Here is a 72089-nt window from a genome sequence, read left to right as displayed (position 1 = left end):
GTTGGATATAGTTGGCATGCCATAGGATTGTGAGTACTCACCTATATGTACAATAATTTTTGGCATTGAGGCCTTGGGACATGTTGGAAGGATAAGGGAATGTGAACTACGCTCCATTCAACGGGATATGTGAGAGGAAATAAGGAGAGTGTTAGCTTTATGCTTCACTTTTGGGACATGTTTGACTCTATGAGTCTATGTTTGGTGTGTTGGAGATTCGTGTATCTAATGAGTGATGATAGAGCTCACTTTTATGTTTCATAACTCAAGTGCCAAATTATCTTAAAATGTATCTATGATATATGCCTAAATGAGTATGTAGTTGCTATGCAAATTATCTTAAATGATCAATATGTGTGTGTTGTGATATGTGTTTATGTGACATGTGACCTTTACACAATTTATCTATAAACCTATTTTTAAGTACTGCAATAAATGCTTGAATGTTATCCGATTATATAGGTACTGCGATATGTGTTTGAACATTATGTAATTATATGCGTAATGTGATATATGCTTAAAAGTGAATATGTTTCCCATGTAAAAGAACTAGTAATAATGCACGAGTAAGTATAATATGACACTAGAAATGAAACTGTTGAGGTTATGTTATATAGTTGTTTCATTGATGCTTGATGAATTGTTTGCACTGTGGTTATTTGGAGCATTCATTGAGCTTGTTAAGCTCACCTACTCTCTTCTTAAACTTTGCAAATTAGTTGTGTGCTGGTGTGAGCGGTGTGGCTTCTCCAGGGGTGATCCAAGCAAGTCCACTTTCGTTATTTGTAGGTGTTTATTATTTGGTTATGTTTTGGGAATAAGGAAATGTGGTAGTCCTTCCGCTAATATTGGACATGATATTTTAAGTTGTCTCCATGATTTAATTGCTCTTAGGATTTTGGGATTTGTTTCATAATATGTTAAGTATTGCTTGGATTTTCTTTTGATGTTATTATTATGACTTTTTCGATGTATATTTGATGATGATATGATAGAATGTTGAATTGGTACGAATTGGAATGGCTTATATGCTTAAAAATGTTGTATTTTTTAGGTCTGGAGTAGATGTATTGATAATTGGGTTTTAAAATCGATACCTCTGTGTTTTGAAACATATAAGAAGTCGGGATAGAGATTTGGTATCAATACCTTTTCTCGAGTGTCGATACTCGAGGTAAATTTATCAATACTTCATGAAAGGTATCGATATTTTTCAAGACTTTGGACTTTTAATAGAGAAACATAATGCAATTTTGGTACCAATTTTTCAAGTGGTATTGATACCTCTTAAGCAAAATATCGATACCATGTCTTTAGTATTGATACCTACGTTGATGTTTTGAGATTTTGCTAAAACGGACCATATGAAAGCTTAATTATTATTTTAAGGCTATGTGATGTATGTTAGCATAACGATGATAACTAAAGCTTAAGATAAACTCTAAAGCTGCACGAATGTTAAAATGGAAGACATTTTGTTATGAATGAACTTTTACTTGTAGTATTTGACATGAGACAGTGGTGTGGCACCTTCATATTCGGGCTTGGCGACCAGGCCATGTATGGAGTGTTACGTGCCCTTTCATCACAACAAGGGAACCCTTGCTAATCTTTAGAACCCCACTTTCAGTTGTGTAGTTGTACCCTTTTGAATTAAGATTACTCAACGAAATCAAATTTCTCTTCAATTCTGGTATATGTTGTACGTTACTAAGTGTTCTGATGACTCTATCGAACATCTTAATTTTGATTTTGCCAGTGCCTACGATTCTACATGAAGCATTATTTCCCATCAAAATAACACCTTTAGACACTGTTTCATATGTTGTAAAACCAATCCCGATTGGGACTCATATAGAAGGTGCAACTAGAATCGAGCATAAACTCCTCACTTACTTTAGAGTTGTTAACAAAAGCAACTAAGAGTTCACCATTGTTGTAGTCTTCTACTACATCAACTTCACCGGATTGTTCTGATTTGTTTTCCTTTTTGATTCATAACCTCCCTTTTGATTTTATTTTGTAATTTATAGCAATCAGACTTAATGTGCCCTTTCTTCTTGCAGAAATTACAGGTTTTACCTTTATTTGAAGATCTTGATCTACCTTGAGATTTACTATGAGGATTTTCCTATGTCCACCCACGATTATCATCAGTATTTCATTCTTATCTCCCATGAACAATAAGACCCTATCCCTGAGAGTTAGATCGAGCCACAGATACTTCATCTTATCATACGAGGCTAAAAAAGCATAGACTTCATCAATTGTGAGAGGTTCGCGACTATACAAAATCGTATCTCTAAAAGTTAAATAAGACAGGGGCAATGAGCAAATTAGAATTAACCCTAAATCTTCTTTATCATACTAAACCTCATTGGCCTCTAAGTTCGAGACAATTTCTTTAAACACAATTAAGTGTTTGAGCACATGCACACCTTTTTCCAAACAATGAGAATAAATATGCTGCTTCAGATGCAACTTGTTAGTTAGGGTTTTTAACATGCATAACTACTTCAGCTTTGCCCATAATGCAGCAGCGGTCTTTTCCTTCAACACGCCCTGTAGAATTTCATTCGATAGATGCAAATATAATTGCGTTAAAGCCTTTTGATCTTTACGCTTATTCTTTTCAGGCGTCAATATTGAAGGCATCTTATTTAACCTAGCAGGATATCTTCCAAACCCATCTGCGTAAGAACTGCCTGCATCTTTACCTACCATAACACAAACTTGGTGTTGCGATCCAACAGCAAAATATCATACTTCATTGTCGCCATTACCGTGATCGAAACAAGCAATCTGAAAGTTTTGATACTAGTTTATTATAATAGACATAGATAATGGAAATAAAATGATCGCAAAATAAGAAAAATAAGAACACACAAATTTAGCATGGAAATCCTTTAGGGAAAAAATCACAGGCAAATGAGAACAAATTCACTAATGTTGAAAAAAGAATGATACAAGAGGAGTTTTGACTACATCTATTTAAGGGTTGAAAAGCCCTGTTCTAATCAATGTCAAATAGAAGAAGTGTAGTTCTATATGGACTCTCGACCTCTTGCCCCCATAGATCCCCTTATTTTACGACTGTATTTATTTCTTCAACAAGTGACGGGATTCGGGTCACACAAATTCTAACAATTCTAAAAATGAAAAATTCAAATAAATTTTTAGAATCGTAAATTCATATAAAGTGTTTGGCCTTATTGGGAATATAATGGGCTTAGAGGTAGATAAGGTGAATTAAGGAAGGTCGAGGCTTTCAAACACAAGAAGAACTATCGGAGAGTCAGAGTTTGTATTCTAAGAGGCTATCCAACAATTTTTCTTTAATTTCATTAGCTTATTGGTGACTTTTCGCTTTGTATAAGAGCATATGGTCCTTTTCAGGTTGGCTGATGTGTCCTTAACTAAATATGATCGTGTTTAAGGTCACTATATAAGTTACCATTCTTTTAATTTCGTTGCTTGTCGAGTTATGATGTTTACTTGTAGCACTATGATAAGTGTTGCTTAAGAGTATTGGAGTATGGGTTTTTTGAGTTGCTAATTCCTCGAGCTTTAGATTTATTATGTTAGGTTAGTATAACAAAAATCTCAAAAACAAAATTCAAAATATTATTTTAAAGATTAAAAAAATTAAAAATCAATAAATTTTTCCCAAGTTTAAAAGTATCACAAAAAAAAATCTTCAAAAATTTAAAAAAATTAAATAAAAATTTTCCAAAATTTATATAATATTTTCTAAAAAATTTCTAAAGCATTTTTATTAATATTTTGCTTTGAAAGAAACTTTCAAATGTAATGCTCTCAAATTTAGAGGCCCTAACTTGAAAGTTAGTCAGATTATTAACAACGTTTTACTTGATTTTTTAAATTATTTTAATTTAACTTTAAAAAAATTTATCGAATATCTTTTCCTTCAACTTGATTCAAAAAATTTTAAATTGAGTTTGGTTGATAAAATAAGAATCCTCAACTTGATTAACTTGAATTTTTTTACTCGATTCAATCGAGCATTATCCTAGTTCAGTTTATAAAAAAAATTAATATATATACAAAAGGAGGAAATTTTGAGCCAAATAAAACTCATAATGCACAATTGTTATTTGTTTTTAAATAAATTAAATCAATTAAGAGATAAATCAAAAATTAAATCATTTTACTACTTTTTAATATGGATATCATATTCTTTAAGAATTATTTTATCTTTAACCATAAGATAAATAACAAATAAAAGATATAATCCTTATCGGTCAGTCATCTGAAGAAACCATAATCTAGAAGAAATTTGTTATTGGTACTATAACAAGGGATCACCTCAAAATCATTCAGCACAAGTTCATAAAGTTCAAAAGGGCATAATTACGAAACTCTTCAATAGTTTTGAAGGAATTTAGAATCCTAGGATAGTTCTCAAGGAATTCTCAAAAGCTACCACCTAATCCTAATTCTTAAAAGAAATGAGGTCAAATGTCGTTCTTGAAAATCAAGTCTAGAAGGGCCTTGAAGCGGAATCATCCAAGATCAAGTTTCGAAGATCCTTGAATCAAAGCTCTTTTAAATTTAATCATGTCAACACAAAGGAGATCAAACTTGTTTTCAAGATTAAGTCTCGACAATCCTTTAAGTAGATTGTATCAATACAAGGTCAACTCTAAACAACCCCTTGGATTGAAGCTCCACTGAAAAGAAGACTCAAAGGGTTTATCCAAAAAATTTAACCTTTAAATTTTAATAATAAAATTCTTTCTTTTGTCTCCAATTTATGTGCAAATTTGTAACATGCTTGGTGAGACAATATTTGACTTTCATCTATTTTATTTAAGGATCAAGTTCATTAGAGTTACAATGGATCCCAAGGTTTCGAAGTGAATCTTGGGTCTTTATTAGAGATGATAAAGATAGGCACACCATGAAGTCACACTATCTCATTGATATATAACTCTACATACTTGTCTAACGTATAGTTGGCTTTGATAGGTAGAAAATGGGTAAATTTCATCAATTGATTAATTGTTATCCAAATTGCATCCTTTTTTGGTGAGTGGTAAAAACAACCATGAAATCCATGGTTACATGATCTCATTTCCATTTAGGTATCAAGATTGGTTTCAATAATCATGATGAAACTTGATGTTTGACCTTTACTTGTTGGAAAGTTAAGCATTTGTCGCAAATTCAACTATGCCACATTTCATATCGGGCCACCATTAGTAAGCCTTTATGTTCTGATGCATTTTAGTACTACCAAAGTGCATAGTGTAAGAACTACAATAAGCTTTTCTAAGGATATCTAGCTTCAACTCATCGACATTAGGGGTACATAACCTCCCTTTAAAGTACAAGTTGCCCTCTTCATTTAGTTCAAACTCAATCAAATTCCCTACCTTAATATGTTCACATTTAGTCACTAATTTCTTGTCTTTACCTAAGAATCCATTACTTGTTGAAGCAAGGGCGGCTTAACCTTCAATTGGGTAAGAATTACCCTGTTTTCTACCATTTTCAAATGCGTACTCATAGCCTCAAATGCTACACATAACAAAGATCATTTAATTATGACCACATTTCACTAATTCACATAATATATTTAATATCTTAACTTCAAATTTATTACCTCATAAGGGTTTCCTATTTAGTGCATAAACTACTGGGTATGGTTTATTGGGATGGTGATTAGTGATGCAATCGTAATTTTAGCAATTCAATTCACCTTTTTTGCCTCATATTGAGTTTTTCTGAGTGATAAATATTTCAACCTCTTTTGATTGGTGTAAATGTAACACTTTTCACCATACAAATAATGCCTTTAAATCTTCAACAAAAAACAATTCTAAATCTTGAGTTGGATAGTTCTTTTCATATGGTTGTAGTTACCTTGAAGCATAAACAATCACCTTACCTTCATGCATTATTACGCATCTTAGTTCATTATGTAGCGCATCACTGAAAACCACAACCTTTTTTGGATTGTCAAAAATAATGCCTCGTTGAGAATTATCTTCAATTTTTTAAAGCTTTCCTGACTCTTGTCACTTATTTAAATTGAATGTTCTTATGGAGTTACAAGGTTAAAAAGGAAGTAACCATTGAAAATCCCTTCACAAATTGTCAATAATAATCGACCAATCCTAAGAAGTTGCTAATTTTAGTTAGGTAATTTTCATTCTAAAATGGCTTGGATTTTTTTTGGATCAACTTTGATTCCATCAACTAGTATCACATGTGTTAGAAATGCTACTTCATTCAACCAGAATTCATACTTGTTAAGCTTTGCATATAACTGTTCTCCCTCATAGTTTGCAACACAACTCTCAGATGTTTATCGTGATCCTATTTGGTTTTGGAATACAGAAGGATGTCTTCAATAAACACCACCACAAATTGGTCTAGGTACGGTTCAAATATTCAATCCATCAAGTCCATGAATGTTGTAGGGGCATTTGTAAGTCCAAATGACATCAATAAGAATTCATAATGTCCATATTGGGTCCCAAAAGCAATTTTGAATTTTTTATGTAAAATAAACAAATTGGATGGGCTATCTATATGTTTTAGGTTTAAGGTTTTGTTAGGGTTTTTAATACGATCTCGATACCCATGGGTTTACATTTTTAAAATTTTACTATGAAATGAGCTATCTATAGGTTTTAGGGTTAGATTATTTACAAGCATTAAAAAAATATATAAATTGTTACAATTTATGGTTTTCAAAAATTTACAATTTCGTGTCAAGTTACTTTAATCATTCCATAATCATTAATTTTGATTCCAATAGGTTCTAAAAACTTGGGGACACAAGGCATTGCTTTGATCTTAACAACTATAAATATCAAGATACACGTAAAAAACTTATTCTTGGAATTAACTTCCTTATAAACCCTTTTTTGGTATATATATATATTTTATTTTTTACATTATTGAAATAAAAAAAACCTAAACTAACATGTATCCTTAAAAATATATTAAAAAATATATAATTAACTAAGACAAAAGTCATTGTAAATGAGCTTTTACTTTGCACAAGAATACCTCACAACATTACTCATATTATATATATAACTTTGGATAATTGTTTGGCTCATTGGGGTAGAAAACTTTAACTCTATAAGAGTAGTGGATAATAAGAGAGTTGAGATTTTACGATATGTCTTGTTTATTTTTTAGTTTTTTTAAAAAAAAACTTATATATACATGGTAACATCTGAACCCTATTTGTGGAATTATAAATTTCAACTGTTAATATACTAAATAATTATCCATAAGCTTTTTCCAATATAATTTATACATTTAGATATATTTGAAATTATACATTTACACATTTATTTGTATTTTTCTATTATAATATATCCTAATTATTTTTTAGATTATACTAATTATTTTACTAATTCATTTCCCCAAATCTTTCACCGAACGGGTAGGTTCAGACTAGATCGAGCTATTTTTGGATTTAAATTATTTGGGTATGGAATTTTTTGGGCTCAAGTTGTAACGCCCCCAACCTGTCTCGTTCGTTGGTACAAACTAGAGACGCTATTGGAACATTTTTAGTACAAAAATCAATACTTATTTAAGAAAATAAATAATAATTTTTCTAAAATTTATAGAAAATACATAAAATCAATTTTAGAGTGCCTGGAATTTTTTTGAATCATTTTAATTGATTTGTGGGTGTTCAAAGGTATCCAGGACTAATTTTAGGCATTGGATGGCCCTTTTTGCACAAAATAGTATAGTGGCCCAAAATAGTATATGGGGGTGTGGTACTTAGGGGCAAAGGTATCAATACCTAGCCCTTGTACTATTCATAGGATGATTTTGTTGGAAAAAATATCATTTGAAAACGATTTTCTTGCATAGTTAAAAATAAAAATTTTGAAAATCGACTTGGTTTGTGATATTTATAGTAATAAACCCTAAATTGAAATCATACCTATGTTTCAGATAGATGGATCATTGTTGTTCCCGACTTTCAACCAAACGATATTCTCTGCTATTTTCATACAACGAATTGCCTCGAGTGTGGGCTCGATCAAATCGAATTAAACACATAAACTAGAAATAGTTTTTTCTTTTGGGGTGAAATAAAAAATTCTCTTCTTAAATAGAAACCAACATAATCGTTATTCTGGAAAATATATTTAATTCTTAGAGAATAAAAGTCTCTATTTTCGGGCAAAATAACTATATCTGAAAGTTGTGTGTAAATAACCCTACTAGTGCCATCCATTTAAAGAGAGAGAAGGTAGAACCCTTGTTGAATTAGAGAAGATTATTTTAAATAGAAAAACACTTCCTACTTAGAGTAGGATTAGGGTGGGCAACACACCCCTATTATTCCTACTAGGGTTGCCGCCCCTTCATACTCTATGAAGGGATTTTGAGTCTCTCACATCGAGTCCAATTATGAGTACTTCCCGGACTTTTTGACCCAATTCTTTGTAATTTGATCCAACTTGATTTTGTTTTCCTATTTCCAAAAATAAACTTCAATATTTGTATTAAATAATTTTCTCATCCCAATTTTACCCCTAGTGAAATTATGATGGCTTTACCACTGATAAAATTTTTGAGAAAATATATTTAATATTTCACCATTCAACTTTTTCACTATGATCACATGATTTATTTTCATTTTCGGGTTTTAAAATAACTTAAAAGCATAAACTCAATGTTGTGATCATTTTTTAGAAATCCTTGTTCATTTTTAAATGAATTAATTTATCATTTTCATTTCTATTTTGAGAAAACACATTCATTTCTAAATGATTCCGTTTTATCTATTTTCATTAACCAAATTTGTTTCTAAATGATTCTGTTTTCTCCATTTTCATTTTCATTTAGGAGAAAACCATAATTATTTCTTGAATATAACAGCCTGTTTTTAGAGAAATCAGAACAGTAGTTTCGAGATCACAAATATACTGAGTAACTATTTATTTTATTATTATTTTAGTGTCTATGAAATATTATTAAGGTCGTATAAAATTTTTGTTAAGAAATTTTGTCGTTTGCATGCTTGAAAAGGACTAATCGTAAAATGTGCAAAAGTATAGTTCTAGCAGCTAAATGTATCAATTGGATATAGAATCTTAATGTAAGAGTACTTAGATGGTAATTAGACCATTAATGAAGTTTTTGGATATATATGGCTATTTATTAATGAAATTTTGGTGTTTAATAAAGTTTAAATTAGTAATTCAATTAATAAGTTAAAGTTAAAATAATAAAAATAAAAGTGTCATCTTCCTAAATTCTGTCTTCCATCGAAATTAAAAAGAAAGAAACACCATGGGAGCATGTTCGGCCATGGCATTTTTGCTTGCATGGTATGTGTTTTAATCCCCTTTTTAATGATTTTTATGTTTTTAAAGCCGTTGTAGCTTAATCTAGCTAGCCTAGAGACAAATTTGCAAAACTATTAAGGATTCAGGGTTTGTCCATGAATGTCATTGCATGATTTTTGAAGTTTAATGAAAGATTATGAGTCCTTGTTGTTAAATAACAAGTATTGTAAAGTGATTTTTGATGAAATAATCAGTTAGGGACTTAGTTGTAAAAATAGTAAAATATCATGATAAATTTATGAAAGGTTGAGTTGTATGAGGTTGTATAAGTCTTTAGGTATTTCGACTAGCATGAAGTGTGGATGAAATTGCATAAATTTCCATTTTACAAGCTTAAGGACTAAATTATAAATTAGTTAAAATCTTAGGGGCAAAGGTATAAATTTGAAAAGTATGAATTTCAGACTAAATTGAATATTATGAGTATTAAGTGAATTGAATTTACTTATCTAGATCAAGATAAACCTCGTACGGATCTAGATCGAGGAAAAGCTAAAGCCTCAGATTAGTGATCTCGTTTTTGCGTCTTTGCAATCGAGGTAAGTTGGTAATTAATGTTGAAATGTTATTTTGATATATATGAATTGTTCTATATATCATGCATCGAAATGATGAGAATACAATGATGTGTCGATGATTATTGAGTCCCGTTTGAACCTTAGGAATATATAGGATACAAATGACATGTTATTAGGGTTACCATGTTTCGGGTGTTGGTCCTGAATGTCCTACCGATGGTTAAGTTCCGACATTCGTTGCAGATACTCGTTAGCTTGTATAAGCGGCATCATGTAGCTACATTTCGACTTTTAGCTTATGTGAACAGACCCGTTTGTGGTTCGAGTGAGCAATGATGTAAAGGAAAAGGAATGGAATGGTTTCGACCATATGTTTTTCTGTGTGAGCTTCCCACGTATCCTATATTATTCTAAGTGGGTCAACGGGTATGAAAAAAAGAAGGAACGACAAGTGTTCCGATCGACTATATTATGAACATATAGAAAGATATGAAATGTCAATGATCAATGTATGTATATTCATGATTATGGAAAGTATGAATCCAATGGTGATATGTTTATATGAATTTACCTTACCATGTGAGAATTCAAGTGAATTATGTGTTAATGTAACGCCTCAAAAAATTTATGTTCTTGTTTTTGTGAATTTATGACACAACTGTGTATCTGCTTCAGTGGTTAAGTGTTCTGGGTATGTGTGAGAGGTCCCAAGTTCAAACATTTCATTTGGTAAATTTTGGGATTTTTCTGAATAAAACCTTAACCTTGTTCAATAGCCTTATATTTAAGTATTTGTAAAACCATTTCAGAATGGGCCTACTGGTTTGGTGGTTAAGTGGAGTGTTAATATGCTAGAGGTCTTGAGTTCGAATCCCTACGCGAGCAAGGGAGTTTATACTTTTGCTCTGTTATCAGATAGAATTTTGGTTGGTCTTAAACTCTGGGTAGTGGGTTAGTGGATGAGTAAAGTAAGGGATTCCCTGAATACCTATCACAATATTATTTTTCAATTAAATTTTTTCCCCAAACTGACGTTAGTTTTGCTTCTCTGTCGTTTCATTATTTTCTTTCCCTTCCCCAGCCGAAATTCTCCTTCCTCTTCACTCTTCTTTTGCTACTTTGTTTTGGGACAACAATCATACTCTCTTCCTCATCGGTGACGCTTCTTTGTGTAACTTCGGTAAGTTGTCTTTTATGGGTTGTGAATTATGATGCTAAGTTTTGATTGGGATTATTTATTCTAATGATTTGGCAGCATCATACCTCTGAGATTAAGGCTTTTCTCGTACTGCTTAGTAGGAAACCAAATTTGAAGCGTTGGGGTAAGTTTCAATCGCTCATTGATTGGGTAATTTGTTTGGATTGGCTTTAATTCGATGATTAAGTGTTTAACTGGGTGAAATGTTGATCAAATATAGGTTCTAGAGTGTTCGGGATTGTTTAGGCAGCAAAAATGATACAGGTGTGTACCCAAAAACACAGAAAATGAGAATCGGTAAAAGTCAAAAAATGATTCTGTCGATGCCACACGGGCATGTGGTCGCTTGTGTGGTAGGCCGTATGGCAGTACACGGGCATGTGATCGACAAGCCAGGCCGTGCGTGTAAAACACGAGTGCATGACACGGCTGTGTGATGATCGGTGAGGCCGTGTACGAAACACGAGCTCGACTAATTGGTTGTGTGGGCCTACACGGGTGAATCACATGAGTATGTGGAATTTTTGGGCCAGGCCACGTGATCCACACGGGCAGACCAAATGGGCGTGGGAGCCCATTTTTCTGGAAAACTCTGTAAGGTTGCATGGGTCGCCCAAGTCGACTGTGACCTGTCATAGGGTCGGTAAGCATTACTTAGAACCCTAATTTCGTGATCTGACTATGTGATGTATGATTTAAGCATGTGATACTTAGATGTAAATCTGAACTGTTTGAGTAATCTGATAGACTGCATCATAGTATGCCATTTATGCATGTTGCATTGCATCGAGGTTGGTTGATGTTATATTAGAGGAAGTATTCTGAAAGGCTTTCAAGCCTAATATCTGGCAGCTCATCTGCAATTATCTGATTATGTGCCGCATTTCAATAAAGCCTGGTGTGTAGGGATGGGTGGGTTGATTTTATCCCCACATGTTGTGTAGGGTTGGACGGAGATGGTGTGTAGAGGCTGGTGGGTAGGACTTTGATGATTTGTTTTACATCTGTATCTGAGCGAGCTAAGGCCCAGACTAGTTCTGTAATGAGCTCTGGCCCCAGACTGTATTCTGATGTATGTTTGAATGCATGTTTTATCTGTGGGGATCACACATTGAGTTTGTGAAAACTCACCCTTTTTTGTTTTATTTGTTTAGGTAATCCCTAGTAATAGGCGGATCAGAGCAGTGGAGGACTCAGCAGTGGCCACACGGTTTTCCACTTGGACTATTTTCTGTTTCCTTATGATTTAATTTATATTTGGGGAAATTTTGATGTAATTAAGGCCTTTACGGATTTTTGCTTAATTTGGGATTTTGTAATGTTTTACGGCTTTACTACTAGTAGTAAGAAAACTCAGGTTTTCAAAAGAATCAAATGTTTGACGAAACTACCACGCATACGAAATGGTTTTAAAAGCTTCCGCAAAGTTTAACATTTTGAAAATGGTTAATGATTGAAAACAAATGGCACGTTTTAGAAGATAGCATAAGATAATGAAAAGAGGTACCTACGAAGAAATGGTCTTACAGTCATTACGATTTCTAAAGTGCTATCTTGTGACATCGCTAGATTCGGCCATAACGTCTAGGCCGGGTTTGGGGTGTTACAGTTAATGTACTAACAATTGTTGTTGATGATGCTTAGGCTTGTGCCAAGCTATTTGTTGGATTGTATCATGTTTAAATTTAAGGTTACACATTTGAAATGGTAAGTTATGTACATGTTATACGAACTTACTAAGCAATATAGATTATCGGAAGCTTGATCGGTTTGGAAGCTCGTCGGAGATCTATCACACTATCCAACTATTATATCGGTAGGTTTTGATGTTTTGGTCAAGGTTATAATGGCTTGTATAGGTGGACTTGTGTATAATGTCTAGTTGATGTTTATGGCATGTAAATGTTGCTTTGAATTTGTGTTACTTATGGTACTTTGAAGCCTTGATAGTTGGTGTTGATATGACTAAGTTGATGTATGTTTTGGATGACCAATTTGGTATATGATGATGTAGTTTGGAATGTGGTCAATTGTGGTATGCTTTGGTATAGAAATAAGTAAATATATATGGTTGACATATAGTCAAATAGGCATGTGTTTAGATATGTTTGGTAGATTGTGATTGAGGTGCCTATATGGCATATTGGTTGTATGGTTTAATGATATTGTGAATTGGTCATTTTTATGCATGTTTTGTGTAGGTTTTGATGCTTTGGTCTTATGTGTAAATGTTTTTAACTTCATGCTTTGAATGGGTTAAAGAAATGACTTGATTTTGGCCAATTTCTTGTCCACACGGCCTAAAACAGAAAGGTACATCTTAGCTGTGTGTGACACACGAGCCCTATAGGTTTTAAAGGTTGCAAGTCAGACAGTTACACAGCCTAGCACACGGCTTGGCACACGGGTGTGTGAGGCCATTTCGAAAGTTACACGGCTTGGCACACGGTCGTGTGGCTTGGCCATGTGACTCAAGTTAGAGAGTTATATAGGCACGGACACGGGTTGGGATACTACCGTGTGCCCTTATTTCGAATGTTACACAACCTAAGACATAGGTGTGTGTCTCAGTCGTGTGAGTCACATGGCCTGGCCACACGGCCGTGTGACCCCTGTAGTTTGAATTTTTCAACTTTTTCCTCAATGTTTGAAATGTTCCCGACTTAGTCCCGAATCATTTCTAAAGTGATTGTAAGGCCTCGAGGGCATAAATAAGGGATGATATGCAATTATATTAATGGATTATGCTATGTGTATTGCAATGTTTGAAAATTAATGATTTTAGTTTACGTTTATTTGGTAATACTTCGTAACCCTATTTCAACGACGAATACGTGTTAGGGATGTTATATTTTATGGTATTAGAGCTACGATTTAGTCGGTTCTCAGACTGAACGTAGCGTGTGCGAGTCTAGAAATACATGCCATTATGCTTTCATTAAACCGAGCCAATTCCAACGAGTTTGAAAGTAACGTGCAAGCCTCCGTTCACAGAGTAGCGTTGAGTGGTAGTAGGCCTGAATCTGAGGGCCGGAGAAGAGAGGCTAATGAAGCCTTTTTCTAGATGACGAATGAGTGGTTTATCGAGTTCGTACGAATGAACCTAATGGCTCAACGACCTCTACCCCCATCTATTCCCTAACTGGTCCCTGTAGTTCCTCAGGGTTTGGAACTAGAACCATTAAGCAAGTTTCTAGTTGATAAAATATGTAAATATGGGGCTGAAAAGTTTAGAGCTACATCTGAAGATGACCCAGAGAGAGCTGAGTTCTGGGTAGAAAATACGATTAGGGTTTTCGATGAGTTATCTTGGACATTGGCAAAGTGTGTGAAATGTGTCATTTCTTTATTGAAAGACTCAGCCTATCAGTGGTGGAACACCTTGATTTCAGTTGTGCCGAGAGAGCGATTAAATTGGGAATTCTTTCAAACTGAATTTCGAAAGAAGTATGTGAGTCAGAGGTTCCTTGACAAGAAACGCAAATAGTTTTTCGAGCTTAAATAGGGTCGAATGATAGTAACTGAGTACGAGAGGGAATTTTTTCGATTGAGCAAGTATGCCCGAGAATGTGTATCAACCTAGATTGCCATGTGTAAACTGTTTGCAGATGGGGTGAATGAAGACATAAAGTTGTTAGTTGGAATTCTAGAATTAAAATAATTTGTTGTTCTAGTTGACCAAGTGCACAAAGTTGAAGAATTTATTGAAGCTAAAAGAAAAGTTGATTATGAGGCTCGTGATTCGGGTAAGAGATCAGCAGGAAAATCATATCAACTGCCGTAAAAAAAGTCAAGAGAATATCATAACCGTTCATCAGCTTTAGTGGGTTACTCTAGTAGAGATCGAGGAAAACAACACGCAACTTCAAAACCTCAGGCTACGTTTGTAGCTAGCATGAGTGGTGTGAAGAGTAACAAACCTGAATGCCAACAATATGGACGTCGACACTTTGGTGAGTGCAAGATGAAAGACGGCGCATGTTTTAAATGTGGTTCGTATGAGTATTTTATCAGAGATTGCCTAGAGAGGTCTGAAAAAGAAAAGGCTTAGATTGTTCAACCAAGCAATACAACTACGAGAGGTAGACCGCTGCAAAGTACTAGAAATGCAGGAAATAGCCGTAGTGGGACAAAAGACTGCTGTGAGATCTAAGGCACGAGCGCCAGCTAGAGTTTATGCGATCCGTGCTAGAGAGGAAGCGTTAGCTGCAGATGTTATCACTGGTACATTTTTTATCTTTGATACTGATGTTACTGCATTGATTGACCACAAATCTGAGGTCGAAATAATTATTTTATTATTATTTTAATGTCTACAACATGATAGTATGATTGTGTAAAAATTTTGTTAAGAAATTCTATCGTTTGAATGATCAATTTGATAAAAAGGACTAAATCGTAGTGCAAAAGTGGAGTTCTATTAGTTAAAGGTGTCTAATACTATGGAATCTTAAATTAGAGGTCCTTATATTGTAATTAAACCATGATTAATATGAGTGGACCAAGATGGACTTTTTTAAGTGTTTTTAATGGTTTATAATTAATGTTAATTTGGTAAAAAAATAAAACAATATGAATTAAAGAAAACAAAAGAAATACATCATTTTTCTTCTCCATTTTTACAACAAAAAATTAGGGTGAAAAAGACATTGAAATAGCTTGAAGGTTTGGCAACTATCCTAGGTGTATGGAAGTGACTTTTGACTCAGTTTTTAATGATTTCTATGTTTTTGAGATCGTTGCATCTTAATCTAGATAGCCCAGGGACAAATTTACAAAATTGTTAAAGTTTTAGGGTTTTTCAATTTACAAAATGTATGGTTGTTGTTAGATAAACAACATTTGTAAAGTGATTTTTGGTAAAATTGTCAATTAGGGATTAAATTGAGAAATGTATAAATTTTGTGGTTAAATTATGAAATAAATGAAAATATGGGCTGCTATGGGTCTATATAAAATTCGGCTAGCATGGGTAGGGACCTAATTGCATGAATTTGTGTTTTTATGAGATAGGGACTAAATTGTAAAAATGTTAAAATATTAGGGGCAAAAGTGTAAAGTTTCCATAATATGCATTTTGGGCTAAATTGAATAGAATGATAATTAAATAAGCTAAATTTGATTACATATAGATCAAGAAAAACGAAGTTTGATTTTAGATCGGAAGAGAAATAAAGTTTTAGATTAATTAACTCGTTTCGTCGTTTTTGCATTCGAGGTAAGTTCGTATGTTAATAAGAATTAATATAATTTGTTTTAAAATGCATTATTATTGAATTAATTGTGAATATGACCTTGTAGATATGTTTGGCGACGATTCGGCAAATTGGAAATCCCAGTTGAACATTAGGAATAGATTAGGATACGATGACATGTCATTAGGGGTTATGTGATTTTGGTGCTGGTCCGTACGTCCTACCGGTGGCTGAGTTATCCGACATGTGTTGTGGATTCTCGTCAACTTGTGTGAGCAGCACTGTGTAGCTACGTTATGACTGTCAGCTTGTGTGAGCAGGCCCATTGATAGCTCGAGAGTGAGCATTATATGTGATATGAGATTGAGATAGCTTCGGCTATGTATTGGCACTTAGGGTGAGAGATTCTTGAGTATCCGATAGTATTCCAAATGGCTCAACGGGCATACCAAAGATATGAAATGGTGAGAAATAGATACACATCAGTACAAGTATGTACGGAAACTGTACGAGCATTGAAACTATGAAAGTTATGAGATATTGATTAATTATATGATTGAATATATGTTAACCTTATAATTACATGATTTTGAAGTATACTATGTTATATAACTTGAATGGTGATTAAATGGTGAATTTTACTTTTTATCTATATGAACTTACTAAGCTTTATAGCTTATTTTGTTTACTTTTTCATGTTTTATAGTGAATTTCGAAGCTCACTCGGATTGAGAGTTTTCGGAGATTGAATCACACTATCGATCTATCACTTTGGTACTTTTGAATCTATGTATTTTGGTTATATGGCATGTATAGTAGCTTTGGTCATTTTGGTATATGTTAGTAATGGATTTAGCCATGAGAGTTGGCTTATTATGGCATATTGGATGATGCTTATATATGTGTATACAACTTTTGTTATGTGTTTGTTGATGGATATGTGATGCTTGTTGATAATTGGAAATTAGGGATACTAAATGGTTGAGATTTGAATTGGGTATGTTTGTGAATTTTAGGTAAAATAATGCATGTTTGAAAGTGACCATATTGATGATTTAAGAATGTGAATTTTTTATATGAGATTGAATGGTATATTGTGGTATTTGTGTGCCTTGTAATTGTTGGTATTGAAATGGTATGAATTATGCTTGGTTGAGGTTGGTTGAATGCTTATTTATGCCATATTATGTGCCAATTGGTTTGGTGTATGTGTGTGCTATTTGGGTGAGCAAAATGGCTTGGTAAATAGCCTATTTTTTGTCTACACGGGCAGAGACACGAACGTGTGTCTCAGCCGTGTGTCACACACGGTCGTGTGTCTCATGGTGTTTAATTTGAAATCAAGTCAGTATGCTCCACACGGCCTAGCACACAGGCGTGTGACTTAGCCGTGTGGCATAAGTCAGTATACCCTATAGTTTTGGCATGGCCTAGCACACATCTGGCACACGGGCGATAGTGTTCGCATTGAAAATTTGGCGTCATTACTTATTAGGTGAGAAATGTCATATCTATACCGATCATAAAAGTTTGAAATATCTGATGACTCAGAAAGACTTGAATTTACTGCAGCGGAGATGGTTAGACTTGTTAAAAGACTATGAATTAGTAATTGAATATTATCTGGGGAAAGCGAACGTAGTTGCTGATGCTTTGAGCCAAAAGTGCTTGTTTGCTTTACGTGCTTTGAACACATATTTGGCTTTGTCTGATGATGGTTGTTAGTAGTCGAGTTGAAAGTGAGACCGTTGTTTATACAATAGATTAGTGAAGCTCAAAAACTTGATAATGAATTGCAAACAAAACGAACTCAGTGTGAATCGACTTCTGATTTAGAGTTTCGAATAGGGCCTGATGATTGTTTGATGTTTCGTAATAGAATATGTGTACCAAGAGATTCTAAACTCATTCAGAATATTCTAAATGAAGCACACAGTAGTTGTTTATCAGTACATCCGGGAAGTACAAAAATATATAATGATTTGAAATAATTTTATTGGTGGCATGGCATGAAACGAGATATCTCAAATTTTGTTTCAAAATGTTTGATTTGTCAGCAAGTCAAAGCTGAGCATCAAGTACCATTAGGTTTATTACAGCCTATCATGATTCTTGAGTGGAAATGGGATAGAGTAACTATGGATTTTGTTTCGGGTTTGCCCCTATCTCATAGAAATAAATATTCAATTTGGGTTGTGGTTGACAGATTAACGAAATCCGCTCATTTCATTCCTGTACGTACAGATTTTTCACTTGATAAATTGGCTGAGTTGTATATTTTAGAATTGTTTGATTACATGGAGTGCCACTATCTATTGTTTCGGATAGTGATCCGAGGTTTACATCGTGATTTTGGAAGAAGCTGCAAGAGGCATTGGGCACAAAATTACATTTCAGTACCACATTTCACCCGTAGACAGATGGTCAATCTGAGTAAGTTATTCAGATACTTGAGGATATGTTGCATTATTGTATTCTCAAATTTGGGGGTAGCTGGGAGAAATATTTACCGCTAATTGAATTTACTTACAATAATAGCTTTTAATCAAGTATAAAGGTGGCACCATACGAAGCTTTATACGGTCTTAAATGTCGAATGCCGTTGTACTGGAGTGAGCTCAGCGAAAGTAAGATTCACGGGGTTGATCTGATCAGAGAAATTGAAGAAAAAGTGAAGGTAATTCACGATAGTCTGAAAGCAGCTTCGGATCGATAGAAATCATATGTAGACTTGAAACGAAAAGATATTAAGTTTCAGATCGAGGATAAAGTATTCTTGAAAGTGTCACCGTGGAAAAAGATATTACGGTTTTGTTGAAAAGGGAAATTGAGTCCACAATTCATTGGGCCGTATGAGATTATTAAGCGAATCAGGCCAGTTGCTTATCGATTTTCTTTACTGTCTAAGTTAGAGAAATTACATAAAATATTTCATGTGTCGATGCTTAGACGATATCGATCCGACCCTTCACATGTTATTTCCCCAACCAAAGTTGAAATTCAGCCAGATTTTATCGTACAGTGAAGAACCGATTTGAATTTTAGCTCGTGAGATCAAAGAGCTAGGAAATAAGAAAATTGCATTAGTCAAAGTATTAAGGCATCGACATGGGGTTGAAGAAGCTATGTGGGAACCTATGGATGCTATGAGAAATCAATACCTGAACCTATTCACTGGTAAGATTTTCGGGGATGAAAATCCTTAAGGGGGGAGAGTTGTAACAGCCTAGTTTTAGCTAAATCGGAATAGTGGTTTTGAAACCACAAATATGAGGTTTTAAAATTATTTTAAAATTATTTTTGGTGTTTACAGCATGATAGTATGAATGTGTAAAAATTTCGTGACCTAATTTTATCGTTTAATAGCTCAATTAGAGAAAAATGACTTAATCGTGTAAAATGCAAAAGTTGCATTCTACTTGTTAAAGATGCCAATTGGCCTTGGCTTTTAATTATGATGGCCTTAAATGGTAATTAAACCATTTTATTTATGAATGGACAAAGATGGACATTAATATGATGATTTTAATGTTTTAATACTAAGGTTAATATGGTAATTTGGTTATTCAACTAAAATAAATAAAAAAATTATAGTTATCTTTATTTCTTCATCTATAGCCAAATGTTAAGAGAAAAAAAAAGCTTCCATGTCCATCTAGGGTTCGGCATATTCTTGGTTTAATTAAGGTATGGTTTTAGCTCGGTTGTTGATGATTTTTACGTTTTTTAAGATCATTGCTTTGTATTCTAGCTAGCCCATGCCTTAATTTGGAATTTTTTAATGATTTTGTGAAGTGTCATTGATGAATGCTTGAGATTTTGAATGTTTTATGATGAAAAATGAATATTTGTTGATAGTTATACAAGTTTTGTTAAGTGATTTTGAGTAAAAATGCCTATTAGGGGTTTAATTGTGAAAAGTGTAAATTGAGGGGTTGAAATATGAAATAAATGAAAGTATTGGGCTACTAGGGACCTATATAAAATTCGGCTAGGCTTAGGTTTAATGAAATTTCATGAATTTTGTGTATTTGTGAAATAAGGACTAAATTGTAAAAAGGTGGAACTTTAGGGGCTAAAGTGTAAAAATGCCCAAATATGTGTTTTGGACTGAATTGAATGATTTGATGAATAAATGATTTAATTTTGAATGTATATAGATCAAGAACGAAAGATATCAGATTTAGATCGGGGAAAATCAAAGGTTATCGAATAGTCGATCCAGCCCGTTTATCCCGAATACAAGGTAAGTTCATATGCAAATAAATGTCTTTAAATTGAATTATATATGTTTAATTCTCATTGAAATGCTATGAATGTTGAATGATCGAATACAAGTAAGAGTCGACAGGGTTACAATATCTGAAAATATCGTACGAACCTTAGGAATAGTATAGGATACGAATGTCATGACATTAGGATTAACGGGATGTGATTATGTGTAAGACCATGTCTGGGACATTGGCATCATTATGTGATTACATGTAAGACCATGTCTGGGACATTGGCATCGTTATTTGATTTCGTGTAAGACCATAGCTGGGCTATCGGTATCGATATGTGATAACATGTACGACCATATTTGGGATATGGCATTGTACAAGCTATATGTGATTTCCGAGTATCCTTAACAATTCCAAAAAGGTTTTACGGCCAAAGTCAAGTCGAGGAAAAATGTGTGAATGAGTTAAGTGACTCAGATACGTATGAGATTCATACAAGTATTGAAAAGGGAAATATTTGATGAATTCACTTATGATATTGAATATGTATACATTGAGAAAGGTTTATGAGCTTATATGTGCTTACTCATAGTTTGCCTATGGATGGAAATGATGTTGATTCATGTGGTAATTTTACTTTTATATGACTTACTAAGCTTTTAAAGCTTACTTTGTGTGTTCGTTCCCTGTTTTATAGATAATCAAAGCTAGCTCAGACTCGGGGATCATCAGGAACACTGTCACACTATCGATCAACTTGTTGGTATTTTTGGTGCTTTGTAAATATGGTATATGGCATGTATAGGCTAGTAATATGATGATGTGTTTTGATATATGATATTAGCCATGAGATTTGGCTCATAAATGATGTAAATGCTGGTGTGTATTTGGCCATTTGGGTTGGCTTATTTTATGAGTTTGGTAAATGAAATATGATGTATATAAATGGCCTTGTGTTTTGGCATGTTTGTCATGGATGTTGTAACGATTAATTAGTATGATTTGAGTAGTTAAATGGATGGATTTTAAATAGCAAGAATTGTATATGAAATAGCATGTTTTGGTTGCCTATAAATGTATTGAAATGATGTGGTTTTGGTTTGCTTGAGGAGGGTAAGAAATGTGGCTTAAACCAAGCCTATTTGCTCCCCACATAGTTGAATACACGGGCGTGTGACTCGACTGTGTATCTACTGAAACTTAATTAAACAAGTCAGTGAGTTACACGGCTTAGACACAAGGGCGTGTCTATTGGCCGTGTGTGACACACGGGCTAGCACATGGGCGTGTAGCTGGCCGTGTGACCCAAGTTAGTATACCCTTCAAATTTCACACGGCCAAGGCACACGGGCGTGTCTCTGGTCGTGTGATGCAAGTCAGTATGTATGTCCTGCTTCCACACGGCTTGTAACACGGGCGTATCTGGTGGCCTATCTTAAACATTCATGGTCATTATCTCATCATAAAATAGGTTCTGTTCGAAGGGCAAACTTAAATAATCTAGGAAGCCTATCTTCATTTTATTCCCATAAAAAATAAATATACAATAACATCTAATCGAAAGGATATATACCTCTCTTGTGAAACATTATGAAAAATCCAACAAGTAGCCATCAAGAAAGGCCTGTCAGCTATCCCGGTGGTACGATGAAGTCATACAATACGTCTTAAATGCAACCTACAAGAGGAAGCATAAAACTCGTTTCTAGAAGAAACAACAGAAGGTAAATCTTGGCCTCCTACTAATAGCGTCTGGTCCAAACACTTTGTGTAACACCCTTTACCCGTGCCTGACACCGGAATAGGATACGAGGCATTACTGGACTTAAACGTGAGCAAGCATACAAAATTGGGCCATAAAATTTTACCTAAATTAAAACCATTTATTAACAAGCATTTCATTCCTTATATGGGCCCACGAGGCCCAAAACGTACGTTGGTGGTGGTTTGGAACTAAACCGAGGACTTTCGGAGCTTTTACAACACTTAAAAAATTTTTCACATTATAAAGGGCCACACACCCGTGTGGTTAGGCTGTGTGGATTTCACACGCCCGTGTGGCTTGGGACACGCCCGTGTCTTTAGCCCGTGTAACTCTCCGATTATGACGTCATGCACAAAATGTGGTCACACAGCCAAGGCACACCCCCGTGTCCTTAGACTATGTGGCGAATTAAATTCCAAAATCAAGTGCAGACTTTACACGGCTTGGGCACACGCCCATTTTCTGAAGCCATGTCTCTCATACGGCCAAGACACACAGTCGTGTCTCTGCCCGTGTGTTTACTACTGAGCATTATGTTTTGTATTAATAGGGATGCAAGGGACACACGGTCGGATCATACGCCCATGGGGCACACACGGTTTAGACACACGCCCGTGTGTCTACCTGTATAGGCCACTTTAAGGCTATTTTCCAAGCCAAATGCCACCCTTATTTGTTCAAACACACATATACAAATAAGCAATATTTTTTTTTAGACTTGCATGCATGCATTTTCACACCATCTTATACACACACATGACATTCATCAACATTCAATCATCAATAACCATAGGTCATATCATAATGGAATTGACACATACATAGATGAATAGGTTTACAACCCAATAATCATTATGAGCCATATCTCATGGCCATACACAAAATGAATCAACTATCATTATAAGCCAACACATTTGGCTAGACCAATATGACGTATAATAAAAAGACTAGGTCCCTATACATGTCATACTCAAAATGTTGAGTTAATTATACCCAAATAATCCAATCGATAGTGTGAACGAGCCCCTGACTTACTTTGATCCCTGAGCTAGCTTGGCGATACTATAAGACAATGGAAAAGAGAGGGGGTAAGCATAAAGCTTAGTAAACTTGCATGTAATTAATAAGGAATAAGAATATGCATTTCCATACACATACATAACATAACTTGACTCATCTCATTCTCAACAATCATTATAGTCATACCCTACCTCATTCAATTTACATAATATTCAATAGAACTCAATATCATAATTTCTTTATTCTTCTCTTACCGAATTTTTATCATTTCATATTCCCAATACTACGAGCTTGGCGTACATACCTGTACCCTTTCAACATGATCATACATCGTCATTTCTCTGGCACATCATCGGACTGCCCATTGAACCATTTGGAATACTAACGAATACTCAGGAAACCCCGTTCACATAATAAGATGCCAACGCTATATCTCAGATATGGTCTTACATGGGATCACCACTTGATGCCAATGCCATGTCCCAGACATGGTCTTACATGAGATCTCATATGTTGATGCCAATGCCATGTCTCAGACATAGTCTTACATGGGATCCCATATCAACGCCATAACCTAGATATGGTCTTACATGATAACACATACCGATGCCGATGGCATATCCCATATATGGCCTTATACGAGATCTCATCAACCCAAATGTCGTGATATTTGTACCTTAAGTATTCCTAAGGTTCAACAGGCTTTATCACCTTAATTCTTTATCAGACGATATCAATAATACTCACAAAGATAAATATACAATTCATGCAACATTAAATGTTAAATACATAATAGGATGCTATACCAATTACACATAAACTTACCTCGGTACAAAATATGGACAACTAATTCGATTTAGTCCAAGATCTTACTCTTTCCCCGGTCTAGACCTGGGCTCCGTTTTTCTTGAACTATAATAGAAAATTTCACTTGCTTAATTACCACATTATTCAAAACAGCCCATAAATCATTTTTTGGCAAAATTATAGTTTTACCCTTAAACTTTCACATAATTACAAGTTAGCCCCTAGACTCATAAAATGAAATACGGCCAATTTCTTTGTTACCCAAGCATAGCCGATTCATATTCCCTCTTATAAAATCCCACATTTTTCATCAAATCACATTTTAACACCTATTTTTACATGTTTTACAAACAAGTCCTTTTAGGTGTTTTCACGAAAATTGCTTAGAAAAAGATGTTCATATACCACCAAACTTCCATATTCCTCCATTAATGATTGAAATACATGCATGATACACATGGGTAAATTTTTGAACATAAACCCTATCTCAAAATAATGGTAGAAATAGCTATATTATGCTTCAAGGATCTCAAAAAAATCAAAAACATAAAAAACTATCACCAAAATGACTTACATGTAGAGGGTTTATTGTGCTGAAAATTTCAAGCTTCCATGGGGTTTTTCTCCTTAAAATTTTGGTGGAAAAAGATGGAGAAGAAGATGACCATTTGATTTTTTTATTAGTTTTTACTTTTGTCATCAAATACCAACCCATACCCAACTTTTGACTTTTCATTTATTACACTTCATGTACAGCCATACACATATATAATGGCCTAATTACTCATTAAGGACCTCAAATTTTCAGTTCTATAGCTATGTAACACCTTTAGCTAATGGAACAGAACTTTCGCATTTTACGCGATTTGGTCCTTTTTCACAAATTAAGCATTCAAACGGTAAAATTTCTTAACAAAACTTTTACACAATCATATTATCATACCGTAGAACTCAAAAGGATATTAAAATAATTTTTTATGACCTCAGATTTGTGGTCCTGAAACTACTATTCCGACTAGGCCTAAAATCAGGATGTTACATTTTGCTAATGTGATGCGACCCCTTCGGGATACTAAATTCGTACTTATGGTGATTCTCGAGTGAACCGCAACATAATTTTAAGTTCTTCATCTCCTGATGAGTCATAGAACATGGATAACTAAGGCTGACAGTAGGTTCGTCACTTCCTCTCTCGAACCTCCTAGCAGTAGATCAGTCAAACTTTGTAAACATCATATTCTGACTCTCTACTACCTCTCTTAGAGGAGCATGACCAATATGACCACCACCTCTTCCCTAAGTTTTGCTAGATTTTTTTCTTCCCTAGCTATTTTGTAGCAATTATTTTGACAAAATGGTGAAAATAACTCTGATAACAACAAAAATAAGAATTGCCAAGTGAATCAAAATGAAAGAACTCCAAAAATGCATAAATCATTCAAAAAAAGACTAGTGAAATAACAATTACAGAAATTTCAAAAAGAAAATGAGGCAAAGTAATATCAGAGAAGAAAACCCAAAGAATATATATAGTTATCTCTTAAAATGTATCGTTTCGAAAACAAAATGACATCCAATAGCAATTTACCACCTGCCAAAAGATTGTTGTTCATCATTATCACGACTCCCCAAAAACATAATCCTCAAAATAAATTTATGGTAGAATCTCAAATGTTTTGATATAATGTTTCATCATAGAATAAAGTCACTATCTGGAACAACCTGGAAAAGAGGAATTTACTAGATCAAAGTGTCTCGAGGAAGGCCACTTTATAACCCTCCTCTTGATTTTGAGTGGGGATATTGTTATACCCCTATCCACATTAAGATATGGCAAGCGAATAAGATATCTAAATAGTAAGTCTACCACTAGTGGCAAGTTGGAAGATCACTTACAAGCTCACCCTTTCGGAATAACTATTTGAGCAATGGATGTCCTAATTGTCATTAGGAACATGAAGCCATTGGTCACCTAACATCACATGGGCCCAACTGCTTTATCCTAGCAAAATCAGAATGAACGATAAAATTTTTTCTGTTACAGACATCCTCATCCCATCAAAGATATCCCTCCCACGCATTTCGTAATGAAGGTTAGATGAAAGTCCAACACGTTAGCACCATCTTATACGAGACCCCTACCTTTAAATTGCTAGAGTATGCCCAAAGAGCAATCATAAGATGATTGTAATCATATACTTGTTTTACCTTATTTGTTAATATAAGGCATTGTCATTGTTATTTCAGTTTCTTTTTCTATGTGTATAGATAAACTGATTAATAATAAAGTCTTGAGAATAATATGATTATTCTTAAAAGGTTCTTAGTCAAGTATTATTGTAGGCTTGGACAATGATAATGCATTGAGGCTAATGTGTAGTTGATTGATGACAAAGTATTGTCATTGACAAAGGGATGTCAAAATTGATACATGAGTATGTGTTAGAGAACAACATACTGGAATGACCCGCTATGATTATGTTTCTTGGATTATTATTTAATAGTCACAACATTACTCATAGTGATAACTATATATATAATCCTCAGACTTGAGATTATCATTGTCTCATCATCTTGAGTCGTATATTTTGACACACTCAAATGTCTACCATAACAGGTTATACTATAAAAACTGATGTTGGGTATACCACAATCTATGTAGTGGGATATGCTTGATCAAGATAGGATTTGTTCCTCCTACATAATGGAAGCAATATCTTAAGCCTCTTGATGGAGTGAGATTAGAAATGCATGGTCAGGCTCAAATAAGTTGATATGAGATATCACACTTATTTGTTTATTGTAGCCTACTCAGAATATCAAGAAATATGATTTTGGACTATACAAGTATAACTATTCCATGACTTGTGTCCAATCTAGATATTAAGGATAAAAGGATATAATACATGAAAAATTATCACAGAGAGGTTATGTCGAATTTCGACTTCTTATACTTTGGGTAGCAATAATGCATTGCTAGTGCCACTCATTGTTTGTAATATTAGAAACGTTCTAGTATTACTACTAGCGTTACAAGAGCCTCAATGTCACACCCTATAGTAGAAACGAACAGAATCTAAATACATTTGATATTGTATTTAGTTGTCACATGAATTGAATTAATTATTGAATTAAATTAATTTGATAGTTAAATATTGAACATGTTATATGTACAAACTTATTGTACACAAATAGAGAATATAGATAAAATTAATATATGAATTTGATTCATATAAAATATTAATTGTATATAGTTTACTAAAATTATTAATATAAAAATTATAATAATTAATTTCTGTCAAAATATAAAAAAGACATGAAAATGGATATTCTTTAGGAAAGAATATATATATTTTTCTGAATTTCCATTTATTTCTCTAATAATAAGGGAATAATCTTTTTTTTTCCTGATTTATGATATCAAAGAAAATAAAAGGAATTTAATCCCTTAGTATGTTAGGGTTAAAAAAAAAAACAAATCAAAAGGTCTAGCAGCCATTATTAAAAATTCTCTTTGAAAAGTTAAGAGAGTTTTTGTTGTTCGTTCTTTGACTGGATGGATTACATAGAGGCCGAGACGTTATTATTACTAGTAGTTGCTTTTTTTAGTTTCAAAAGGTATAATTTCGATCATTATTTCAACCCAATTCATTCCTTGTACATTGATCCATGGCTGATGATCGTCGGAATTTTTTTCCATTGCGCCATACCGACAATCCAACATAAATACCTTAAAGTACAACGAAGAATTGATTGACTCTTCAAGAATACTAAGTCTACACCCTTTCAAGACTCTTTTAACCATAAAGCTTTATGCTATTTTTATTATCACTCTTCATAACCTTTGTCTCTCCGCTCCGATTGAGTGAAACAACCTCCTCAAGAGTCACTCACTCCTTTAAACTCCTCCCTTGTTGTACACAATATCAACGATCATTTATTAATGTATATTTAATTATAAATTTAAACTTTTTGAATTTTGGATAAAATTTATCTTGGGCTCATACTTGAATTGTTATAAAGCTTGCATTATTAAGAGTTCGTGCTAAGATTGGCCTTGAGATGGAATAATTTTGAGCTCGAGTTTAGATTTTTTTTTCTTTTTTATTTATATTCTAGAATTCAAACATCGGGCTCCAATCGTTGAGCACGGAATAAACGTGCTTTCTAGGTCTGATTTGTCCTGCTCTGTTTTGGCAGCGATAATAGTGGGTCATGGGAGCGCCATATTGTCATCCGGAATATGGCTTTTCTATCTCATAAAATAGTACCTATCTTTCCCCTTCCGATCAAAAGATAAAACGACCAGGGCCACAGAATTCCTTTCTTGGTAGCCTATCCATCGGTGGCAGTCAGCTGCTCATGGCCGCAAATCAAGAAGCAGAACCGTCATGGCAGGAACTGCTTGGTAGCAAAAACTGGGACTCGCTGCTGGATCCTCTTCACTTCTCACTTCGCAAACTCATCCTCCGCTGCGGTGACTTCTGCCAGGCCACATATGACGCCTTCAACAACGACCAAAATTCCAAGTTCTGCGGTTCAAGCCGCTATGGCAAGTCCTCTTTCTTCGACAAAGTAATGCTGGAATCTGCCTCCGATTACAAAGTAGAATCGTTTCTCTATGCCACTGCTCACGTCACTCTCCCTCAAGCCTTTTTGCTCCACTCCAGGTCAAGGGAGTCCTGGGACCGCGAAACAAACTGGATTGGCTACATCGCCACGACGTCCGATGAAACATCGAAAGCTCTGGGTCGCCGCGATATCTACGTAGTGTGGCGAGGAACTACCAGAGACTACGAGTGGGTTAATGTTCTTGACGCAAAGCTTGAGCCCATAGAGCCCCTTTTGCGAGTCGACGGAAGTAGCAACAAGGAAATGGGTGATAGTAGCAGTGACAGTGACAGTGACAGTGATAATGAAAATGAGAAGCCGAAAGTGATGCTTGGTTGGCTGACGATTTACATTTCTGATGATCCCAAATCGCCTTTTACAAAATTAAGTGCAAGGGGGCAACTTTTGGATAAGATAAAAGAGTTGAAAGAGAGATATAAAAATGAAAATCTAAGCATAGTGTTCACTGGGCATAGTTTGGGGGCTAGTTTAGCGGTTTTAAGTGCTTTTGATGTAGTTGAGAATGGTTTAGTGGACAATATTCCTGTGGCAGCTTTTGCTTTCGGTTGTCCACAAGTGGGGAATAAGGCCTTTAATGACAGGATGAAAAGGTATCCAAATCTTACAGTTCTGCATACAAAGAACATAATTGATGTCATTCCTCACTACCCTAGCGTGTTGTTGGGGTACGTTTATACGGGGACTGAACTGGTAATCGATACCAGGAAGTCTCCAAGCTTGAAGGACTCAAAGAATCCCAGTGATTGGCATAATTTACAGGCAATATTGCACATTGTAGCAGGGTGGAATGGACAGGAAGGAGAGTTTGAGCTGAAAGTGAAGAGAAGTTTGGCTTTGGTGAACAAGTCTTGTGCGTTTCTAAAAGATGAGTGCTTGGTGCCGGGTTCATGGTGGGTGGAGAAGAACAAAGGGCTTGTGAGAAATGAAGATGGGGAGTGGGTAATGGTTCCAGCAACCGATGAAGACTTGCCTACACCTGAAGCTTAAATGCATTTGGATTACCGTCTTTGGCTAGTAATACCTTTATTTGGTCTATTTTTCTTCCTTTCGTTATGTTCTATTTTGTTAACTTTGCATGTTACTTGTATGTCTTGGTCTACTCGAAGGAGATTAGGGATGGTGATTGCTGCAAATACATGAGATCAAGTGCTATCATCCAGTATAAAATGTATCTGTCTGATGCTAAATTTAGTAATCTGTCGAATAAGTTGCTGCTTTTTTTTTGGGGGTATAAAATAATAGAATTTATATTTGATACTTAAGTTATCCTATAAATTTATATATTGAAAGTGAATTAGGTAATGCAATTAAAAATATTGGAATAAGATTAAATTAATAAAATATTATTATTTGATTAAGTTTTGCCAACAATTTCTTGAACTAGTGATAAGAGTATTATGTTATAGGTAAGAGGTTAGGTTTGATTTTATTTTATTTTATTTTAAATGTGCTAGGTTTAAAAACTCCACGAACAAATTCACCAAAAAAAACAAGCAAATAGAGTGATTGGTTGACAAGTGTATTATATGAAATATTAGAAAACAAATATTTAAAAAGAGAAACACATGGCAATAATTTCTTAAAATTACTTATGGCATAAAAAAATGAGTATATTGTTAATATATCAAATATTAATCCTTAAAATTAAAATAATTAAAAAACTTGCAAGGGAGTAAAACAAGATTAAATAAAAATGATTTAAACATTATAAAAAAACATGCTGAGAAAATCATAAGTAAAACAATTGAAATTTGAAAATGTTGAGATAATTAAATTAAAAATTAATAAAAAATCATAAGCAGAAAATAAAATAAAAAATGGAATCAACAACTAAAAAATAATAAAAACTAGAAAAACCTTTACCAAAAAAAATTGAAATTTTACAACCACGGTAGTTTTATCAAACTTTGATGTTTGATTAAAAAATAAAAAAAATAAAAAAGTTGAAATAGAAAATGTAAAAGAAAAAAACCGACTGCTCTAAATCTAAAAGATTTAAAAATAGTGGTTGCACACCAAAAATGGTTAAAATATTATAAAAGGAGAAAATATCTTTCGCTATTTTATAAAAGAAAAAAAAGTTAATTAATGGGAAAATGGACTGCCTAGAAACTAGTTGGGAGGAATAGGAATAGGTTACAGCTCCCATGACCAAACTAATGTTTGGTTGGCTGTAATCTCTATTACCACCTATATTGACTCTGTTCCTATTCAAGGAACACGCTGCATAACCATTCCCTTCCTTCACTACTGAATAGAGGTATTGAATAGGATTTGTTTTTTTCCTTTTTAATTTTTTCCCTCACCTTTACCCTCCTCCTTCAACGATAGCCCTTCTCACCCAACCATCATCCTTCCTTCTTCTTTTTCTTTTCCTTTTCCTTCTTCCTTCTTTTTCTTCTTTCAAGGATTCACTGCTTTCAGTTGGGATCCAAGTTTGCTGTTGTTGATATCTGATCAATACCATCCTGCTCGGCAACAGTGGAGTTCGCTGCTTCTACTTATCTACGCTTCTTCTCTTGGGTCTAGCTCGTAGATCCACCACCACAATCAAAATCGATTTCCTAGCTTTCGTTTCTCTTCTCGATGGATCCCACTTCTCTCCCTGCTGTCGTCATCGACAATGGCTCTTGGTACTGTTTATCTTCTTGTTTTTGTAACTGAATATTACCCTAAACTACGTGCTCACTACCTGTTTGGTGAAATTGCCTAGTTATTTTAGACCCTTATTTTTTTGTTATTATTCAATTGGTTCTTTTTTTAAAAAAAAATTGTTTGCAGATATTTGTAAGATTGGATTTACGGGTAATGTAGAGCTGAGTTTTATTCAACCAACAGTAGTAGCAGTTAATGAATCTCTTTTAAATCAATCTAAAGCTTCTTCCAAATCTAATTGGTTAGTTTAGTATTCAGCTGGGGTAATGGCCGATCTTGATTTCTTCATTGGAGATGAAGCACTCACGCGATCACGATCGAGCAATAACTATAACATTATCCATCCCATTAAGCATGGCAAAGTGGATAATTGGGATGCTATGGAATGATATCGGCAACAATTTATTTTTAATTATTTACGGTGTGCTCTTGAGGATCATTACTTTTCACTGACTGAAAGTCTACTTACTCTACTCCTAAGAATTGAGAATATATGGGTAAAATCATGTTTGAAACGTTTAATGTTCCAGGGCTTTATATTGTTGTGAATTATGTCCTTGCTTTAGCTGTTGGGTACTCTACATATAAGGTTTGTGACTGGTTAGTGTTCTATTTTCTGGTATTATATATCTTCATGTTAGTTGTTTTCTAGTATGTTAGATGAATCAATTAGGGTCCTTGATTGTACATGATTTTTAGTATCTTTTATATTTATAAACTACACCTTTTAAGGTTGAATCTTGAGTGTGAATGTTGGTTCTAGGATGGTTAGGTATTCATCAAACTACTAGCAATTGATTTAAATCCATTTAGTGATAGAGAAAGAATTGGCATATAGATTATATCACTGTTCCTTAAGAAAGGTTAAACTTTTTGCTTAACCTATTGCGTTAAATTCTCCATTAAAAATAAAGTTGTATGCTTAGAAATATAATTATTATGATTTATAAGAAACTGTGCAAATTTGAGAAAAATTTGCGACCATGATAGCATCTGATACATCTGTAATCATAGTAAACATGTAGTGATCGCAATAGCTATTAATCTTTGGTGCCTGCCCTTTACTGTTTCAATGCATCTAAATTTGTTTATTTGTTTATTTGTCTTTAATTATTAAGAGAACTATGATGGAGGCATATAGCTGTTGCTATTCTTGTGGGTGTAAGTCGTGGGTTATGTTGAATACTTCATGCTTGTAGTGTTTAAAGAACCGCTCTAGCTTCTATTTAGCTTCAGACCATTTTGGGTGTTGTCTTTCTTGCTAACCATCATCATCCTTATATATTGATCATTTTTATTTAGTTTGACCTACAGTTTTCTATAGTACGGGGGTGGGTAGCGGATGTTGGAGATAAAGCTACGCATATATTACCTGTTGCAAATAGTTATGTTATTGGTAGCAGCATTAAGTCAATACCAATAGCAAAAAAGATGTTACTCTACTTATATAATAACTGATGAGGGTCTTTTTGTTTTTTTTTTTCCCATGACTTGTGATCTGAAACCATTGATTGCTATTTATTCAATTTCAAGTACTTAAAGTTATTATCATGTCTTGATTGGATTTATTGGTGTTCTCAAGTTTTGCACCTAGGCACGCCTATGCCTTGCGCCTTAGCGCTAGGAAACAAAAGCACCTCGACCCTTTCAGATGAGGCGTATTATATCAGGCACACTTTTGGTGCTCTTGACTACGTTATTTTTGTAAGACGATAGGCATAAAAATGCTTGTCTGATTGAATTTGGAGTTTTCTACCTTTGTTTACTAGTAAGGAAGTGGATGATATTAAACTCTCTACTTCTCAATATTGAAGTATTCAACATACGTGAGAGTAGAAGGAAATCATGCATATTCCACAATGAATGTTAAATTTGAATTTTTTTTCTAATGAAACAACATTTTATGCCATAAATTTGACCTCATATTCTAGTAGTTACAGTGCAAGTGGTTGTAATTTGAAGGCTTAAAGATCATAATAAACCATGCAAATGCACTACTCTAACTATATGTTTGTTGTGTGACAACTATAATGAACATAACTTGGGAAGCAATGGATTCAAATAATATTGTATTATTTGAAAATTTAGTAAATAAAATATTTTAAATAATTTAATATAATTTAATATAAAAATAAAAAATCTTTTAATATAATTTAATATAAAAATAATTATATTAAGAATTTTATTAAATTATATTTAATAATAATCCTGTTAAAATTTAATAACAATAATCATCTAACTAAAAATATTTTGCTAATGGTATTCTGGTCATTTTAGTTTTTTTTCCTATGCTATTACAAATTTTTTCATTCAACCAAACACAAGAATATTATTACAGCTCTATTCAATTCTATTAAATCAAACAATTGAATTATTGATTACAACTTTATTACATTACAGCTCTATTCCATTACAGTCCTATTCTATTCCAGTGAACTAAACGTAAAGTTGGTAGCATGGGAATAAGAGACGATTAAATAAAAGGGTAAACTATATAGATAATCATTTACTTTTCAGAATTTTTTATTTTAGGTACCTAAAATAAAAGGTTTACAATTTAAGTAGCAAGATTATATAGTTTGGTCATTTTGGTCACTCCCGTTAAAATCACAGGACCTGTCAGTTAAAAAATCGATATAATAACAAATTTAGCCTTCAGATATTACATATTATATCTATTTAGTCATAATTTTTAACATTTAATCCTCAAATTTACAAATATTGTAACACCCCTATACCCGACCTAACTACCGAGTCAAATATATGAATGTCACATTTGGTGCCAGAGTAGTCTTGGCTAAATTCTATTAACCGGTTCATTTTTCGATCATATTTACATGTTATTATCATATTTCAAGTGTACTAAAGAAAATCGGGTAAGACTTTCAGTAAAAATTAGTTTTGAAATCATATTTTGTTCATAACAGGGCCCAAGTTTCAATACAGGCACTAAAGTATTGGTACCTTGACTTAGGTATTAATACCCATATGTTGAATCGATACCATTTGAGCTTTGATGTTTGAAAATTTAAGAAAATACCCTAAGTACAAATACATTGTCCAAGGTATCAATACGTCTTTCAAAGTAACAGTACTTTGAGCTTGGTATCGATACAAAAATGACATTCGATATTTTATTTTAAACTAAGGTTAACTTGCCCAATTAGCCTTTCGTGTTTTACCTGGTTTAGCCCTTCAATTAACAATTTAAATAAATCCAATTCACATATCATCTATACATTTCAAACTCAATTACTCATAATTTAACATGTAATTCATAAACTTGTAAACCATACCATAGTTTTAAACAATAATAAGTTTTACACTTTAGTCCTAAAACTTTTAAATATACCTAGGTACATGTCATTTACTAAAAATAAAACATAAGAGAAACTATACTTTTTTTTCCACAAGACCACTGATGTGTTGATGTGATGTGATGAGATGTTTCCAGTCTTCAAAAGTCCTTACTTCTACTCTTTACCAACGTGTATAAAACACGCATTAAACTTTTGCAGGCTTAGTAAGTAAAACTAAAGTATAATTAACCTAATATCTAAAACGGAGATTTAATATGTCTTATAATTTTTTTCATAATTTCTTTTAGGCTTGTACATTTAGACAACTTCAAACTTACCACACCATAACCATGCCTTTTTGTTCATGTTATTGTCTATCAATTTACAATTTAATCTCGTTCCAATATATTTTAATTATCTTATTTCTTCATTTAACATATACAATATTTCAATCATTTAATAGAGGTAATCTTTTACCTTAAAATTGAGGAAGTCATTTACCTTCTAACAGAGATCCAATAGACTTAACAGAACACAAAGGATATACGAAATTGAATGGGACACTGTTGAAGCAGGTAAACATAGAGCACGCTGATATTCCATTAATGAGATGTCATCTATATCCGACTAGTTCTTATCTCGCCTACTTAGGAAAATATATCAAAATCAGATATATTTCTTATTTCAGAACAAAATTTAAATACTCTAGACTTATTTCAATTTAGTCTACATTATAACAATTCAAAAACATAAATTTCAACTTTCTTTAATACATATAACATATCTCACTACTTAATAAAAATTCCATATTAACTAATAAAATTTATCATAGCTTCTCACAAGCCACTTTTGTATATTTCACAATTTAGTCCTTTCTTTCTCATACTTCATCAAATATACTCACAATATTACTATATTGTTCCACACATCAACCATTCACATATTTTACTTTATATATTCATTTATTTATGTTTATTACAATTCCATCAACTTTTTCATCTTTTACAATTAAATCCTTTTAGTTACTTTTAATCTTTTTCTTACTTTTCTTTCATTTTCTCTATTACATATTACCTAATAAATAAATAAATAATTCATCATTAACTTATATTTAACAGATGTTGTGATGAGGCACCATCGTTGGGACGCCGTTTATCGTATCGTTGAGATGCGCATCCCCTTCCAGGTGACGCCATGACATGAAAAATTGCATCATCTTGACATGGCCAACTGAGTGTTTAGAGAATGTTTTGCTAACTTTGCAATTAAGTCTGGATTTTTAAGTAATGCAATTGAAGGCCTTGAACTTCATGAAATGCTTTGAAAAATTACATGATTAAGTTTTATATATTGAATTTCAAAATGTTATCTTCAATTACATAAAAAGGTTTTACTGGATATATTGTAAAATTTATGTTTTAGTCCTTAAACTTAGTTTCGTAATTGAGTGAGTTTTAACTGTCGATTTAAATTGAAATTTTCACATATAGTTTGAAATAAAATGCCCATAACACTTTTCAGGTTGATTTTGGGATTTATGAGTATTTAGCATGCATCGTATAAAATGAAATTTTTACCCCTACCCTTATTTTGTTGAATGATGATAGACTAAGCATGAATTAGGGCTGGTTGATTAGTTTTAAGGCATAATTGTTGAAAATACCTTTAATATTTATGGGGTTTTGGGTTTGAACCCTTAACCTTTTTTTTTTGATTAACACCTTTAACGTTACACTTTTTTCCAGAAATTAGCCCAATTTTAACAGTAAACATGAGTTGACTGTCAATCATAGGTAAACAAAATAACCTATGTGGCATACCACATAAGCACGACATCACAAATGATACCATTTATAAAAAAATTGTTTAACAATTTTTTTTCATTTTTTTTGTTTTCTTTCTTTCTTCCTTTGTAGTTGTTGTCACTGTTGTGTCCAACACCCTATTGCTGCCTTCCTTCTTACTCTTCTCTATCCCAACCCCCACCATTGCTCCCCTCCCTCTTCTTGTATAGCTGACCAAGCCTATATCCAAGCTTCAGTCGATGAATTGCATCGTGGAGTTTCTTCACCAGTGTTACTTTGGGACTCAACAGCTGATCCTCAGTCATGAGATTAAATTGCATTGCACTTGCAAAGAACTGACACTTAAGCCTAAGCTGCTTCATATTCCTTATTTCACCCAATGAGAAAACAACTCATTCATCGCACCCACAAAGGACGAAAAAACCAAATGCCAGATTTGCATATCTACAAAATAGATGAGAACAAAAGGCGTCCACAGCAACATAACAACAACTCTATTCTCCTAGAATAAATAAAACAACCCTAAAATCTCATCAAAATACTAACATCTAACAAATAATTTGAAGTTCACTTTTAATAGTATATTTTGCAATATTTATGGAAAAAAGTTCAAAATGGAGTCTTGATGCTTAAGCTTATAGCCACACATACAAAAAAAAAGGTTCTGTTTGCTTTGTCTTCTAAATAGACACATATAAGAAAAATAAATTAATAAATAAAACCCGAATTTTTTAAACCTCAAAACCAAACAAAACCAACAATAACTTGAAATAAATAAAACCCAAATTTTTAAAATAAAAACTTTAGTAGAATCAAATATAAGAAAAGAAAAATATCATGATCAAAGAATTGAAATTTCTGTAGAAAATATCATCAATTATAAAAGAAGAAAAAGGAGGATGCAAAAAAGCACAAAACAGAGAGAGAGAGATATTGATGATATGATTAAGGATCGTGGGTTATATGGACAAGTAAAAAATGAATAGAGACTGGAGGAATCAAATACAAATTATTTTGACGTTTCTCTTGTTCGTTAACGTTAGTATTACATTCACTTCCACTATGTCAACCAAAAGACCTCCATCCAATCCAACCCTTCGATCCAATTCCTACCCTAATGAATCACAAAAAAACGATATCGACAACATCTCTGAAATAAGATATACAAAGACAGCCTTGAGAAAAGTAACAATCTTTTGGTTTGCTTCCGAAAACCAACCCCTATCAGCATCATTTGACTCCAAATCCTTTGATAGAAAATTGCAAACACAACAATCCAATTCAAAGCAGCCATACTCTTCAATACCATTTGTATTCTTAGCCACACCCTCTCATTGGTCGACGATTTAGAGTGAAAGGGAAAGGAGCGATGATGGGGGTTGGGACGGTGAGGAGTGAGAGGGAAGGCGACGATGGTGGGGGTTGGACACAATGGAGACAACAACTAAAGGGGAAGAGAGAAAGAGGAGAAAGGAAAACAAAATGAAAAAAAAAGAATGTTGTTAAACAATTTTTTTATAAATGATGTCTTCTATGACGTTGTGCTTATGTGGCATGCCACATAGTCTACTTCGTTGACCTGTCGTTTGGTTAACAGTCAATTTACGTTTACCATTAAAATTAGATTGATTTCTAAAAAATTATAATGTTAAGGGTGTCAATCCAAAAAAAAGGGTTAAGGGCTAAAACCCATAAACCCATAAATGTTGAGGGTATATTCAACAATTATGCATAGTGTTAATGGCTAATTGAATAATATGCATGTATTGCATAGTGTTATTGGTGGTTCTTATGGCGTGTTTGGTGGTTAATAAGGAAAGTCACGTAAGTGGCTAATGTGACGTTCTAGATTCAGGTCGAATTGTTCTGGCTGGGTTTGGGCCACCACAGAACATTGAAAGCTCAATGGTGCTAACATAATTTGAATTTGAAACTTAAAACACTAATTAAATAAACATGTTAATAAAAATATCATTAAATAAGTTTAACATTAATCATATCATTAATATGAGAATGGCTTTCTAACATATCATTATCCAACTCCATATTAAACAATAATGATCATATAACCATATATCATTTCGTCAATCCACTCTCAGGGTATTTAAGCAACATTTACCATAACCTTTCAGGTATATATCATACCTCATTTTCATCAAACATATATCATAGTACCAATGCACCCTTTGGGTATTTGCATCTCATTTATGCATACCAAATAAACCACAATTTGTTATCCATATTATATCCATATTTCATTTCATTTTATAATGGAAAACGTCATATTTTTTAGCCCATATTAATCAATTTCAAGATCAAGGATGAATACACAAATCCATTCACCAATACACCAGAATATGCATATAAGTGATAATCGAGCATAAATGCACCAATACCACCAACCACACCAATACACGCTCGTACCCCAGGGTATTTCAACTAGTGTTATGTTCTTGACCCTAAAGTATTAGAGAACTATTAAATAGCAATATGCTATCAATGCTAAAGCTTTCCCCGACATAGCGAACCTTATGGCATGACAACTATACCTAAACTCTATTTGACACTATTAACATGGCAGTTTATTACCAATTATCATCGAATCATATTCTAACATAATTAACATCATACTACCATCATCACATATACACCAACACATATGCCTTGAACATATACCAAACATTTCAATGTGACTAAGTACAACATATTTTACATGTCTTTATTCATCATCAATAATTTTATAAATGTAGCTGTTTAATAATTTATGTAGTGAAATAGAATTATGAAAAACACAAATCATTTTTCTTTTGACTTTTTGGTGTCATCTTTTGCTACGTATGGTAATTCGATTACAAAAATAGTATTAGTTTCACATACTCAAATAACAACATTATCAAAGAAAAACATTAATACTTTTTTCAATTAGGTTCCTTAGAACCCTAATATCTGAAATACCTATATCTCACAACTCTCTCTTTCGAATATAAATATGATTTTATAGTTATACTCTAGGGACCTCAAACTATCAATAAACATAAATTTTTTCTCTAAAGTTTTCAACATTTCTCTCTCTAAATTCATAACAACCATCAATAAATTACTTAGCAACACCTTAGTAATTTCAACTTTTAAGAATTGGGTTATATTCATCTACCATGATAAATTGAAATTTTAACAAAAATTAAACAAGAAAGCTTAATAATTCTTATAACAAGCTCACGAAAATGGTGAACAACACATGCAAGCTTTCTTTCTTTCTTTTTCTTGTTTTGTCGTTGGAGGAGAAGACACAAAGCACTAATTTCATTTATTTATTCTCATTCGAATATAAATATAATTTTATAATTATACTTTAGGGACCTCAAACTATCAATAAACATAAATTTTTTCTCTAAAGTTTTCAACATTTCTCTCTCTAAATTCATAACAACCATCAATAAATTACTTAGCAACACCTTAGTAATTTCAACTTTTAAGAATTGGGTTATATTCATCTACTATGATAAATTGAATTTTAACAAAAATTGAACAAGAAAGCTTAATAATTCTTATAACAAGCTCACGAAAATGGTGAACAACACATGCAAGCTTTCTTTCTTTCTTTTTCTTGTTTTGTCCTTGGAGGAGAAGACACAAAGCACTAATTTCATTTATTTATTCTTTTATCATCCATTTATTTAAGCTTAATTAAACTAAATTAATATTAACCAATGGCCATGACTTTATCCTAAAACACTTAGTGGAATTTAGTGGCTTTGATCATGTTTAGCCACTAACTATATATTATTTATGGCTTATTTACTATTAAGGCATTAGTTTAATATTCTATTAATGACTTGCAAAATCCTTAATCTAGTTTCTCTAATATAATCCCCTTACAATCTAGTCCTTATACTATGCTTAATTATTAATCTAATTAATTACTTAATAGTTTGATCCTACAATTTCATGTATGCCTTGTAACATCTCAATTAAAATTTCCAAACTAACTCAATTTAAGGAATCTGATCTCGAAATTGAATTTTTCGACACCGTTGAAAATTAGATCGTTACAGTCCTCTCAATTTTTCTCTCAACTTTTTCTTAAACCTTTGATTTTTTTTCAAGGTTTCAAATTGTTAAGTTGATTTTTCATTAAAATATTTTGTTTAAAAAATTTTAAAAGACCAAATTCAACATTTCATTTATTTTTCTAGTTCATGTGAACTTTGGTGGAAGATGGAAAGTGGTTTACTCTTGATTCTTTGGTTAATATTTGAGTTTTTTTAGCAAGGTAATGAGTTCCAAACCATTATTTATGATTTTAAAACCTTGAGAATTGATTTTTGATTTTATCTTTATTTTTCTTTTATTTCTAAATATTTTTCAAGTTAGAGTGAGAAAGCTTTGATTCTTTCATTTCTTGTTGTTTTTAAACTTGAACCTTGTTAGCTAAGTTTAGGATGGAGTGAGATAGTTGAGAATTAAGTTAGCACAAAGCTTGGTTAAAGTTCTCTTGAGTTGCCATTATTGAAGAGCTTAAGGTGCTTTAGAGAGAGAGAGGAGTTGATCTAGTGTGGTTAATAATTTTTTATTTTTTAGGAGTTTTTAATGATGATTCTAAAGTTATATTTAAGGTTTGTATATTTTAGATTTGTAACGCCCCAATTTTCGGGAATTCTGTGAATGTTGGCATAGGTTTAATTATGTTAGTAGGCCTCTAGAAGGCCCAAGCTTAAGATAGAACCCGACAATTTTAGTTAATTTTTGTTCCATAAGAAAAAGGGGGTGAAATTATGAAATAGGACCTATGTGAAAATGTTTGAAAATGCTATAGGCTAAATTGAAGTGGCCAAATAAATAGGAGTGCAAAATAGGAGGATTTGCATGACAAACCTCCCATTTTACATGAAGTGGCCAGCCATCATGTTGTTGTAGACAATATGAACACTTGATATCCATAATTTATGGTACAAATTGATACAAATTGATAATGGGTTAGGTAAATGTTCCATGATAATGGATTAGGTAAATATTCCATGATAATGGGTTAGGTAAATGTTCCATGATAATGGTTTAGGTAAATGTTCCATGATGGGAATTTCATGTCTTTTGTATTAAAGAATTAAATGGATGAAATATGAAATTTTATTAAAAGAAAAAGGGGTGAAAAGAACAAAGTTTTGTCCATTTTTGTTCATCATAGCCTAAAGTTAGAGAAAAGAAAGGAGAGGAGAAAGCTCTTGAATGTTCGGTCACTTGGGGAAGAAAATTGAAGGTAAGTTCATGATAGTTTGCTTCTATCTTGATGTTCATGAGTTCTTCTTGATTCTACCTTAACTCTTGAAGCATATTTTGGTTTTAGTTGTGTTGTGAGCATTTGGTCATGAATTAAAATGAAGGAAATGGTTGTTGTTTCATGTTCTTTTGATGAAAAATGGAAGATAGGTGAAGTTGAGCCAAACAAATAGCATGCATGTGCCTTAGATGGTAATGGGAAAAATTGGCTAACATGTTGTGCTTTAAAATGATGAAATAGAGATTATAATTAATTAAAATCATAGATATGTGATGATTGATTGGTGATATACATGTTTAAATAACAAGCATACAAGTTAGGTGTGAAAGAGTGATTTGGTAATAAATCTGCTTGGGACAGCAGCAGTAACGTGACTTTGGAAAATCACCATAAATTGTGGGAGATGAGTTAGAAGCTGAATAAATTATCTAATTAAAGCTTAATGAGTCTAGTTTCAAATGGAATAAACGAGAACATATTTTGAATTCTGTACAATGAGAAATTTGATTCGTAATGAAGAGTGGTCAGATTAGTCAAATAGTGAAACATGGGAAACTTTAAGAAAAATCTGGTATTTATTGGCCATACCAAAAATTCTAAAAATTTTATGGATAGAAGATATATGAGTTTATTTTCAGGAAAAATTAACGGCACTTGATTTGGAGTTTCGTAGCTCCAGTTATAAATAATTTAGTGAATGTTGCTTAGGAAGACAGCTTGCAGTGAAATTATGATTATGTGGTAAACATTGACAAAAATTTGTTCATGAGTTGCTTATTGTTTTCTTATAAGCTTACTATGATCTGTAGGTGTGGTTGGCCGAATATTGTAAGGGGTTAATACGTAGTTCGTATTTGAATAGTTAGATTAATGTGTTAGTAATCCAATTGTAGGCAATTCGTGTGTGGATCTCGTCAGCATATCGTCACAAATAGGTGTGTAACTAACACCCTCTTTCTTAGTCTAGATCGGCAAAAGTCGAAAATCTGAAATGCCGAAAATCGGTATTTTGTAGATTTGCGAGTGTGCGAATGCTCGTGAGGTAAATCGATTAATCTTTTTGGTAAGCTGCAATGTTTGGACTGCAAAGTGCATGATTTCTATGCCCTCGATATTTTTGAGCTTAATGGGCTAAAATTGGAATGATGGGCCAACGGGCCCAATTCGGTAAGAACCCTCGGTACGTGATTCTGTAGTACGTGAAATGTAAGAATATGCATGAAAAACCCTAAAATAGATAAATTACTGAAATACCTTTAAAAGTGGAAAATTTACAGTTTTACCCCTAGGAGATAAATTACCGAATACCCCTAGGGTTAAATTGACTTAAATGCATGTTTGACTGTTGTTATTTACTGCATGCCATGTTGTTATTATCTGATGCATGGGATTGGGATATTGACGGAGGAAGTACTAAAAGTGGCTTGTCCACGTACTGGAGGCTTTGCCTCAATTTACTGTTAACTGAGCAGCAATGCTGCAACTGTGGAGTGTTGGGCTGGGTGGGTTGAGCTATCCCCACATGGAGTGTATGGCTGGTACGGGTGGAGTGTAGTGGTTGGTGGGTTGAGTAGTCTTCCCAAATAGGTTTGCATATGTTATTGATGTTGCATGTATTTTGAAATGGGCCTATGGGCCATATTGTTATCTGAATAAGGGGCTAAGGCCCAGTTTATTGTAATCTGAAAAGGGCTTTTGTCCAGTACCACTGTTACCTGAATGGGCTTAGGCCCAATAGGCTTGAGCTGACTTGGGCTTTGAATGGCTTTTCCTTACACACTGAGTTTCCCCAAACTCACCATTTTTATTTTCATCCACGCAGGAAATCCTTTTATTTACGTTTGAAGTTTTGGGTTTTTTTAAATGTAATAAGGCCGCTTAATTATTTTTGATGGTTTTAATATGTGTTACTAAGATAGGTATTACTTATTTTAACTGTTGAAATTGGATAACTTTAGGGCGCGTTTTCAAAAACAACAATTGATTTCAAAATAATACGACAACAAGCAAAGCTTCCGCAATGAAAGTATTTTCCAAAATTAATCACTTTTCCTAAAAATGAATTAATCAAAATCGGTTTCCTAGAAATATCCATGACGTTAAGGTGTGGCAATGGCGGTATGCATGTCTAGGATTGGATCCGAAATGAGCTTGGTACTTAAGCAGTCTGATGGACTCACCACCTCTTTTCCGGTTTCCTACTTGGTGCACAGCTTCCATTCACTTTAACCTATAATGAAATTATCTTTTAAAACACTAAGTAAGTTTTTTTTCTGGATCAATAATATAAAATGTTTTGAACGCTTCGATGTGGCATGTCGGATCCGGTCATAACGTCTGGTCCGGGTTTGGGGTGCTACAAGATTAGTGTTCTCTTAAGTTTTGATAGAAGCAGAAAAGTTCTCATTTTATTTAATTGCATCACATACTTAGTTCTAGATGATTTTTTGTTCAATTGTGTTTCTCTAACTATGTTTTATTATTTTGATTAATGATTATAGCAAAGGAGGTGGTTGAGTCCCCAAAGGCCAAGAGAAAGGAAAAAGTCATTGAAGGTTGACAGTTTACGATTTATGCTAATTTAACTTAATTATATGATACGATTTGATAAAGTAATTAAAATGTTTGCTCAATTTGGTCACTTGGATTGTTGTTAAAGAAATTGATTGGATTATGTTAAAAAATGATATTTTGATGATTTGTGTCACAATTAATATATTTTTTATCGCAAATTAGTATGCTTTATTGCTTGATCTTGTTATATCATATACTTGGTTATTTTAGGACCATTGAGCTTCCCAATGCTCAATTGCATTTTTTTTTGTTTCTGTGCATACGTGTTGAAATGCTTTCGAGTTTGATTGGTGATGTCCTCAGGATCCAAAGACTCAGTTTTCATCTTTCTATTGAGTTTTTAATGTTTCCTTAATGTCTTTTATAATAAATGGCTTGTACCTAGGCCTCTAGGTGACTTTTACGTCTTCTAATGTTGAACTTTGGTATTTTTGGATTTTTTTGTATTTAGTTTGTGTTGATACCATATTGGACCTTTAATTACCTTTAAGTTGGATTTTGAGAATAATTTTACATGACTCATGTATGGTTTATATGTTGCAAATTACTTGCCTATTGAAATTTTGATTTAATGTGTTACCTGCCATGTAGATGTATATTTTAGAATCGTTTATGGTATGACACTTATGTATGAAATAGTTTGGTTACATAGTGAAACTTGTTTAAGTGCATTTAAGGGATCAATTGCATGACTTGGAATGTTATTTTTTTGCATTTATGTACCGATGTCTCGAGACATCAACAACATGTCTCGAGACCATAAGAATGTTTTTATGTATTTCATGCATTTTTGGGTACATGTCTTGAGACATGATTGGATTGCCTTAAGATATAATGTTTTTATGTATTACATGCATTTTTAGGTACATGTCTCGAGACATGATGATCTTGTTTCAAGACATAAAGCATCAAAACTAAATTAAAAAAAAATTCTATCTAAGGTTTCGAGAGAGTCATGGCTCAATATCTCAAGACATAGGAATCAATGTCTCAAAACATGGTTTCATTGTCTCGAGACTTCAAACTTCACAACTAAAATTCTAAAACAAGATAGGCATGTCTCGAGATATAACCCTACATTTTGTTAGTTTGACTCACGATTCATAATATGGTTCTGTGTTTGACCATCTTTAACCCTAGATTATTGTATGTGGGCCCAATTGGTTTCATTTAAGTGTATTTAACACTCGCAACATTATTTAATTAAGATTGTCATAGTTTAATTATTTTTAGTTGCATTATTTGTTGAAATATTTATTTGAGTTGCTTCGACAATAAATATGACATTTTGCATCCGAATCATTTATTAACAAGAAGGAATTCAAGGGCTTAGAGGATTCTAAAATAAACTCTTTTAATTAATAAAACATCGGCCCCCAAGTATTATAAAAAGATTGGATTCTTTCTTGTTAATAAAAAGCCCTTGGATTCTTAGGCTTGGAAGAGCATAAAACGAGGGATTTGCTTTTGAAAGGAATTTCTTGGCAATTTGGTAACGGGGAAAATCTTTTTACATTTGATGATGACGTAATTCTTGAAGACTTATTATCTTCTAAGTAAGAGAGAAGGACTTTAATGCTTGGGGGTGTAAATAAGTAATGAATCCTTCTAGATTACACTAGAATACTAGTGACTTAATGAACTTTCTTTCCAAAGATTCATTGAAAAATTTGCTTATGAAAGGTATGCCTTTGCATGAGTTTGATGATAAGCTTATATGGAACATAGCTCTTCAGATAACTATAGAGTGAAATCAGGTTACAATCTGCTATCTCTTGAATAACCTTGATGCATTCCCTCATTCCACAAATTCTTATTAGCCAAGGATTTTTTGGCCTCTCATTTGGTCACTCAAAGTTCCCTTTAAGATCATCATCTTTCTTTGGAGAGTCTGCAATAATGGCTTACCTTGCAAGGTGGAGATAGAAAAGAGGAATTCCATTCAAGACTATTTTTTCCTTTTTTATGTGTTAGCGTTTCAAGGTTACAACTAATTTAAAAAAAAATAAGACTAAGTCCTAGGGAGATTTGTTAGCTTGTTAGTAGGAGTAGGAGTTTTTAGCTTGTTAGTAGGAGTAGCAATTTGATTTTTTTTTAGAGGTTGTTACTTGGGACTTGTATATAAGGGCTGTTTTGTTAATCAATTATATCATCCCTTGATTCATATTTTTTTTCTTTTCTTCAATTAGTTCATTGCTAAACTAATAGTGGTATCGGGAGCTATTTTTCTTGAGAGACCTGTGAGAAAAGTTCTGTGAGAGTTCTGAGAGAAAATTGAGAGATACATGATAATACTCTAGAATGACATATTTTATGTGCTAATTGCATGATTATTTTCAGTATGATCCTACTAATTTGGATTATTTTGTAGTCTTTTATCTTTTAGGGACTAAATTGAAGGAAAAAGTAAATTTAAGAGCAAAAAGTGTAAATTTGAAGATATAATGGGCCAACATGCAAAGGAAGAGGGAAGTGGTGCCAAAAATGCAAGCATGAAAGACCCAAGGGCTAAAATGCAAAAGAAGAGATTTTATAGCACAAGACTCTATTTTAATTTCAATTATATTAGGATAATTATTAAGGATTTTTATTTAGATTTAATTTTAGGATTTATTTTCATTTATCTTTAATTATCTTTAATTATTTGTATTTATCTTTTAGTATTTAATTAGGAATTGACTAGGTTTTCTAGTACTATAAATAGGGGATGGAGTGGCACATATTGATCATCTCTTTTTCCTGTAAACACTCCCTCTCCCAAAAACTCTGTCTTTTATTCTCTCCATATTTTCTTCAATAAAAATCTCATTTCTATTATATTTATTTCTTTCCCAAAAATTATGAGCCATTAAACTAATCTAGCCGAAGGTTGTCAAAATTCCCCAAAAAGGTTCATGAGGCTTAGAACCTGCACTTAGCCTTCTCAATAGGGTATTCATCGCTTCTTCACATTACGGGGCTGACGCTTCCGTCCATGTCCCTTAATAGGTGATCTTTTCTACTTGTGCAAGGAACGACCCCTTTGTACGTTTTGGGAAGGTTGCACAGTCGGTTTGTTGGCTTTCTGCGTTAGAGGTTGGCGAATCCAAGAGACAAAACAGCGTGGTATTCGCCGTTGGGAAGTGATGATCTAGCAGAAGATAGTCCCACAAAAGCGATTATTAGCCAGAGTCAGGCTTCGCCAAATTTTAAGTCTAAATACTTGGAGCTGGTGGTTGTAGGCGTCCTCTTCCACTATAACTGCCTTATCCTGCTCGAGAAGGGTTACTTAAAAGCCAATGATTGAACCCAAGGCGGATTGAGACAACCGGAGGCTGGAACCTTGCCACATATGAAACTCTCTATTTTCAAACTTTGTTTATTTTTATATTCTCCATTTTAATTTTCGTAATTTTAATTCAACTTTAAATTCTGTTTTTATTTTTTTCCAGATCAAAATTCTTAATTCTACTTTTTTTTCAGGAACGCAGGTTTTCTTGGCCAAGAAATTATCCAGAATTTCAAGAAACGAGCATCCGTACAATTCGATCCTTGAGGATTCGACCCTACTTCCCATTTACTGTTATTTTTACTATTTTACAGGGAATAGGATATTAGGTGCTCTCAACAACGTATCAAATTTTGGCGCTGTTGCCAGGGATCGGTAATGTACTAATATTGTTTTTTTGTTTCTTATAACCAGACCTGCTCTAGGAACTCTTGCGTTTGATTCAGAGATTGAAAAGACTGCGAGAGCTAATCGCAAGGAAACAAAGCTAAGAAAAAAACAGTCAGCGGTGGTTGGGACTCAAAGTAATCCACCACCAGAAATTAGAATCAACGACGAAGAAGAGTCTAGGGTTAACGAAAACCCTACTCAAACTTTTGATGGCGAAAAACTAGAAGTCGATTCCCTAGAAGAAGTGTTTAACGGTAGGGTTGACGAAAACCCTAATTTAGCACCTCAACCTATGGCTCAGACAATTTGGCAACTGGCCAAAGTGTCGGCAAAACAACCGCTACTATGCATCGCGTATCCTACTATGGATACTGGTTTTGAATTAATGTCAGGCTTGATCCAGCTACTGCCAACTTTTCGGGGGTTACAGAAAGAAAATCCCCACAAGCACTTGAAAAAATTACATATGGTTTGCTTTAGTATGAAACCTCAGGGGGTAACTGAGGATCAAATTAAACTGCATGCTTTCTCTTTTTCTTTAGCAGATTCTGGTAGGGAATGGTTATTTTATTTACCTCCTGGATCTATAACGACTTGGGCTGATCTGCCTCATTTGTTTTTCAACAGGTTTTTTCCAGCGTCGCGTGCAGTCGAGTTAAGAAGAGAAATCGCGGGAATAAGGCAAAAAGACGCAGAGTCTCTGTATGACTATTGAGAGCGATTTAAAAATTTGTGTGCAAGTTACCCATAACAGGTAAAATGGAACAGTCTTTGCTACAGTACTTCTATGAAGGCCTGAAACCCATGGAGATGAATATGGTAGACGCCGCTAGTAGAAGAGCGTTGGTCAACATGACTCCACAACAAGCAAGAGACTTAATCTCCACGATGGCTGCAAATTCTCAGCAATTTTGAGCCAATCTTGAACCCCCTAGAAGGGTTCACCAGCTAAGGAATTCAACCTTAGAGGATAAAGTTGACAGACTTACTAATATGATGAATTCTCTTATTGCAGAAAAAGCAAAAACAGCCTGGTTATGCGAAATATGTGCTACCCCTGAACATACAACTGATGCATGTCCCAGTTGAATGATGATACTATGGCTAATTTAGATGCTATGGGAAATTTTCCTGGGCCACCACAAAGGCGATACGACCCTTACGTTAATACCTACAATGCAGGATGGAGGGATCACCCTAACTTAAGTTATGGGGTCAACCCATGATTTAACTAGTCAAACCAAAATTGGTTTCCACAACAGTCTCGAGATTCAGGTAATTCTCTAGAAACCATGGTCAATAAATTAACAGCTAATGTCCTTGATTTTCAACAACAAACTCTTAATTTCCAAAAAGAGACGAAGGATTTCCAACAGAAAACCGAGGCATCCATAAGGGAGTTGACCGTATAAATTGAGAGATTGGACTCTCAAGGGAAGCTGCCATCACAAACAGAACTAAACCCAAGGCAAAACACAAATGCAGTGATGCTGTGAAGTGGAAAGGTACTGGAACCAATTCCTGGCAGAAATCTTAGCCAAGAAATCGCCCAGGAAAAACCCGAAAATGACGAACAGGTTCGAGCGAAACCCCCACTATCAAAAATCCAACCTCTATTCCTAGGATGATTAAATTAGTGTCGAAAAAGTAAGGAAGACAAGGAGATCCTTGAAACATTCAGGAACGTCGAGATCAATTTATCACTGTTGGATGCCATTAGACAGATTCTGCGGTATGCCAAGTTCCTTAAAGAGCTTTGCACTAACAAACAAAAACTAACAGGTAATGAAAAGGTAAGTGTTAGTGAGAATGTATCAGCAGTGTTACAGCAGAAAATGCCAGCGAAATGCAAAGATAGGGGTATGTTTGCTATACCATACAAAATAGGCCATTTGGGGATCAAGAAGGCCATATGTGATTTAGGGGCCTCCATAAATGTTATGTCTTATTCTATTTATGAATCACTTAACGCGGGTTTTTTGACGAAAATAGGTGTTATAATTCAGTTGGCAGACAAGTCTGTTGTGCACCCCGAAGGAGTCCTCGAGGACGTATTGGTGAAAGTTAACGAGCTTATTTTCCCTGCAGATTTTTATGTGATAAAGATGGAGGAGGATAACACTACTGGATCTTTGGACCTCCTGCTGGGTCCACCGTTCCTTAGTACCGCTAGTACTGAGATCGACATTAGAAGTGAAACTCTTACGATGGAATTTGATGGAGAAATCATGAAGTTTAATGTTTACAACGCCATTAGTCATCCAAGCAAAATTTTGAAAGTAAATCATGTCGACATAATCGACTCATTAGTAGACGAGACTTTTGAGTCGATTTATGAAGATAAATCTGAATTTATATCTGGTGACTATGAATATTTTAATGAGTTATTATCTCAATCAAATACTAAACTTTTACCTTCTGTTGTGCTGGCTCTAGAATTGGAATTGAAACCACTTCCCGAACATCTTAAGTATGCATTTTTGGGGAAAGGTAATACCCTACCAATCATAGTTTCCAACAAACTCTCTAAGCTCAAAAAAGAAAGTTTGATCCAGGTACTAAAAAGTCATAAGGACACGATAGGCTGGACCATCACCAATTTAAAAGGAATAAGCCCTTTGACATGCACACACAAAATTTACTTGGAGGAAAATGCAAAATCGAGGGGAGAGGCCCAAAGGCGATTAAACCCAAATATGATAGAGGTAGTAAAAAAGGAGATAATCAAGCTACTGGATGCTGACATAATCTACCCCATTTCTGACAGCAGATAGGTAAGTTTGGTTTAAGTCGTGCCCAAGAAAACGGGCGTGATAGTAAAGGAAAATGCTGAAGGTGACTTGGAACCAACTAGAGTGCAAAACGGGTGGCGTGTATGTATTGATTACAGGAAGTTGAACTCTTACACTAGAAAAGATCATTTCCCTCCTCCTTTTATAGATCAAATGCTTTAACGTTTTTCAGGTAAAACTCACTTTTGTTGTCTTGATGGATACTCAGATTTCTTCCAAATTCCAGTTGCACCAGAGGATCAGGAAAAGACCACTTTTACATGCCCATTCGACACTTTTGCGTACAAAAGGATGTCATTTGGACTTTGTAACGCACTAACCACATTCTAGAGATGCATGATGAGTATATTTTCTGAATATGTGGAAAAAATTATCGAAGTTTTTATGGATGATTTTACTCTGTATGGAAATTGTTTTGATGAATGCCTTAAAAACCTCACGATAATTTTGAATAGGTGCATAGAATTTAATCTTGCCTTGAACTATGAAGAGTGTCATTTTATGGTAGACAAGGGTTTGATTCTAGGTCATATAGTCTCTGCCAAGGAAATTGAGGTCGATAAGGCCAAAATTGACATTATTAACTCTTTGCCATATCCCTCTACTGTAAGGGAAATTCGTTATTTCCTTGGCCATGCAGGGTTTTACAGGCGTTTTATAAAGAACTTCTCGAAAATAGTTAAACCACTGTGCGAGTTATTACAGAAGGATAAGAAATTTAAGTTTGGCCTAAAATGTAAGGAGGCTTTTGACACGCTCAAGCAGAAATTGGTTTCCGCCCCTATAGTGCAAGTGCCAGATTGGAAATACCCTTTTGAAATTATGTGCGACGCAAGCGAACGCAGTGTGGGGGTCGTGTTGGGGAAAAAGATAGACAAAGAGCCTCATGTCATTTACTATGCCTCAAAAACCTTAGATGCTGCACAAAGCAACTACACCACTACGAAAAAAGAACTCTTAGCAGTTGTATTCGCTTTAGATAAATTTCGACCTTATTTATTGGGATCTAAAGTGATTATTTTTTCTGACCATGCAACTCTTAGGTATTTGATCGCAAAGAAGAAGGTGAATCCAAGGCTCATTAGATGGATTCTGCTGCTTCAAGAATTTGAGATCGAAATTCGTGACAAAAAGGGATGTGAAAACTTGGTGGCTGACCACTTGAGTAGGATAAAAACTCAATTTGATGATATTCCTATAAAGGATGAGTTCCCTGATGAAAGCTTATTTTTGACCGAGGCTCACTATCCATGGTATGCAGATATAGTTAATCTCTTAACCACAGGATCATTACCCATTGAGTTAACACGTTCCGTGAAGAACAAGCTTAGAAGGGAAGCTCGATATTACATTTGGGATGACCCATACCTGTGGAAACACTGTTCAGATCAGATAATAAGATGATGTGTTCCAGAAATTGAGGTAACCTCTATCCTTACTTTTTATCATACAGAAGCTTGTGGAAGTCACTTTGGCCCCAAACAGACAGCTCACAAGGTATTGGAGTGTGGGCTATATTGGCCCACAATTTTTCACAACGCATATAACTTCTGTAAGTCTTGCGATAAATGCCAACATACAGGTAACATCACTAAACGAAATCAAATGCCCCTATCTCTGATTCATGTATGTGAGATTGTTGATGTATGGGGCATCGATTTCATGGGCCCATTTATATCTTCATTTGGAAACGTATATATAGTTCTTGTAGTAGACTATGTTTCTAAGTGGATAGAAGCAAAGTCTACTCACAATGATAATGCTAAAACTATTGTGGAGTTTCTAAAACAAACTATTTTTTCTAGGTTTGGCACACCTCGAGCTTTGATCGGTGATCGTGGTACCCACTTTTGCAACAAGGTTATGGAGGCACTATTATCAAAATATGGAGTTCATCATCGTATAGCAACAGCCTACCATCCCCAAACAAACGACTTAGCAAAGATTTCGAATAAGGAGATCAAGTCCATTTTGGAAAAAACAGTTCGGCCCAACTGAAAGGATTGGAGTCTTCAGCTTAATGACGCGCTTTGAGCCTATCAAACGGGGTATAAAGGTCCAATTGGCATGACCCTGTATCGACCTGTTGTTGGAAAAGCGTGTCATCTACCAGTAGAACTAGAGCTTAAGGCTTATTGGGCTATTCGACAATGTAACATGGAGCTAGAGCCCGCAGGGAAGACAAGGAAATTAGACATTCAAGAATTGGAAGAAATTCGTAATGATACCTAGGAGAATGCTCACATTTATAAAGATAAAACAAAACTATTTCATGATAGGAAAATAGCTTAGAAGCATTTCTCGGTCGGGCAAAAAGTTTTGCTTTATAACTCTGTATTAAAGTTATTCCCAGGTAAGCTTCAATCTCGGTGGCAAGGATCTTTTATTGTGACCCAAGTATTCACACATGGTGTAGTTGAAATAGAGAGTGAAGAAACAGGGAAGCAGTTCGTAGTCAATGGCCAACGGTTGAAGCCATTTTACAAAAATTTTTAGGCCTACACGGTCGAAAAAATCCAGTTAGAGCCATCATAGAACCATTCACGGCGTCGAGCTAATAACGTTAAACAAGCGCTTGTTGGGAGGGAACCTAATTTTTATTTTTATTTTTTTATTTTATTTATTTTATCTTATTATTTTATTTATTATTTTCAGATATTAATAAAATTCTCTTCTTCTAGGTGAACCAAGATGAAAACAGAGAGCAAAAGGAGAAAAGACAAAAAAACCTACAGCCAATCAGCCCATAACCTTGCAGCAAACAACCCACTCAAGCCTAACCTTCGATGACCGTTGAACAACACCTTGAGCGTATCTCGGCTCAACTCGACACTTTTGGCCAGCAACTAGCGGATCTCATTGCCATTATACGCGAACGATAGTAATTACACGGGGAGTTCCTCTACACATTTTTCTCCTATTTTATTTATTCCACATCGAGGACTATGTATTTTAAGTAGTGGGAGGCATTCCTCATTATTTCTGTCATTTTAGATGCTAAATTTTTTTTTGTTGCTGCTGATTTGGTTGTTGCTGCCCATCTAATTTTTTTTAAAGAATATTTTGTCTCTTTTCATGCCCAAGTATTTGACCACGACTTGCCCACTGTTTGACCCACATGCATGGTTCTTATCTACTGAGTTAATTATGATTTTGCTTGACAGATTTCATCTCCACTGTTTTATTTCTTTTAGTTTAAATAATTATGATTAATGGAGTTAACCCTATCTTGATTTTGGTAAATTTGATTAAGTCTAAATACAAGAGGACACTTAATACAATTGCATGCTCAAAATATGTTCATGACTATTAAGGTGATTACTAAAACTTATTTTTGACACTTAATTATTTTTCCTTAGTCCTCCAAAATTAAATTTTCGTTTAATAATAATGTTTCCGTGGTTATGAGTGCAGTTTAAGACGTGACTAGTTGAGAAATCGGGGTAGGGTGCGTGGGTTGTCATCCTATTTCGCGTCAAAAGGTTATGTGACGTGTTAGGTAAAACTCTGCTAACCGGAATTAATTTCTAAGAATGTGTTGGGCTGAGTAACCGGGGTGAGGTGCTTGGCTGTCATCTCTCTTCCCGTCAAAAGGTTCGATATGTTCTTAGGAATAATAAAATTAGGAATGTGCTGGGCTGAGTAACCGAGGTGGGGTGCTTGGTTTGTCATCTCTCTTCGCGTTAAAAGGTTCGATATGTTCTTAGGAATAATAAAATTAGGAATGTGCTGGGCTGAGTAACCGGGGTGGGGTGCTTGGTTTGTCATCTCTCTTCGCGTCAAAAGGTTCAGTATACTCCTAAGTGAAAGTAAATAAATAAAATTGAAATATTAAAAAAATGCATTAATAAAATTTGGAGACTAAAGGGAGAAATAAATAAGGTGTCTTGATAGGTTTGGTAAATTACCTAATTTTCATAAAATAATCCAAGTCAATCCTAACAGTTGTGTGTGTTAATTGAAACCCTTTTTCAGTTTTACTTAAATCAAGCTAAGGGTTCTCTTTATTTTTTCGTATGCATTTTTTCTAATTTTTATAAAACTTTGGAGTAGTATTTCTTTTATGACAGAATTTAATTTTCACAGTGGATACGAACCATACTTAAGGGCAAGCATGGGCTAAGTGGGGGAATTTGATAATACTCTAGAACGACATATTTTATGTGCTAATTGCATGATTATTTTGAGTATGATCCTACTAATTTGGATTATTTTGTGATCTTTTTTCTTTTAGGGACTAAATTTAAGACAAAAGTACATTTAAGGGCGAAAAGTGCAAATTTGAAGAAATAATGGGCCAACATGCAAAGGAAGAGGGAAGTGGTGCCAAAAATGCAAACATGGAAGACCCCAAGACTAAAATGCAAAAGAAGAGATTTTGTAGCACAAGACTCTATTTTAATTTCAATTATATTAGGATAATTATTAAGGATTTTTATTTAGATTTAATTTTAGGATTTATTTTCATTTATCTTTAATTATCTTTATTTATTTGTATTTATCTTTTAGTATTTAATTAGGAATTGGCTAGGTTTTCTAGTACTATAAATAGGGGATGGAGTGGCACATATTGATCAACTCTTTTTCCTGTAAACACTCCCTCTCCCAAAAACTCTGTCTTTTATTCTCTCTATATTTTCTTCAATAAAAATCTCATTTCTATTATATTTATTTCTTTCCCAAAAATCATGAGCCATTAAACCAATCTAGCCGAAGGTTGTCAAAATTCCCCAAAAAGGTTCATGAGGCTTAGAACCTGCACTTAGCCTTCACAAAAGGGTATTCATCGCTTCTCCGCATTACGGGGCTGACGCTTCCGTCCATATCCTTTAATAGGTGATCTTTTTAACTTGTGCAAGGAACGACCGCTTTGTACGTTTTGGGAAGGTTGCACAGTCGGTTCGTTGGCTTTCTGCGTCAAAGGTTGGCGAATTCAAGAGACAAAACGGCGTGGTATTCGCCGTTGGGAAGTGATGATCTAGCAGAAGATAGTCCTACAAAAGCGATTATTAGCTAGAGTCAGGCTCCACCAAATTTTAAGTCTAAATCCTTGGAGCTGGTGGTTGTAGGCGTCCTCTTCCACTATAACTGCTTACCTTGCTTGAGAAGGGTTACTTAAAAGCCAAGGATTAAACCCAAGGCGGATCGAGACAACCGGAGGCTGGAATCTTGCCACATAAGAAACTCTCTATTTTCAAACTTTGTTTATTTTTATATTCTCCATTTTAATTTTCACAATTTATTTAATTTCGCAATTTCAATTCAACTTTAAATTTTGTTTTTATTTTTTTTCAGATCGAAATTCTTAATTCTGTTTTTATTTTTATTTTTTAGGAACGTAGGTTTTCTTGGCCAAGAAATTGTCCAGGATTTCAAGAAATGAGTATTCGTACAATCTGGTCCCTGAGGATTCGACCCTACTTCCCGTTTACTGTTATTTTTATTATTTTACAAGGAATATGATATTTTTGGTGCTCTCAATGACGCATCAATACACTTGTGAGGTTTTGAGGAAAATGAAATTAGGATCAAGTAACCTATCTACCTTAGCCTCACCTGTGTTTGATTGAGAGAATTATCAAGCATGGGCCCTGAGAATGCAAGCATATATAGAGAGTTGTGATTATTGGGAAACTATCGAGGAAGTCCATGAGGTGACTCCACTTCCTAAAAATCCAACTATGAACCAGATCAAAATGCACAAGGAGAGAACCACCAAGAAGGCAAAGGCAAAGGCTTGTCTTTATGCTGTTGTTTCACCAGCCATATTTAATAGAATTATGGCTTTTAGATCAGTGAAGGAGATATGGGACTACCTCAAGGCTGAGTATCAATGAGATGAGAGGATCAAGAGCATGAAGGTATTGAACTTGACAAGAAAATTCGAGAGGCTACAAATGAAGGATTCTAATTCAATCAAAGAATACTTAAACAAGCTGATAGGTATTTCCAATAAGGTAAGAGTTGTTGGGACTGATCTCTGTGATTCTAGACTGGTGCAAAAAATACTTGTCTCTGTGCTTGAGAAATATGAAGTAACAATTGCGTCTTTGGAGAACACCAAAAATTTGACTCAGTTGAGAGTAATGGAGTTTATCAGTGCTTTACAAGTTCAAAAGCAGAGGAGATTAATGAGGCAGGAGGGAAGCATAGAAGGAGCTTTGAAGGCTAAGATGTAGCAAAGTGAGAAGAAATGACCAAAAGTGGAATAGGAAGCAGAGTGGTGGTAGTAGTGGTTTAGAAACTATTGCAAAAGGTAATGGTATTGGAAATTCTCACAAGTATTCTTCATGTAATTTTCGTGGAAAACAAAATCATCCTCATTTTAGGCATTGAAGAAGGCTAGATGTAAAGTGCAAAAGGTGTAACTTGATGGGGGCACACTGAGAGGTTCTATAAAGAATAAAAAAATTAGCAGCAAAGTGGAGCACATGCTGCAGTTAAAGAAGAAGAGGAACAACTATTTTTTGTCTCTTGCTTCTCGTCAAGTACTCCATGTGAAAATTGGTTAATTGATAGTGGTTGCATCAATCACATGACTTGTGATGAGAAGTTGTTAAAGATCTTGACAGGTTATTAAAGTCGAAAGTAAGGATAAGAAATGGATAATACCTAGAAGTGAAAAGAAAATGCATAGTAACAATAGAGAGTTGTACTAGAACTAAGTTGATTTCAGATGTTTTGTTTATATATGAGATTGATCAAAAGTGTGGGGCAATTGATAGAAAAGGGATTCAAGGTAATATTTGAAGAAGGAATGTGTCTAATCCTTGACTCTTGCGGTAATGTATTGTTTAGGATCAAGATACAAAAAAAGAGTTTCTCATTGAATCCACTCGGGGAGGAGCAAGTGGTATTCAAGTGTCAAGTCAGTGACTCTGAATTGTGGCACACTTTCATCACAAAGGTTTGCAGTTCATACAGAAAAATGATATGGAAATTGGGCTACCAATTTTGGAGGAGTCAAGTTCGAGATGCTAAGCTTGCTTGACTGGAAAATAAACAAGGTTGCCTTTCAAAAACTCAACTTAGAGAGCCAAAAAGAAGTTACAGTTGATTCACACTAATCTATGCGGTCCACAAGCAACTCATTCATTAAATGGCAGCAGGTATTTCATTATTTTTATTGATGATTTTACTAGAATGTACTGGATTTATTTTATGAAGCAAAAATCTGATGTTACTGATGTGTTTTTTAAGTATAAAAGATGGGTTGAGAATCAAAGTGATTGTAAGATTCAAGTTGTCATTTTTGATAATGGGACAGAATATACCTCACAAAGCTTCAATACTTTTTATGAGGTTGGAATAGAGCATCAACTCACTGCTCCTTACTCTATACAACAGAACAGAGTTAGTGAAAGGAAAAACAAGACCATTAGGGAAATAACTAGGTACATGCTGCATGAGAAGTCTCTACCTAAGGAGTTTTGGGCGAAGACAGCTAACATAGTAGTATTTTTGCTAAATATATTGCCTACAAAGGTATTGGAGAAAAAAAACACCCTATGAAGCTTGGTTTGAAATGAAGCCAACTTTGAAGAATTTGAAGGTATTTGATTGTTTATGTTTCTATCATGTTTTATAGGTTAAGAAGGACAACTTAGGAGAAAAATCTGAGCATGGAATATATGTTGGTTATAGTTTTGTGTCAAAAGCCTATAGAATTTGTCAACCTCAAACAGGGAAAATGATTACGAGTAGAGATGTTTAGTTCTTAGAAGATGAGCAGTGGGATTGGACAAGTGATGCAGAAGAAAGAAAACAAGAGTTCTCTCTTAATCCTAATGAACTGGTGGATGATATACCAATTAGAAGTATAAGATCATTGAGTGAAGTTTATCAAAGGTGTAGTGTAGCTATTCTTGAACCTATAGGGTATGAGAAAGCCAAAGATGATAAGGAGTGGATGGAGGTAATGAAGGAAAAGTTAGGTATGATAGAGAAAAACCAAACATGGGAACTAGTTGAAAGGCCTGCAAACAAAAAAGTAATTGGAGTAAAGTGGGTTTTGAGGACCAAACTTAATCCTGATGGCTCAGTGAACAAGTACAAGCCTAGGTTGGCGATGAAGGGATATGCACAGATTTGATAAGTTGATTTTTTTAAAACTTTTGCTCTTGTGGCAAGAATGGACACAATTTTGATGCTTTTGGCTATGTCAACTCAACAAGGTTGGATGGTGTTTTAGTTAGATGTGAAGTCAGCATTTCTGAATGGGGTATTGGAGAAAGAAATATATGTTAAGCAACCAGAGGACTTCATCACACTAGGTCAAGAAGGGAAGGTTGTCTGTTAAGAAAGGCTCTCTATGGATTGAAACAAGCTCCCAGAGCATGGTACAACAATATAGATGAACATTTACTAAACTTAGGCTTTGTACAGGCCTGGTTGAATCCACTCTCTATGTAACGAATTCAAGTAAAAATCTAATCATTATATCTCTCTATGTAGATGACATGTTGGTGACAGGAAATGATGCAACTCAAATTGAAGTATTCAAGAAGGATATGATAGAGGCATTTGAGATGACTGATCTTTGTGAGATGCATTACTTTTTGGGAATGGAGATCAAGCAAAGTCAAAATGAGGTGTTCCAAAAAAAGTACATGAAGGAGATTCTGAAGAGGTTCCATATGGAAGAGTGAAATAGTGTGATCACTCCAATGTGTAACGGCTTGATTTTGGGCCCAATCGAAACAATGTTTTTGAAACCACTAATCCGAGGTCAGATAAATTATTTTTAATATTATTTTATGTGTTGTGGCATGATTATATGACAGTATGAAAATTTTGGTAAATTAATTTTAGCGATTTCATGCTTAATTGTGAAAAATGACTAAATCGCATAAAGTGCAAAAGTCCTATTTTGATAGCTAAGGGTGTCAAATAGCTAAAAAAACCAAAATTGGGGGTCTTTAAAGTGAAAATAAACCCATTAGAAGCTGACGACCAGTCATAGGGGACAAGAAATTCAAATGGTCAAATAGGTAGGTGACTTAATGTATAATAAAATATTACCCTAGTGTCTAGCCATGATCTTTTTCATTTCTTCCTTCTCTTCCACCAAAATTTTTAGCAAAAATGGGATTTTTGGGAGCTTGAAATTTCAGCAACTTGTAAGCCTCACAAGTAAGTGATCTTGATGGTTTTTCTTGATGATTTTTGTACTTTTAGAACCCTTGTAGCATGAGCTTTCAAATAAGAGGACTATTTTGAAAAATGGTTGAAAGTCTAGGGTTTTACCATGAGAGTGTTCATGTTGTTTTCTGAAATTTTAGGGAAGAAAATGAATCATGGTTGTGAAATAAACAACTTTTGTGAAGTAGTTTTCATGGAAACCCTAATTAATGACCATTTTGCATAAGTTGTAGTTGATAAATGTGTGAAATAATGAGAATTGTGGGCTGCTCCTAGTATAAAAAGTATTTGGCTAGGCTTGATTAATGAGAAAATGTGACAAAAATCAATTTTCACGTCTAGGGGTAAAATGGTTATTTTGTGAAAGTCTAAGGGTAAAATGGTCATTTTGTGAAAGTCTAAGGGAAAAATGGTCATTTTTTCCAATTATGAATTTTTGAGTACCTAGATTAATAAAATGATTAAATTTGTGAATTTTTATTATTATAGATCAAGAATTACAAAATCCAGGCCTAGACCGAGGAAAAGCAAAACAAGTGGACTAAGTCGAACTAGTCGTCTACATTTTGTAATCCGAGGTAAGTTGTGTGTTAATAATATGTCTTTATGATGTGTAATTGAGTTGATATGGCATAAATTGTCTTGATTTTGAATATGAGAATACACGTTGAGAAATTTACGTAGTAAAGACTTTCGTTGAACAGTTGGAATAAACTTGGATATTTTTACCGTGATAATGGGTGATATGTATGCTAGTGTAAGACCTATCTAGGACATGCATCAGCTACAGCATGAAAGCTAGTGTAAGACACGTCTGGGATATGCATCGGCCTCTAGATATTTAAGCCAGTGTGAGACATATCTGGGACATGCATCAGCCTCGCGATATACAAGCTGGTGTAAGACCTGTCTGGGACATGGCGTCAGCTTGTTGTGTGTCTGTGTAAGACCTGTTTGGGACATGGCATCAGCCTTGCTATATGAAAGCCAGTGTAAGACCATGTTTGGGATATGCCGTCGGCATTTTAACCCATGTTAGGGCTATTGAATATTCGATAGTATTCTAAATGGTTCAACAAAAGGTTTATGATTTATATTGAAAAGAGAAAAGTTATGATAAGGTGATGAGTGGTACAGGTACCTAATTGAAATGTATGAGATTTGGGCTCAATGTATGCAATATGAGTTGTATTGGATGGTGATGAGTAAGTTGTACATATGTTTATTTATGGTATTCATGAATAAGCTATGAAAAGTTATATGCATATCGTTCTATGATTAGTTGATGATTATTTTCATGCAACTTATTAAGCTTTATGCTTACCCTATTTCCTTTCCATTTTCTTATAGTGTCGCCAAAGTAGCTCAAGGATCATTGCCTACATCGGAGAAGCAAGTTACACTATCATCCGAAGCACTTGGTATAGTTAGATATTTTATTTTGATTATGGCATGTATAGGACCCTGACTTTTGAGTTTTGTGTCATTGTTAATTCGCCAAATGTGTTGGCTTACTTTAGCATTTGGTTCATTTTTGTATAAGGCCATGGAAAATGGCTAATATTGAAAGTTTATATATGAATACATGATAGTCTTTCATGAATGTGAAATTGTTGGCATGGAAGAAATGTATATAGGCCTTAGCTATGCTTGTTTGGCTGAGAAATCATATTAAGTTAGACTTTGATATGTTGGTTGGCATTAGATGGTGTTTCAGGGTGGCAAAAGGCTTGGTAGACAGCCTTATATTGTCCACACGGGTAGATACACGGGAATATGTCTAGGCTATGTGTGACACACATTTAGCCCCATGGGTGTGTTGTTTGGCCGTGTATCCCCTGCACGTAAAATTTGCAAGTCAGTATGCATGGTAGTAAATACACGGGCAGAGACATGGCCGTGTGTCTCAGCCGTGTGAGGACACGGCCTCTGGCCACGGGCGTGTGCCTTGGCCGTGTGCCCCTTATTGGATGCTGATGTTAGAAACAGAATGTCAACGTTTTTAGACACGAGTTAGGACACGGGCGTGTCATGACCGTGTGAGGGACACGGGCCATAGACACGGGCGTGTGTCAGGCTGTGTGAAAACCCCTGTAGGTTCGAATTTAGAATTTAATTCACACCGGCATGGGACACGGGCATATCCCTAGATGCTTAGGTCGTGTGTGTCACACGGGCCATTAGTATGGCCATGTTATAATGACCACACGGACGTGTTGCCCTTCCATACGGGCGTGCTCCCTATTTCAAGAGTTATTTTTCTAAAGTTAGTTAAAGGACCCGGGTTGGTCCAGAATGGTTTCCAATGGATGTTCGGGGCCTCATAGGCCCATATTAAGTAGTTTAGACAAAGTTCGAAAAAGTTTTCAATTTGACCGAGTCTTAATGATATTGAAATGATTGTATGCATGTGATTAAGTGTGGTAACGCCTCGTATCCCGTCCCGACGTAGGGCTCGGGTGTGGGGTGTTACACAATGAATCAGAAAAAAAAAATTCTGCAGATGAGAAGGTGTATATGAGTCTTGTTAGGTGTCTTATGTGCCTCACATCCACTAGGCTAGACATCATGTATAGTGTAAATGTTTTGTCTAGATTTCTCCATTGTACAAGTGAAATTCATATGATTGCTATAAATAGGGTGTTAAGATATTTGAATGGAACACTTGCATATGAAATAAATTTTAGCAAAGTTGAAAAGTTCAAGCTAATAGGTTATTTTGATAGTGATTGGGCTGGATCACTAGATGATATGAGAAGCACTTCAGGCTATGGCTTTGCGTTTGGCTCAGGTTATTTCTCTTGGTGTTCAAGAATGTAAGAGAGGGTGGCTCAATCACCTACAAAAGCTGAATTCATTGCAGCTACAACTATTGTGAACCAAGCCTTGTGACTAAAGAAGCTAATGGATGATCTACATTTGAAGCAAGAGGGGATTATAAAAGTATTTGTGGATAATTAAGTTACTCTAGCTATTTCACTTAATCCTGTATTTCATGGAAGAATAGAACATTTTAAAGTCAAGTATTATATGCTTAAGAAAGTACAGAAGACAGGTCAGGTAAAGCTGGTTTATTGCAGATCAGAGGACTAGGTGACAGATATTTTTACAAAGTCTTTCCATGTTAGTCGATTTGAGTTTCTTAGAAACAGACTTGGTGTCTACAGCACTTGAGTTAGGAGGAGAATGTTAGTGTTTCAAGGTTGCAACTATTTTTTTAAAAAAAATAAGACTACGCCCTAGGAAGATTTTGTTAGCTTGTTGGTAGGAGTAGAAATTTGAATTGTTTAGATTGTTACTTGGGACTTGTATATAAGGGCTTTGCTAATCAATTATATCATCCCTTCATTCATATTTTTTTTCTATGCTTCAATTAGTTCTTTACTAAACCAATATTTTGAAATAACAGATGATGATCTTGATATCCTATTTTTACATTATCCTTTCTCACGATGCTGTTTGGTTTGGCAGCTCTATTGGTCCTTAAGACCACTGATCCTCATCAATTTTCCTTATCAGAATTCATTTTTCATTGTTGGAATCTTACTACTGAGATTAAATGGAAGTGACGTGAGTTTTCCTGAGGAAAAAGCATACATTGGCATGGGAGATATACACCTTGGTTACAGTTGTCAAAGTTACCAATGAAGTTTCATGGGATTAGATGGTAAGGGAAACTAGTAACTGGCCAACTGCATCTGCAAATTGGTATGTAAATTTCCTTTTTGTCTGCTACTACCTGATCTTTTTTTTTCTTCCTTCTATATGTTTTTATATTCTAAGAAAATACAATAATTTTACTTTGATCAACAGTATTTACATATGAAGTAAACTCACTGTTACTGTCCCACAATCTCTGATATTGGACAACGTGCAATCTATTGAAGGTGCGGGGGCGGCTAAAAATTAATTAATTAATGCACATGTAAAATCTCAAAACTAATCTTGCCAAAAAAAATCTTCAGAAAATTAAAATAAGTGGGGTCATCATTATAAATTTTTATTATATCTATTTTTTTAATATAATATTTAAAATTATTCATAATATATTTTTAATCCTTAAATAAAAGATAATACATTTTAATAAACTCAAATTCATAATTTTTTACATTGGTAATAATATTAATATTAATTGGGTTAATATTTAATTAACAAAATGAATAAACTTAATTAAATTGTAATTATTGTTATTTGTTAACGTTGCACAAAACGAGTAATATCCGCTCGAATTTTCCTTTAAAGGAAAAAAGGAAAGAAAAAGTAGAGGAATGCATTAGTTTCATATTAAATAAAATATCTTTTAATTTTGAAACGACTATATTACACATTACAGGAAAAACGATTCCTTTCTTGGGCTTCGTGAATATGCTTCATTGTTTATGTTAATTGAATTTGAGCAAAAGGCACACACAAGAAAAAAAAATGAAAAACACTAAAATATTGAGTAAGCTGATTTATTAGTCGTTTGCTTTTACTATTATTAGTCGTTTAGTGTTAAACATGAATATGATATCTCATTTCACCATTCACGGGGGCAAAAAATCTGCAGAATCTTAAAAAGGCTGATTCATGAAAAGTTAGTCATTAAGTAACTCAAATATTTTATAAGGTATAGTAAAATTGTAAAAAATAAATATTGATTTTTCAAAGTTATTTATAAAATAAATAATAATGCTAGTGTATAACAGTTATTTATACAATGTAATTCTTATTTTAAAATTTTATAATTTAAGATTTTTTACTTCAATAATATAAAATAAATACTAAAATAGGATAACAATATTAATATTCACGAATTTATATAATTCTATAATAAATAATTAGTGTCGCTTAACCAATCGGTGGCACTCCTTTCTTCTTAAAAAATTATCTTTTTGCGTGTAGCCTGACTAATCAGTGATACTCGTATTTCAAACTCAAAATACCTGCTTTTTATATATGTATAAGCATAAAAATAAAAATAAAAATTTATTAGTGCTGCCAACATATCAAGCGACACCCTATTATTTTTAATAAAATATAATTTTTTTAAGTTAAAAAGAAACTGATCGAATAATTTTCAAATATTAGAACTTGAACCCGTGACCAACAAGTCACATTCGCAACAGGCCGTCAAGTCGGTGCTACTAGACACAGGCTCAAGTTCCAATACCCAAAAAATTATTATAACAATTTTTCAAGCTTGAAAAAGTTAATATAAATAAATATAATTTTTTATTATTATAAAAAGGGTTGATTTGGTCCCACCCCCCAAAACAAATTTTTTCTCCTGTTGAAGGTCCCCTTCCCCACCACCGAAGGTAAGTTCTAAATTTCCCCTTCCTTTGTTTTTTCTTTTTTTTTTAGTGTAATTAATTATTTTAATAGTAGTTTAGTATTTTTAAAGTATGTTATTTCATTAAGAAGTTAGTACTTATTATTCTTGAAAATCAAAATTTAATAAATTAGTTATATTAGTAGATGTTTGTATTAATTAATTTGTATCTTTGATTTTTTTTTTATATATTACAAACACTTGAATGGTCCCTCCTTTCCTCCCCACGATTGAAGATCTCCCAAAACAAACTAGGTATTTATTTATTTATTGCTATTATTATAATTATTATTAATAGATTAGAATTGTGTTAAAAGTTTGACTTTTTTCAGGTATTCAAGGCTTTGTTTTCAGCTTTATAAGTATACTAGCCTTTGGACTATATCCATTGAACCATATCTAGTTATACTATATTTCACATTTTTATTGGTTGATATTATTTTTATGATAAATTGAGATAAAATTAATAGTTTAAGTATCAGTACTAAGCGTGCTTTTTATATTATTTATTTGTTAAGTTGAATATTAAAATTTTAATTGTTTTTGCAAATATCGATATAAGTTCTTTAATTACCGCAAAGATCACACAGTTAGGACGGTCCATTTACCGATAAGAGAATATTCTAATGTTGTATGTATTTTTTGGCATAGTTGCACATAATTTTTTATTTAATTGTGAGATATTAACCAATTTTTTAATATGATTAGGGTCCGTACCGCATGACCATGGTCCGAGCTACCAGTTGGACGAATGAATTATGCCCTATTTAGATGTCATGACATTTGGATCAGTAGCATTAGTGTGCTCGAGCTGAGGGGCGACTTAACATTGACACTAGTTGAGCGATGGTGGCTAGAGACACACAACTTTTATTTACTGTGTGGGGAATGCACCATCACACTAAAGGATGTCGCAATGCAATTAGGGCTCCTTGTGGACGGTGATGCGGTAATCGGTTCAAGCGGCATAGCAAATCTTGCGGCACTCTACTATGACTTGCTTGGACGCTCTCCCAGTGATGGTATCGACAAATTTACGGGTTTAAAATTTTCGTGACTGAAGGCAAATTTTAAAACATTATCGGATTATGCGATCGAGATGGAGAAGATACAGGCTGCTTGGGCCTATATACTACAACTTATAGGGGTACTTATGTCGGATTCCAATAATAATAAAGTCCACTTGATGTATCTGCCTTTACTTAGTGATTTGCAAGGTGCCCATTCCTACAACTGAGGTTCGGCAGTACTAGCGATGCTATATCGTGAGCTTTTTCGGGGGAAAAAACACAAAACTGTCGATATAGGTGGCTTCCTGATACTACTACAATCTTGGGTGCTATACATGATGCCATTTCTAGCATCAGTGGGTCACCAAAGTACATGTGTTTCCCACTTGTGAATAGGTAAAAAAAATTTTAAATTTGGATCAAGAATTTTTTCATGAAAATATTTTCTAACGAGTTTGGTTTATATTTTTAGATGGTATACTTGTCCGAACATCGAAAAGTCAGAAACATTCATTATATACCGACAGATGGTCGAGGCACACACCGAGGATAGGGTAATTTATTTTAAAATAATTAAATTATATTAATGCTATATAATTAGTTTATATATTAAATTACGCTATAATTATTATTTTAATCATGTGTTTAATTGTGCAGTTCGTGTGGATGTTGTATATTGCGCTGGATGTTGCTTCCTTCATTTCTCCGTCGACTAGAGCACATGCAATCATGTGGTGTGTTAATGCACCCATTATCAATTTTCAAATGGCAGAGTGGTATGCTGGGGATTGGGTGCTTTGTCCATTCGGGTGTCGTCAACATGCTCCTGATGTTCCTATACAATTGGGAAAAGATGTCCACGGAATTGACAAGAAAGGGAAACATGCAAAGAATTGGGCATTAGAGCATCAACCATATATTGTGTTGTGGAACGCCCGATTGGAGAGAAGGCCTTATTTGAAATCATGTTTTCCTAATTTCACTCCATCGAGGGACTACCAGCAGTGGTATGTGCGGAATGGGTTGCCCTAGTTATATGGTGGTCGATTGATGTTAGTCCCTCAACATATGGAATGGCGAGGTCCCCTACAAAGCCGTCCTGACGGCCTACCACGGATGTGACCTGTCGGTCACGAGCCCGAGTTCCAATACCTAAAAATTATTAGATCTATTTTTTCAGCTTAAAAGAAATTACATTTTATTAAGAAATAATAGGGTGTCGCTTGACAGATCGGCGACATTAATAAAAAATATTTTTTTCCTTTTTATGCTTATACATGTAAAAAAAATATGTATTTTGAGTTTGAAATACAAGTGCCGCCGATTGGTCAAGTTGCACCTAAAAAAAATAAATCTTTTAAAGAGGAAAGACGTGCCGCTGATTGGTCAGGCGACACTAGTTATTTACTACAGAGTTTGCCTATATTTGTGAATATTAGTGTCGTTATCCCATTCTAGTATTTATTTATTTATATTATATTATTGAAGTAAAAAACTTTATTTAAAATGTAACTCGATGGATTCTTAACTAAATTAACATATTATTATTATTATAATAATGAAAAGGAGGTGGATTAAAAAATATATATTTATTAAAAAGAAATATGAATTAAAATAAGGGGGAAAATGTTAATAGGGGCGGTTTATGGTTGATTAATATGATATTTAAATGAAGTATGATTGATAAAAAAGATTTAAAATGAGTCTTTGTAAATGCCGATGAGTTGAATCCTGTTGTAATATATCACGTCACTACTATTATGATTGTTGAAATTAGGTATAAATTTGGATTGGGGAATATGGGTTGTTTATAATATTTAGGATTAATTAATATTGCATTTGGTATACCACCAAATAGGTAACAAGTTATTTGATTTGTCTCTTGTAAGTCGGTGGGCTTCAGGATGTCTTCTTGCAAAGTAATGAAACGTAATTTAATTGTTAGAAAGCAGTTCATTCACTCCAGAAACAACACGCAGTGATTCATCTAATGAAATTAAAAAATATAGCAGTTAAAATAAATAAATAAAACAATAGCAGTGCTGGATCTAACATTAATTCAAAGTGAAACTAGTGCTTAAAGGAAATAGAGAAGCAAAAATAAAAATACCATGTATATATTGAAACACTACCAGGAAATGACCGAGCAGTGAGTGAGGGATAAGACTCTAAACCCTAAATTCGAAAAGAAAGAAAAAGAATCAAGACAAGAAAAGGGTGGAGCTGGATTCATCGCTTGGTTTGTCTTGACTGGGCTTTTTCTTTTGCTTCTTGTAAGGGATCCCCCTTGCCTTGGCTTGACTTTCCCTCACCTCTCTTAGATAAACTCGAATAGCACCGGTGGCAAAAGGGTTGGACTCAGGTGACCCTCCATTTTCTTCATAGGCAGCTCGAAGCCTCCCAATAAGAGCATCAAGGCTGCCCCAAGCTTGCCTAAGGGGGCAAGTGCAAGGAGCAGGTGGTTCAGGCTGTCCGTAGAACATGCAACTTTGGAGGTGAACCTTGGTCTTCCCGAACTGATCCAGATATCGCAGGAAGTCTAAGACATGGTTGGAATTGCACTGTGAAAGAGGAACCGGAGGCCGCTGGTTCTTCAAGTACTGACCGAAAGTATTCCAGTCCCTTCTCTTCTGGGACTCATATCGGCTAGGTGTTGGGGGTTGGTGGTGATCGGCAATCAAGGATGATCCTTCGGTTATATCCTTCCCTCTCTCACTGGACATATCGTTGAGATGGATGTGTATGTTTGTTGTTAAGGAAGGCAGGCAAGTAGAAATAGGGGGGCCGGGAAGCAAGGTAAGGGAGAGGAGGAACATGAAGTTCACATCATGGGGCAACCAAGACACGCCATTGGGCCATAAGACGCTGCTTTCTCTCCCTCTTTTTTATCATCTTTCATTTCTGTACATTCTCCTCTATAATTATACTATAAAATTAGCTATGTATTTTCCCTATTAATCCAATGCAATAATTGATGTTATTTGTCTATACATTAAGCTCTTATCATGTTACTTTTGAACTACCTTTTAACCCCTATTGCCCTCTGTGATTTCTTTCTTCTTTTTTTTTTGTATACCAATGAAAAAGTAATAAATCAATATATCTTAAAATGATAACCTCGTTGACAGCATGTACGTGATAACTTTTCTAAATCAAACGCCACAAATCAAGACTAGAAACATGTAACTCCTCTTAGGGGTGGGGGGGCCAAAATTACGTATCAAAACAATATTTTTAAAGCCAAAATTGTAATATGGATTTACTTTAAATATATTTGTAAAATTATAATATTTGTTATATTCGAAGAACATAAAATAAAATAAAATAATAATTTTTTGAGATATAATGTATGTTATAGAGTTTTTTTTTATATTTAAATGTTACATATTTAAAAGCACAAATTTAATAAAAAAATTATAAGTAATAAGCTAAAACAAATATATATAATTGTAAGTAAATTCAAAATTTTCGATATTTATGGCAAATCGATAAAGTTACGTTTAAATCTAGAAAACAAATTTCTTGGCTGATTACTTAAGTATTAGGAATTAGTATCATTTACATTGATTAACTTTTAGATAGTACAATTTTTTTTAGAATTAAACCATTAAAAGGTTATAAACTATATATAGAGAGAACTAAGTATAAGCTCTAAAATCTGTAAATTTGCAGTTACGCCGCCGCCATTGATTTGTCATCAGATCATTTGAGCAAAAAGAATTTCACAAAATTTTTTTATGGCTTCTGCATCGTTGACTTCATTGGAGGACAAAGTTACCAAGAAAGTTCGTATACATAATAATGGTTGACTTCATTGGAGGACAAAGTTACCAAGAAAGTTCGTATACGTAATATTGGTCTGGGGAGGATGATCATTTTATGGTTGTGGATGAGGATGGAAATCCCAATGGGTTTGATAAGCTATCTAACTCACGGTTATCTTTCAAAGACATGTTGCTTGGGGTTTCAAGGGATGCGAAATAAAGTTTGCACGATCAAGATAATGATGATCTACAGTTACTCGATGGAGATGTGACTATTGGAATAGAAAACGAACTACTTTCGGTTCGTTTTTCTGAAATGGTTCATCAGATTTTATATCTGAGTATGTCTCATACGATTGTGGTTAAGCTTTTGGGAAGGTAACTAGGTTTCGAGGCTCCTTCTAATAAGATTTATCACCTTTGGAAACTTTCCACTCCATTTAAAATTATGGATTTGGAAAATGATTATTTCATGGTAAAATTCCAAGTGGAAATGAATTATATTCAGGCTCTCACAAAAGGATCATGGATTGTTTTTGGGAATATTTAACGGTTCAACCCTAGTCGGAATTCTTCTCAATTAGTCAACCTTATCCGTCGAATGTGGTAGCTTGGATTTGCCTTCTGGTCATCCCCTTTTTTTTATATCGGAAGAGTATCTTAACGAGTATTGAGGGAGACGATTGGTCATGCCATTAAACTTGATGATAATACTGGCAGTGCACATCAGAGTCGATTAGTTCATATGGCGATCCTTCTCGATCTTAACAAGCCTTTGGTTTCAAACATTAAGGTGGATGGTCAACTTCAGCGTGTAGAATATAAGTCTATCTTGAATATGTGTTTTTCATGTTGGCGTTTTGGACACTTGAGAGAATCTTGTTCTTTTGTCCCTGGCCATGATGGACAAAATATAAAGAGGATTGTACAAATGGCAAACCAAAGGAACCAAGAAGCTCTGGTTATGGCCAAAAATAAGAAAGAGTTGGACATGTTTGGGCCTTAGATGGTAGTTGATCGCTAAAATAGTAGACCTAGACGAAAACTAGTGGCTGGCCGGGAAGGAAGGAAAACGTCAGATTCGTAGGGATCTCGCTTTAAGGCTTTCCATGATTTACGGGATGAAAGTCAAATTAATGTTAGGGATTCTGATCCCATTGATCTAGCTAGACTGAAGGGAAAAGGGGTTGCCATATATAACAACCCTTTAGGTGAAGAAGGGTCAACACATACGGAGAATAACGCACAAACTTTCTGTCTTTATGTTTCAAGCCTAAATGTTAAGGCGATTGCTATAGGTTAGGGCCCAGAGAAGAAACAGGTTGCTAAGGACTGGGGCTTGGCTGGACCGCCTAAGAGGGGCTCTAGGTCTGTTAAGTTAAATAGGCATCCCATGGCTGCTAGCTTCAACAATTCCGAACCAAATTCCATCTTCCCTTTAGCTAATGTGAGTGTTATTAATTCTAGGGACATTTTAAATCAACTTTCGAATGAGAACTCAAGCAGGGAAATTGTTCCATTGATGCAAGGGCCAACCCATGAACTTGTGGAAAAGACAGTTGCGACGATTTTAAACCTGGATTATTATTCAATCATTAATTTTGTTAAAAATCGGAATCTTAATATTCTCATGGGAGATATGATTTTTGTTGATCCTTTACCAACGCATGATGAACATTTTAATATTTTGGCTTCGTTGAAAATTGAGGATCCTAAACGTTTGTGGAGAGGTTCCCACACCCTACGTGGTAAAGGAAGCAAATTTAAGGTGAATGCCTCTGCTCGTGAGTTCGTAGCTGAAGAGATGACCACAGTTGTAGACAGAATCGGGTTTGATAGCCTAGTTACGGATTTAAATTGTTTACAGGGGACTCCGTTGGGTTCCAGAAAAGCGACCAACTTGGATGTTTAAGGTGGGTTTGTTGAATGTTTCTTTTATCTTCATTTTTTTATCTAATGCTACCAAGCCTTTTTGTTTGGAATTGTCAAGGATGTGTGTCTCCTAAGTTTGTTCGAATGGTTAAAGATTACTTTGTTATTTTGAGGTTGATGTTGCGTCTTTCCTTGAGACTCGAGTTAGTGGTT

At 34.2% G+C, this 72089-nt stretch overlaps 2 protein-coding genes and 1 long non-coding RNA gene across 3 annotated transcripts; 2 read left to right on the top strand and 1 right to left on the bottom strand.

Moving 5' to 3' along the window:
• Positions 1-28147: 28147 nt before the first annotated feature.
• On the top strand, positions 28148-29971 carry LOC107896879 (phospholipase A1-IIdelta). The gene has a single exon (XM_016822176.2). It carries the CDS (start codon positions 28445-28447, stop codon positions 29699-29701), a length of 1257 nt encoding a protein of 418 aa, XP_016677665.1. The 5' UTR covers positions 28148-28444; the 3' UTR covers positions 29702-29971.
• Positions 29972-30562: 591 nt separating this feature from the next.
• LOC107896878 (uncharacterized) lies at positions 30563-32107 on the top strand. Its single transcript, XR_005903347.1, has 2 exons — positions 30563-31347; positions 31496-32107. It is a non-coding gene; the product is annotated as an uncharacterized lncRNA (long non-coding RNA).
• A 36159-nt stretch (positions 32108-68266) lies between these two features.
• On the bottom strand, positions 68267-69159 carry LOC107896877 (protein LIGHT-DEPENDENT SHORT HYPOCOTYLS 10). Its single transcript, XM_016822175.2, has one exon. It carries the CDS (start codon positions 69054-69056, stop codon positions 68442-68444), a length of 615 nt encoding a protein of 204 aa, XP_016677664.1. The 5' UTR covers positions 69057-69159; the 3' UTR covers positions 68267-68441.
• Positions 69160-72089: the final 2930 nt, after the last annotated feature.

This window comes from Gossypium hirsutum, chromosome A10 (assembly GCF_007990345.1).
Source record: "Gossypium hirsutum isolate 1008001.06 chromosome A10, Gossypium_hirsutum_v2.1, whole genome shotgun sequence".
In the NCBI taxonomy this organism is placed as follows: Eukaryota; Viridiplantae; Streptophyta; class Magnoliopsida; order Malvales; family Malvaceae; genus Gossypium; species Gossypium hirsutum.
This window is presented reverse-complemented; position numbering and strand designations above follow the sequence as displayed.

Coding starts and splice junctions, on each gene's coding strand:
- LOC107896879 (XM_016822176.2), top strand. CDS start 28,445: ATGGCCGCAAATCAAGAAGCAGAACCGTCATGGCAGGAACTGCTTGGT.
- LOC107896877 (XM_016822175.2), bottom strand. CDS start 69,056: ATGTTCCTCCTCTCCCTTACCTTGCTTCCCGGCCCCCCTATTTCTACT.